Here is a 66009-nt window from a genome sequence, read left to right on the forward strand (position 1 = left end):
TAATAAAGCTTTATTTGCTCTAGTAAATCATTTTTTTCTTTTCTTTCTATGTTGTTTATTGAGTACTGTTCAGGGGAAAAAAAATACAAAAAAATATGTAGCTGTATAAATGCTTGTGTCAAACCCTTAAGATATTAATGTGTTTTTCTATAGAAAACACATAAAAGTTTAATATACTAACTGTAATTTTGTCTGTTTGAGGAGAATTTTTTCCTTCTTGAATGCAGGCATGATAAAAAAAACATTACAAACAAAAGTGAAGGTTGTTATGTGGCAGCCATAATATTGATCTGAAGGATCAGCTTCCTTTACTTGTCATTTTTCTTTTATACTATTTTAGAAATTGTTTATTTAGCTATTTTTAAACTTGCTTAACCATAGATAAAAAAAAACAATAAAAGTATATAGTAGCTACAAATCAAAGATACCGAATCTTGCTAAAATGCATTGAAGGATGCCTTGTTAGAATTAAACAGCAATATTTTAATGCAATTCTATTAAAATTTCATAATTTAAATGCAAAGTTTTCAAGCTTAATATCCCTATGCAAAGTTTATAATAATTTATTATATTCTTATATGAAATGTGGTTTTTTCATATTCCTTTGACTTCTGCTTTAATCAGTGGTGGTTTTAGAGGGCCAAAATAAAATTTCAGTGGCACAAAACTTTAAATAAATATTGTAGCATTCATAATTGTCTTGTAATTTTGAAATTTTATTTTCATCAAAATAAAGTAGAGGCCACAGCTGCCAGTAATTATAAGTAAATTGAATCCAATTTTTTTTTACCTATATCTGTTTGTATGTAAAGTAAGAAAAGTTCAGATTTTAATGAGTAAAATATTTTAGTGTTAAATAAAATTCTGTTGATATTTGACATTAAATTTTTTGGGAGACAAATCTGGGGGGGGAGGCTAATCAAAATTCATGATGTGCTCAAAAAAGGTCAGAACCACCACTGGCTTCAATTGCTCTTTGTTACCAAGTTATATTCAAGATTGCAACAGAAGTCATCATATTTTTTTTTGTTGCTAGTGGTCTGTATAAATTTAAAAATCTATTAAATTTATTAAAATGAATTTATAAACTATAAAAATGTATAAAAAAAATGACAGCCTCAGCCCTTTCTAGAAAAAAAAAGAGTCTTTTGCCATAACTCTTTAGCCCCATATAATTTCTAACCCCTTTCAAAATCAATTCCCAAATAAAAAAATTACCCAAGTTTCCAATTTAAGTTATAATAAATAAGAAAATGGCTAACATACATCATTGGCAAATTATTGAACAGAAAAACAAAACAAACAACTTTAATCCACTCCATAAGATATTTTTTTAATATTTTTGTGGAATGAACTTAGCAAAATTGATTCCTTAATATAGTTGGGCAACAGATATCACACCTCTACTCCAACATGTCGTAATGACACTGCACTTCTATGGCTTTGGCACATTTCTGATATGAGTAAATTATTTTCAGATGGAAAATACAGCCCCCTCGCGGAAAATACACTTCCCCGTGGAAAGTAATATCCCCTCCCCCTCCCTGAGGAAAGTATCCCCACCACCCGCGGAAAGTGCATCTGGTAAATATCCCCCCCCGCGGAAAATGCCTCCGGTAAATACCCCCATCCCTCCCCCCGTGGAAAATACGGCTATCCAAATTTGAGAATTTTATTTGAGTTTATTTTTTGTAATGTAAATAGAGGAAAAGAATCCTGCTTGTTTATCATGCGCCCCTCACTCAAGTTTAAGCTGTCTAAAACTGGAGACTCATCTGGGGTCCCTGCTAGCTTTCTCAGCCTAGTGTGAGACAAGACAAAGAGATGTGGCAGAATATTAGAGAAATATATAATTTGTGTTGTATTTGTGCAAATAACAGGGGGGAGGGGTAAAGTGTCTGGACTGTTTGAAGTCAGAAAATAATACTCTCTAGGAATATGGTCACTAGAAAATTACAGACTCGTTTCAATGATTAAAATTTGGGTGAGAGTCATCCATTTACGAATTGAAAGTTTGTTTAAGGAATCTTTTTAATATTGACTCTCGAAGAGGAAAAAAAAAACGTGGCCAATAAAAAAAAACACATTTTATAAAAAACCGGGTTTTCTTTTATTTGTAATGAAGGTAGAGGACCCATGGATATAAATGAAAAATAGTAGACTGAGATTAAGATAGTAAGAGAGAATCAACTGATCCAAAAATAGACTGAGGAGAGAGAAACAGCAGAAACACTATTTAAAGATATTCATGGGGTTTATAGGCAGAAGTTCTACCTTAAGCTGAATTGACCTGCTAGATATTTGACGTTCTGGATGCGGCTCAGAGCTTTTCGCCTGGCAAATAGTGGAATATTTAAAAGATATTCTAAGAAAAATGTTCAAATTAATACAGATATATTTGCCCACTTTTCAGAGTTAAATAAGAGTATATGGTGCAGTGCTTGATCTGGTGTCTGGGGCTCTCAACTCAGCAGGGAATGTATATTTGGAAAAAAGGAGTCGATGCTTAAATGTTTCTTAAGTATTAAGTAAGTAAAAAAAAATCCCAGTATAAAGTAAATGTAATGTTTTATTTAAATGTTTTTTTTTTGTTTTTTTTTTTAAGTGTTAAGTGTTTATTATTTTAAATTACCTTATTTACTATTTTTAATTGATATTATTTTTTTAGTGTATTTTTTTACTATTATCGCTTATCAAATTTTGTTATTTGTGCCGTCAATTTATGTTATTTTACTGTGTTATTGGCCATTTTTTTGGTTTTAGAATACATTTGTCTATCAATCTATCTAATATTCATAATAATTGCACTTAACACATTTTTCATGATGACGCGTGCTCTTTTACCCCCCCCCCCTAATCGGCAAACCTCTTTCCCAGATTTTTTTCTAAAGTAAAGAAAAAAAATTTTTGTTCTTGAGTTTTACAGAGTAAACTTGAGTGAGTGGTGCATAATACACTAGTACCAAAATTCCTCCCCCCTATGGAAATTAAAAAAACAAAACTCAAAAAAAACATTACAATTCGAACAGCCTTTTTATCTACGGGGTTATTTATCGCGGGTGGGAGGAGAAAACGCAGACCACCAGTAGTTCTACGATTAAAAAATTATTTGAATTAGTTTTTGCTCAGATTTGGATTAATGTAGCACTTTACTTTTTATTAAGACAGTTTTGAAAATTAATTATAAAACGAAAAACAGTCGAATTTGTTAAGAAACCGTCGCTCTTATCCTTCATATCCCTTTTATTCATGTTTTGTTTTAGGAGTTGAAGACGCTGTACCTAGTGAGAGTGAGGAGCTCTTTGATGTTTCAAAAATCTGTTTGTCTCCTAAGCTTGAAGCTGTTCCATCGAATACTTTTTCTAACATTGCAGGACAATATAAATTGGAAGTTGACATCTAAGAATTCGAACCCATAGGTTTTGACAATGAAGGTATCTTTCAAACATTTGGTTTTGTGGAATCATGAATATTTAATTAAAAAAAACTAGGGTAATTGGACTAAATTTTAGTATTTTAAACTAATCTTTTTATGATTTTTTTTATCTTATTCCAGTAAGCAGGCATTTACTAAACCGGTTTTGAAGTTTAAGAACAACTTTCAAAGTGTTAATTGAAAGGCTTTTCGTGAATTCCGTATATCTGGATGGCCAAGAATAAAGTTCTTGAACGAGTAGTGTCTATATTTCTTTTTCTGAATTAAGATATAAATCTGTTTATTCTTTTCCTGATTTAACATCACTGATTAAGCTTTTAAAACGAGCAGAATATGGACTGGTGTTGTGAGAATTGTGAATCGGAAATTTTTACTTTAAAACATTAATTTAATCAACGTACTAGATTCGGACAAAATTCAGGATTCATTTTGTGTCATTGAATTAAAAAGGGTTTTTTTTGTAGAACGATTCGTTATGCAATATAAAACTAGAGATGCATAACAAGTCCTATTGGGTTTTAATAATAGAGACAACAGTCAGGTTTTGTGTTAGATTTAAAATTCTATTGATATCCAGGGTTTATAAACCGTACTATAATTAAAAAATAATTGTTTTGGAATATTTTAAAACCAGGTTGTTCTAGTAATTTTCATTGACAAAAATGGAAAAAGACAAAAAAACGTAAGAGTTGAGGCTATTCTAGTGCGAAGATAATTCAAACTGAAGTTTAAACTAAATCAATCATTTTCAAGTCCCCTTGCCCGTCCTTGCTCTTCTGAAAATTTTACAATTTTGGAGATACGTCCTTTTGATACCTATCTAACGATATATTATGTGTGGTACTTTACCAATAAAATTACTCTTTTGTTCAAATATTTGGTCTGTAACAGAAAGCTCTACTATGCCTACCTGTAACGGAAAATACTAACTAGTGCGTGTGATGTGTTAACATAGACTCTTAATAAGGTATATATGGATAACCCTTAGTCCCTTAGTTATATAAATTTTTTCTTTCATCTGTTTTTAATATTAAAAAAATCATTCGAACTAAAAGTGAAAACTTGATAAAAGAATTATTATTTTGTTAATTAATAACAATTGAAGGTAATAAACACGTTTATTCCGATTTTTTTCTTTTTTTTCAATAATTATTTGTATTTTTTTTCTTTATAAAGATCAAATAACTCTTGTATTTTGGGAGTTTCGGCCCCTTCATCATAGGCAGCGCAATACTACTGCCTAAGTAAAGACTGATGTTGGCACAATGTATTATTTTTTTTTTTTTTGGTTCTTTTTATTATACCAACGCGCTTCGTATAAAAGGAGTTTTCTTAGAAAATTAATTGTCGAAAGTGATTGGAAGGCAACTAATACTTCTTCCACGCCCACGATTTCCCCAAAAACATCAAATCAAAATTTTAAATAGTCATTCTGTTCAATGCAGTTGATTTCCAGATATAAATCATTTTTTTATGGAGGAAACCCCCACAACGTTCTCAGGAAAAGGTTTTTAAGTTTTGTACTGGGGTCAGCGCCGATTTCTTTTTGAGTTCTTTATTACATTATATACAAAAAGGGCTTTGGTGAGGTAAAATCGACTGTGACTTGGCCATGTGTAAGCGACGAAAGTGATCGGAAGGGAATTAACACTCTATATAAGTCCACCATTAATCCAAACATATTCAATCACAATTCTGAGATTGCCGGTTTGTTCAACGTAGTTGAAAGTTCTAGAAATTAGGTCTTTGATTTTGATAACCCACTCAAAGCCCTCCGGACAAGAGTTTTAATTTATGCTCTGCGGGAATATATCGTTTTTTGTTTTTTTTTTATAGAAAGTGTTTTTTTATAAAATTAAAACTTGAATAATTTTATAGGGAAATTTAAATGGCTCGTGACCTATTTAATAGTCGAAAGTGATTGGATGGCAACTAAACCCCCTCTCACGCCCACCATTTCCCCTACCTAATTCAATCACAGTTTTGAGAGGGCCAAGTTGTTCCGCGTAGTTTAAAGGTCCTGAAATAATGTCTGATGATGACAACCCCCCCCAAAGCCTCATTTCCCTGGTCATAAGTTATGAACAGAGAAATGTATGGTTTTTATAGACCACTCTGTCGTAGAAAATCCACAAAGAGCTCATTTTTTTATATTTTCAAAGAGCCAGTGTCAATTTGAATATTCGTAAGTGAGTGGAGGGAAACTAACTAAATCAAAATAGCGTATGTAACTAAATCAAAATAGCGTAAGTGTATACAAGCTGTCAAAGGAAGTAAAGAGATTTTTTGCGAATGATATCGATTTGTATATTTCATGTAAACTAGAGGAGGTATGAAAATAGATTGAACAATACTATTAGTGTAAGGCTTTTTAAAAATGTTTTTGTTATTAAAAATTGCTAAAAAAAAAATTCTCAACCTTGGAAATAGCAGTCAACACTATAAAGTATTAAAAAAAACGAACAAATTTAAAGAATTATTTTCTTTTTCCACTAAAATAAAATGTACATATGAAAAGAAAATAACTTAATTAAAAAAAAACTTTTTCCACAAAATAAGTTTTTCAAAGAAAAGAAAAGAACTCCATTAAACCAAAAATGATCAAAAATAAAATAATCTACCTAGCGCGAAACTACCCCAAATCCGCACCGACAAAGAACAGAAACCCAAACGAACAGAAAGTATAATTGATAACCGAGTCACACTCAAAAAGAACAGAAATGTAACTGAATATGGTTCAACATACCTATAATTTTATACGGCCCGAGACTAATTGTCAATTTACTGAAAAAATTACAAATGAATTGTCATTGTAAGCTTAACATACATACACTGACTTAGTAATCAAAAGTTAAATAATATTTGATTTTTTAAAGTTGTAAAACTAAAAAAAAAATTAAATGTTTTCAAAACTAGCACCGGTTCCCACTTGTATACGTTACCCTTGTACACAATTTACCTCTATTTTATTTGAACTAAAGTTTGATCAATTGGAAATTCAAATTTTACTGTTTTCTTTTTCTTAACAGAGGAACGTCTTTTAAATTATTTGAAAAATTTGCAGAAAAGGAAGTAATTAACAAAATACATTGAAATAATGTTTATATTATCACTCTTCAGTTTTGTTTGAGGTTCTCGATTTGCCACCGTTTTAAATTTTCCTATCTGTTTTTATTGCTTTCTTGGGTGTAGGAGCCGTATTGTTTCTGAGTAATTTGTCGGGATTGTATTTTTATAGCTTTTTAAGTTTGGTATTGTAGGTGTTGAAGGTCCTTCAACAAGTGTTGCCGAAACCCTAATCGAAACTTCAAATTCTTCTCTATCACCAGAACCTGAGTCTGTTTCTTCCAGGATTTCCACGTCACTTCGAGACTTTGACTCCCTGGAAGTTGATCGTGATGCCCAAGGTATAATTAACCGAATATTGTCGTTGCATCAATTTCTACTTAGAAATAAAAAAAAAATCCGTGGAATTTTTGTTTTTGCTAAGATAAAGCAGGAAATGTTACCCAGCTTCAAATACAGTCACTGAAAGTTTTTGCCTGACTTAAAAGCATTATTAAAGTTAAAAACAAAATGATTATGAGATTTAATATTGTTTACCCTTTTTTATGTAGGCTAAAAGTTGTACAATGTTGACGAAGTGTCATTTAATTTGCCACTCTAATCTTGAGTGAGTAGAAATCTGTTTCTATTCATAAACATTAACTACTAACTACTGGATCTAGAAATCTGTGAATAAAACTCTAAATTTGCGAAATCAGTTTCATAACAATCAAATTTATCACTTGAATTTATTCCAAACTCTTATTATATCTAATTTTCCAAATTTTTAGACTGGTATTTGTTTGCTATGTGTGTTTCGTTCTTCTTTGTTAAATTATTTAAACTATTTTATAGTAGATTGACTTTAATTTCTTAGTATCTTTTTATCACAGGCAGCTCAATAGCGATGCCAAAGTAAATAACGGTGTTGACACACTGTATTATATATACGTTATTATTTTTTTGTTTTTTGTTTTAGACCAGGGCGTTTCTTTATAAAAAGAAGTTGTCTTAGAAACTTCAAAAAGTAGTCATTCGATCTGAAATTGAAAGGGCTAGTGCCCTTTTTGTTAGTCAAAAGTGATTGGAAGGCGTCTAGCCCCCCACGTCCATAATTTTCCAAACATATCGAATTTGAATTTTGATATAGCCATTTTGTTCAGCTTATTGGAAATTTCCGAAAATTTTTTTTATAAGGGCGACACCCACCCCCCCCCCCCCCCCAGAGCCCCAAAAGCATGGGTTTTAAGTTTTTCCCTGGGGGTATATAAGGTTATTATATAAATGTTGTCGTATGATTTTTGGAGGTGGCTCATTGGATTGGTAATCAGAAGTTCCAGTGCCCTTTTTAATTCCATCCAATTGGAATTTTGAGATAGTAATTTTATTTAAATGATCTCATATATTATATCAAAATGCTATTTGGGCTGAAACAAACCGCCAAGCCCTGGGTGATAGGGTTTTAAGTTATGCCATTTGGGAATTAATTGTTTTTATGGAAGGGGTGATTTTATAAAATTTATAGTAGTCTCATTTAGTTGAAAATTGGCCGTTATAAGTCCCTCTTAAGAGTCAAAAGTGAAGGAAGCTAACTATTCCCCTCCCCCCGACTACCCCTCTTTTCACCACATGCACCAGATTGAAATTGTGAAATAGCCATTTTGTTCAATATAGTCTAAACAATATTAAGTGTCAGAAAAGATTTGAGAGCAACAAGCCCCCCCTCCACGGCCCGCCTGTCCCCCCACCCAGCCAATCACACGGTGACGAGAGTAAAATTATTTTAAGAAGAGTTTAAGAGAAACGACATGTAGTCAGTGAGGATGAACCACCCCACAGCCCTCAGTGCAAGGGTTGTAAGTTATGCCCCAGGGGTATATAATGTTTTTTTTTAGAAAGGGTGGCCGTATATACTTCAGAGGGGTCTCATTGGATGAGTGACCAGCAGTGTTTGTTACTTTTTTTTTAGTCAAAGTGATCAGAGGGCAGCTACCGTCCTGCCCCCCAGGTGGTGTGTTCCCAACATGCAGACCATAAAAATTTTTAGACAGTCATTTATTCAAATAGTATACAGATCGTATACTCAGGCTTTTGACGGCGTTACAAATCACCAGAGTCTGGGACACGGGTTGTAAAATATGCCCTTGGAGCATTTAAGGTTATTACGCAAGGACTCGTTTTATAAACTTTAGAGGTGGCTCATTTGTTTGAAAACTGGAAGTTCTAGTTCTCATATGATAGCTCAAAGTGATGGAGGTCTATTGGCCCCCCCCCCCCTCCTAACTACCTTTGTTTCTTGTAAGGCCTCGAAGTGAAATTGGGAGACATCCATTTTCAAAAAAATTAATCCAGATGACATATAACAATGCCTTAAGGGTTGACACAACCCCCCCATAGCCCTGGGACAAGGGCTTTAATTAATGCCCTGGGGGTACATATGGGTTTTTGTAGTGGGGTGTTGTATGACCTTCAGATGAGGCTCATGTGATTGGAAATGGAACGTTTTAGTGCTCTTTTTAAGAGTCAAAATTGATTTGAGAGCAACTAGATGAACGCCCCCCCCCCTCCCACGCCCATCATTTACTAAAAATAAACGTCAAACCAAAGTTTTGAGACATCTAATTTTTTCTCAACATTGTTTAAAGGTTCAGTAATTATGCGTTTGTGGATGTCTCCCCCCCCCCGCTGGAGGCTTCTGGGAGTGTTGGACTAAATAAAAAATTGATATGTATATGGGGTGTGTTAAGGGATGTTAATCGGGAATGAAAGAGTTTATTAATTTGGACATTTCAGGAATTGTTAAGAGTGATGGTCAATCAGAGTCAACACTGTTGCCTATAGAGGCAACGCTACAGAGGTTGCCTATAGTAAAGGCCATACGGTTCCAATTTTTTATTATTTTTTTTTTTTTCTATGGTCAATTCATATGGAATGGGTGGTCGTATAAGATTCAAAGGGGGCTCATTCGGTTGGAAATCAAGATTTCTAGGGCCCTTTTTAATAGTCAAAAATGATTGGAGGTCCACTCGCCCCCCCCCCACGCCCATCATTCCCTCCCACACATCCAATCCAAATTTTGAGATAATTATTTTGTTCAGCGTACTTGATTTCCATATAAAAAATATATTTTTGAGGAGGACACTCTCCCGCAACCATCAGGGCAAGGGTTTAAGTTAAGCCCACGGGGCATATAAGTCTTTTATAGAAGGAGTTATCGTAGAAACTTCAAAACAGGCTTATTCGTTTGGAAATTCAAGAGCTAGTGCCCTTTTTAATAGTTGAAAGTGATTGGTGTGTAACTAGCCCCCCTCCCCCCCCCCACGCCCATCATTTCCCCAAACACATCCAATCAAAGTTTTCAGATAGCCATTTTGTTCAGCGTAGTTGATTTCCAGACATAAAATATATTTTTTGAGGAGGACACTCCCCCACAACCCTCAGCGCAAGGGTTTTAAGTTACGCCCTGGGGGCATATAAGGCTTTTATAGAAGGCGTTGTCGTAGAAACTTCAAAATAGGGTCATTCGATTGGAAATTAAAGGGCTAGTGCTCTTTTTAATAGTCGAAAATGATTGGAGTGTAACTAGCCCCCTCCCCCCCCCCCCCACGCCCATCATTTCCCCAAACACAGGGTTTTTAGGTTTTAGGCTTCCGCAGTGAGACGATACCCAAACTCTTGTTTGTAGTTACTTTTATTCGAATCAAACTTGATTTGCATATTCAGTTTAAGTTACACTCGTTTTGAGATTTATTTATTAATTTACATTAATATATATTGTATGTTTGTTCGCAGTGATGTTTATTTAATTTCTGTTCGTTTTAAGTTTCATTTATACTTTAATAGCAAAATATTTGTTTTCGTTTTAAGCTTGATTTTCATATTCAATCTAAGCATTAATCTCTTTAATATCTATTTATTAATTTATATTATTACTTGTTGTATTTTTTTTTTGCTATGATTGTTTATTTAATTTCTTTCGTTTTGAGTTTCATTTATTCTTTAATATTAATTTGTGGTCGTTTTTATTGAGAATTTTAAAATGTATTTTTAACTACTGAGCTTAAGTTTAAAATTGCCTTTAATTTTATTTTAAAAACTTATTTTTATGAAAGTTTTTTTTAATTAATTGACGAAAAAGGGCAATATTTGCACGCCGCTACTACTATCACTAATACTACTTCTTCTGTAGAGGGTACTGCTAAGGCTAAGCATATTGAAATAAATAATAGAGGAAACGTTGAGGGTAATCATTGAAACTAAATCAAATAATAATATATTCATGCAGATTGCTGATTTAGGAGTATCAGCAATATTTTAGAATTCTTTATCGTAACGAGAGGAAACTCCAGTGGTCTCAAGAGTGGGATATTCAGTTGACCAAAAGTCAAAATGTAGGCTACATGTTACTATTCCTGTTAATATTGCTTCTACTAATTCTAATAATTTTACATTATTAATGCTGCTGCTGTTCCTACTACTGTTAGTGTTGAGTGATAATTCGAATAAACGATATGTCGATATTTTTACTTTCGACTTTTGATAATCGATATATCGATTTCGATATTTATGATCAGTTTTTTGCTCAGATTAACTTTAAGTTTTGCCAAAATTCAATAACAAAAATTGTATATTTTTTTTTTGGCTATATTTATATTTTTGGTTAATTTTGGCTATTCAAAATCAGTCGCATGTTAATAAATTCCCTTGAGAGTTGATTCTGCATTTCAGTAATTAAATGATATTTTTTTTTCCACTGAAAGTACGGAGCTACATCAAATATTAGAAGAACAGAATTTTTTATGTGAATGTGGGGTATAACCTCTCCTTACTACATCGCTTTTCATTAAAAAATGTATGTACGTTTATAAAATTAATCATACTACTTATATCAAAGTTTCTTTTTTAGGGGTTTATCATTCAATCAGTGGGGGAGGGGTTACAAAGCTACTAAAAATTCTTTAGTGGATATAGGAGCCCAGTTATCATACACGAGACAATTTTTGTTCGTTTTAACTTCGGATGTTGCTCCTTACTTTTAGTTGAAAAAACTATTTATTTATTTGTTTTTCATATCATGCCGGAAGTCCTTCCTCCATGGAAAATGTTTCCTGGAACTTCTCTCCTCTAAGTGTCTCAATGGAAAGTTTCTCCATGTAAAATTCCCCCATAGAGAATCTCTTCTCACAAAATATCCCCCCCCCCCACGCAAAAATCCCCTAGACAATTTTAACTCCATTGAAAAATTTCCCTAGGCAATTTCTCCTTGATGTGTCCACATGTAAAATTGAGTTGACAAAGAGAAAAAAGGCAAATACAAAGAATTTAGTATAAGAATTCGTGTAAAGTCTCCCGTGTATGAATTTCCTTTGAAAGTTCATCCTGGAAACTTCCCTCCCAATGGATAAATCGCCTCTTGAAAATTTCACACTGCAGAAAATTCACCCATAGAAAATTCACCCTCCCATAAAATGTCTGTTTACTTCCCAAAAACAAATACTAAATGTAGACACTACACATATTTCATAACTTACAACCTTTCCCCTGGGATTTAGAGGGCCGTGTCATCCGCAAAGGCATTAATGCTTGGACTTTCACAACTATGCTGATAATTATGGCCGTCTAAAATTTTTGATTAAATGACTTTAGGGAAAAGGGATCTTGATAGGTTCATCTAGCCGCCCCCTGTTCTGCTTGTTCAAAAAACAGTTAAATAAAACTGCACTATTGGTTTGAGAAAGGCCTTTCTTGATTTTCTATGACCCTTGGTTCGATACGATCACCCTGACAAAAAACATACATGATCTTTCTTGTGGCAAAATTACACAATTCCACATTTTTTCAGATGGAAGCCAGAAACCCTTACAATGAGATTCTCTGATATGGCCAATCTGATAGTGTGATTTTTATTAAGATTCTTAGTCTTTTTAGGGGTGTTTGTCGTTTTTATGGACATTTATCGCCCTTTGTCAAAAAGTAATAAAAAATTTATCAGACTTACATGACTTGTGATGTACTAGGTACATGATATTAGATAAATATTATATATCTGGAGTTGGTGTAAAATCCAATTCTCTCGAAGTACCTATTGTTATCAAAATTCCGTGCTTTAGAGTTTCGGTTGTTATTCGTCCGAGCTGCTTCTTACGTAGACTTTTTTGCCACGAACTATATGATCAGGCTTGGACTTCACTTTTAGAAAGGACATTGGCATTAATTTTATGGCAAGTTTATAGAGGTATCTCTGAGACCAATATTACAAGACTTCCTTGACTTGAGTGGATCAGTTTTTCTTTGAACTAAATCCTCCCTAATGAGAATCTGGAAAGGCGTGACAGATGCAAATGCTGACGAAGCTTGCCTGGCATTGACTACTGCATTGCAACTGCTGACAACTGAAACTTCTTAATGTAATACCACAAACTGGCTCCATTCTGTAGTGAATGAATTGAAGGGCTTGTCATGGCACTTGCTACACTTGATACAGATTCCAGATAGGTCAATTCCATGTCTCTGGCTATTTAACTCCCAACTTGGAGAAGATCGTTAGAGGTTATCTGTAAGTTCTTGTAACGCGAATCCAATTATTTGGCAATCGTGACGAATGTCATCTAAAAAAAGGCCGCTAAGCCTCGAAGGTATTTTATCTAGCCAAGCCTACTGGAGCATCTCAGCAGCATTTGAGAGCCCTCACTAAGCATAATTTGTGAACCGGATGTGTTAAATTCTTGATATAGCTGGGTATGCTATGTATCAGAATAAACGAGTGAATGGATTGACTACATTATTCTTCTTCTCGACCTTCTGCGAAACAATTTTCTGTGTTGGATCTTTTCTTCTGGATTCACCGGTAGATACAAAAAAAAACAAAGAATATTTGTTTCGATATTTGATATTTACGTTTTAATATTCGATATCGATATTTAGTGTAATATATCAATAACGATATTTAATATCGGTCAGTACTAACTGCTATCACTACTACTATAATACTAGTTCAATTAAGGCTAAGCATATGAAGTGTAAAATTTGACAGAATATTGAGGGGGAGTTTGAAGTAAATCAAAACATACTATGTGTATGCAGATTGTGAAAAGGACATATCTCAAGAATTTATTTTGGTATTAAGCTGGAACTTTCAGAGAACACTTAAAGGGGAAGATCAATTGACAAAAAGGTGATGTACGCATGTCACTAATTGCACTACTATCACTGTTGCTTTTACAAATCCTACTGCTGCCAATATATTACCCCAACCAATGCTTCAATTGTAGTAAATTGTAAGGCTTAGAGCATTAAAATGAGCAGGATGTCAAAATAGCAAAGCAGCATTGCCTTTGGAATGGCTTATCATGCCAAGGTGAAATTTCTTGAACTTTATGAAAGGAATACTCAACTGATCAATAGCCGATATGTACATGCTGATACCGTAATTAATACTGCTGCTACTACTGTTACTACTTATACTAATGTAACACTAACACTGCAACTACTTTTCCTGCTACCACCGCAACTTCTGTGATACTAATAGGCTACTATTAAGGATAAGCCTATGAAGGTAAAATTTGAGGGAATCTTGATGGCTAATTCTAGCTTACCAAAGACACTGTGTGCATTTAGACTCTCGCGTATTAAAAAAATTCATTTTTGTATTAAGTTTGAATATCGTGTGTTGAAGGTGATGTTAAAAAAAGCAAAGATGGTATATGCATACTGCCACTACAACTATTGTCAAAGGTTGTCAGGTTGTCAAAAGGGTGACAAAGCACTATTGCAATAATGGCTTACATGATGAAGTTAGACCTTGGTTTAATCGATTGCCTTGGATCTTTCACCCATACATTCATTAAACTTAAATGTATGTCTTATTTTATTATATTTAGTTTTTTTAGTAGAAGTTGGACATTTTTGAACTCATCATACATATTTGACATATCTACATACAGTGTATATTGACAAAAAATATATTTCGACTTCATTTGACTCACTTCTTCTATTATTTTTATCATAGTCAGACCTAGCTGGTCGCTCTGTCCTCAAGGACTGGACAAGCAAAATTTACTTGAGGTCGTCTGGTGCCATCTTCTGAATAAGGTGCGCATTAAAGGAAGAAAAACAACTCCGACAATATCCAATATATATTTCCCGATGTTCGATAAAAACACTGATCCCTTTCTCGGTAAAGTAATATTGGTCGGTCGGTATCTCGATCGAGCCTTCAGTGTTATATTTTCACTTTATTTGATTTTCTTATTTTATTAATTTCAGAAAAGAAATTTAATTCAATTTTTTTTGCTACAGGGATGATGCATTCTACTATGTGCAGGTCTGATAAGTATGAGTCAGCAAATACTCTTAGATCCAAAACTGATCGTTATGGTGAAAAAACTGACAGAGAAGTCTATTGAAGACTTAACGGTTGGACTCTGGCGTTGCGGATGCTGTGGAAAAGTAGAGAACTCCCTTGTGATCTTAGATCTTCACATTGACACTTTATGTGAAGAGCTTTCACCGATAGAGTGTGATGTCTGCCCTGCAGTAATTCGTGATTACAGCAATTTTGTTGTTCATTTCTTGGAACATCAAATGGGAGCGACAAGGAAATGTGTCATTTGTTTTAGAGAATCTATTGGTGATATGAGACAACATTTAGTGTTACAGGATCACTTTTTGCCAACCGTTTCTGAACTAGACCTGCAGGAAAATGAATCAGTAGTGTCACATAATACATCTAGTAATGGCATCTCAAATTTATTAAAATTGGACGTTGATGAAAAAGGTTTAGACGATACAGAAACATTTTTACACAGTAAGAAGCAGAAAAAATAGACAGACGAAACATTATACACACAGTAAAAAATATATAGGACGGTGATATATGTAAGAAAGGCTTCCCCTCACCAAGTAATTTGAAAAATCACCAAACAGCGCAAACAGGTGAGAAGACACTTAAATGTGAGATATTTATGAAATGCTTTTTTTCGCCAGGAAATTTGAACAAGCACACAACAGGTAAGAAATTTGAGATCAATTTTGTATGTACGAGAGTCACCCAATGAATTCCTGGTTACCGTCATTTGAAAAGCCATCAAACAGATCCTACAGGTGAGAGCCCATTTAAATGTGAGATATGTAAGAAATGCTTTCCTACACCAAGCAGCTTGAACAGGCATCAAGTTGTACACACACGTGAAAAGCCTTTTAAATGTGAGATGTGTAAGAAATGCTTTACTGCATCAAACAATTTGAGACAGCACCAAATAATGCATACAGGTGAGAGACCATTTAAATGTGAGATATGTAAGAAATGCTTTCCTACACCAAGCAGCTTGAACAGGCATCAAGTTGTGCACACACGTGAAAAGCCTTTTGAATGTGAGATATGTAAGAAATGCTTTTCTGCATCAAACAGTTTGAAACGGCACCAAATAGTGCATACAGGTGAGAGCCCATTTAAATGTGAGATATGTAAGAAATGCTTTTCTACATCAGGCAATTTGAATATCCATCAAAGACTTCATACAGGTGAGAGACCGTTCAAATGCAATTTATGCCAGAGAACATTTTCAGATAGGTCGAACCTGAAAAAGCACATAACAACCCATTCTAGGAAGAAGTCTGATATTTAATAGTTTACAATAAAAACATCGGATAGAATAGTGATTTTTTTTAGACAGAAGTTGAGATAGACGTTGAATAGTTAAAGCTGTTCCATGTAAGCGAATTCTCTGATCTGAACTAACTTTTTGCTCTATGGAAATTTCTTGTTTTCCTGGTGCTGGACTCGACATCGTCTGACATTGGACTCGACAAGTCTATGGTAAATCGATTACAACTGTTAGAAATAGGTCTGTTATTGTCATTGTCATTGTGTTATATGTTATTGTCTAGTGCCTGGTAAAATATCTATTTGAATGGGTAATTTCAACTGGGTATTCAAATAGAATTCTTCTATGTTCAAAACGCATGACTATCAGGATTTTGAAGTATCCAACCATTTAACAAAAAACAAGGTCCTGTGGTTCTTACCTTAGCGTACAAAAAAAAGGAATGGAAAGTACTAGTTTATAAGTAAATTAGGTTCAAAAACATCAAAAAGCTTTACTTTTGAATGGCTTGAAAACCACAGAAAAAATTGGAGTCCTATCAAAGTAAAGTGTCAATAGTCAATTATATTGTGAAATTACTCAGTGTACGAGCCATATTATAATTGTCAGTTTTTCATATTTTTCTCTTACTTAAAAATTTGTTCTTTTGATAATTTTCTTTCGGTGTTGTTTTCGTATTCATTTAAAACACTAAGCAGTTTCTTGCTCCAAGAAATATTTAAGGAATCTCAAAATGGCCTCAACTAAAACACTTTCCTTAAGGCGGCGTAAGTGCATTGTGTAGTATATTAATTTGACTTTATATTTGACTACCTGTGTCCCACTGTAATTATTGTTTACAACACTCGAGTTTTGTTATATCATCGAATTTCACTTCATCTATACTACGAGGGATGTAAAGACAAAAGTCAGACATGAGACAGTTCAGTTTGAAGTGCATGGTAAACTTTTGTCGTCTTATTCACAAGGAAGTCAGGCTAAGCTAAGTTGAACTGAGTCCTTACAAACTCTGAAGGAAGAACCAAGAGCAATTTTGAAATCCTTTTTTTGAATATTCTCAATCTTAGATGTTGGATCTTTGGTGAGAAATAAAAAAAAACAAGTTTTTTTAACTGAAAGTAAGGAACGGCGTTAAAACTTGAAACGTACAGAAATTATTCCGTATATGAAAGGGTGCTGTCCCCTCCTCAACACCTCGCTCTTTACGCTAAAGTTTTTTTTATTGTTTAAAAAAATAGAGTTGTGAGAAAGTCAAACTTTAGCGTAAAGAGCGAAGCGTTGAGGAGTGGACAGCCCCTTTCATATACGGAATAATTTCTGTTCGTTTTAAGTTTTAACGTCGTTCCTTACTTTCAGTTTAAAAAACTTGTTTTTTTTTTATTTAATTTTTGAACGTTTTGAATTAATGCAGGTTTTTATTTTTGCTCACCGTACATGAATAATTAAAACAATATTTGCATATTATATTTGGTTAAAGGGCTTTCTCGAAACTTGTTTAATTTTATTTACGAACGTTTTTATTAGTAATAAATATACGTAACTTAGAATTAACTTACGTAACGAACTTCTATATTCATTAATTTTTAACACGTATATTAGAGGGTTCGCCCCCTAGTCAATACCCTGCTTTTTAAACTATAGTTCGAATTTTTTTTTCAGTTCTTTAAAAATTACCTCTTAATCACAATCAGTTGATCAGCTGAAAAACTTGTTTTTTTTTTTATTTAATTACTGATATTTTTATTTAATAATGCTGGGAAATCCGGCGCCCCCTTCATAGTAATGTCCCTTCCCCCATGAAAACTTCCTTCATGGAAAGATCCTTCCATATAGCCCCCGACCCTCTCCTTCCCCCACCTACCAGAAAAAATCTCCTCTGAAAAAGTCTGTATACTTCCCAATAACCAATACTATATGTTAACATTGAGTAAAGTTCATAACTTTCAGCCCTCCTCCTGGGGACTTTGGGGGATCAAGTCATCCTAAAAGACATTTTTATCATATTTTCGACCATGCTGAACAAAATGGCTATCTCAAAATTTTGATCGGGTGACTTTGGGAAAAAAATGAGCGTGGGAGGGGACCTAATTGCCCTCCATTTTGTTTGGTTACTTAAAAAGGCTACTAGAAATTTTAATTTCCGTTCAAATGAGTCATCTCGCGATATTCTAGGACCACTGTGTTGATACGATCACCCCTGGGAAAAAAAAACAAACAAAAAACAAATAAACATGCATCCCTGATCTTTCTTCTGGCAAAAAATGCAAACTTCCACATCTTTGTAGATAGGAGCTTGAAACCTCTTCAGTAGGGTTATCTGATACGCTGAATCTGATGTTGTGATTTTCATTAAGGTTTCTTAGCTTTTAAGGGGTGTTTTCCCCTTTTTTCGAAAATCAGGCAAATTTTCTCAGGCGCGTAACTTTTGATGGGTAAGACTAAAGTTGATGAAACTTATATATTTGAAATCAGAATTAAAATCTGATTCTTTTCATGTATCTATTGGTGTCAAAATCCCGTTTGTTAGAGTTTCGGTTACCATTGAGCCGGGTCGCTCCTTACTTACAGTTCGTTACCACGAACTGTTAGACTAGTTACTATATTACTAAATCTTTAAGTTTAGAAAATTATTTTAGCAGTAATTATTATTTTATTAAATTTACTATTTCATATGCGAGGTCAATTGTGGTAACTTTTTATTTAATCCAATGTAAATTTTTTAAGCACAAAAAAAAATGTGTTTCTTAGTTTGACAGCAGATTATTTTAATACAAAAATTAATTTTAACTAAAACTGCCGATAAAGGAAAGAGGGGTGAATATAAAAATGTATTTTATTGCCAAAAGTGATCTACAATCAGGGTTATCTCTCTAGATAATCGCCTTAGCGATTGAGGCATTTTTCATTTCTGTTAACAAGCTTCGTGTTACTTTCTTCATAAAATGACGGTGCAAATGATTTGAAAAGAGTTGTGCCGGTTTCTTTGTACTCCTCCTTGCTATAGAAAGGCCTTCTCCAAGCCACTTCCTCATTACAGGGTAAAGATAGATGTCACTTAACGCTAAGTCGAAACTATAGTGGCTGTTCAAAAATGCATGTTTAATAATGGGTGCACACAAATTCCCCAAACAGATCCATAAGTTCAAACAAATGTTCGAAAATGCAAAATTATTGAAGCTATTTCTTGGACCCAAAAGATGCAATGCATGTGGAATTTAAGTGGAAACTAGTTCAAACTGCCGTTGCTGATCTCCTTTCAATGACTGGCTGTGCTGATCTTCTGAACAGATGAAAGCCAACGCCTCAAGTGTGTCCCAGCTAGCCGCTTCTTTGAATCATCTTTTTAGTGTCAAATTGTTGTCTCATATCAACAGTAGACTCTCTAAAACAAATGACACATTTCCTTGTCACTCCCATTTGGTGATCCATGAAATGAACAACAAAATTACTGTAATTATGAACTACAGCGGAAAAGCAGAGAAATCCCTTGTGGTTTTAGATCTTCACATTGACACTGGCTGTGAAGAGCTTTCACCAATAGAGTGTGATGTGTGAATACCTGACTCCCTACTATTTAAAGCAAGTTGATACTCATTGATAGCCCTCGGCCTGTTGTACTATATAACTGTAAAGTTGCCAAATGAAACTAGATTACATTACTTTGCTTAAAAAATGAACTTCATAAGACAAAATTGAAAAGCTTGTATATGTAATAGGATACAAAAATTGTAAGTGTATTCTTCTCCCTATAGGTTTTTTTATAAATGTTTCTAAAGAATAAAATAAATACAGGTCTAGTTTGTTGTATATTAAATAAAAAAAGAGTTTTTTCAACTGAAAGTATGGAGCAACATTCAAACTTGAAACGAACAGAAATTATTGCGTGTACAAAGGGGGTTACCTCCTCCCCAACACCTCGCTCTTTGCGCTAAAGTTTATTAGAAGTTTTAAAAAGCGTCTTATTGTTCTAATTAAACGGCCCTTGTGTCTCAGGAGTCATTGTTAAAAAATTGGGACAAAATTCAAACTTTAGCGTAAGGAGCGAGGTGTTAAGGAGGGGGCAACCCCTTTTTATATACGTAACAGTTTCTGTTCGTTTTAAGTTTTAATGTTACTCCTTACTTTCAGTTCAAAAAACTTGTTTTTTAAATTGAATTTCTGATTGTTTTTTAAATGATGCTAGGAAATCTGGTCCCCCTCCACGGACACAAATTCTCCCCCGGACCATAACCGCTAGACCCCCCGAATCCCCTGACAAATTAACACGCACAAATTCTCTTAAATGCGCTGCGCGTCAAATTGAGACGAACAAGAGAAAGCACGACATATAACAATAATTTTGTATATGAATTCTGGCAAATTCCCCCAGTGTATAATTTTCCCTGACAAGTTCGCTCCCTGGAAACTTCCCTCCCCATGGAACATTTCCCGTGGAAAAACCCCCAGAAGAAAATTCCCCCCCCCCACCCAAAAATGTATTCCTACATACCCATCACAAAAACGATGCGCACCAACTGGACAAATTCTATAACTAATACCTGTCCACGGGGGCTATGGGGGGAGGGGGGTCACGTTATATTCAACGGCTTAACTTTTGGGCCTTTCAACTCAAATAAACAAAATGGCTATCTCAAAATTTTGATCTGACGATTTTGGGAAATCCGGGGGGGGGAGGGGGCCTAGTTGCACTCAAAATTTTTGGGTCACTTAAAAAGGGCAATAGAACTTTTAATTTTCGTTTAAATTAGCCCTCTCCCGATATTCCAGTGCCACTGAGTCGATGACCACCCCTGGGGAAAAAAAAAATAACAAACAAACAAATAAACACGCATCCGTGATCTTTCTTCTGGGAAAAAATACAAAATTCCATATTTTTGCAGATATGAGCTTGAAACCTCAACAATACGGTTCTCTGATACGCTGAATCTGATGGTGTGGATTAAGATTATTGATCATTGAGGTCTCTTAACCTTTAGGGGCTGTTTTCCCCTTTTTTGAAAATCAGGAAAATTTTCTCCGGCTCATACTTATTGATATGTAAAATGTAACTCACTGATTTTTATATATTTAAAATCAGCATACAAATTCAATTCTTTGGATATATCTATTGGTATAAAAATTCCGTTTTTTAGAGTTTCGGTTACTATTAAGACGGGTCGCTCCTTACTTACAGGTCCACGAACTGTTACAGTACCACGAACTGTTTGATACCTATTTTTACAATAAGACAGCCTTGCTTGTTTACCCTGGCTGTCTGCCAAATGACAGTCAGATATGCTATGCAATCTTGACATAGTAGAGTTTGTTTGTCATTGGAAATTACCTTAGCTTAATTTAACTACAAAACAATCCTAAAATCTCACCGTAGAAGTTTAAAACTCATATATGAAAATGTTTGGAATTGTAAAACAACTGGGAATTACAAGGAATATAGACATTGAAAATATTTATGCTAGTTTGGGAGAAAAGGAGACGCCTCAAAGGGTGAATTTTAATACCAAAACATCCCAACTTTATGAGCCTTCAAATATATAAAGAATTAGTTCTAAGAAAGAGACAAGAGGAGGATGAAGGTAGAAATACATGTGCAACCCTCATGGCCTTATTCAGAACTTTTGTTTGGGGGAGTTTATTTTCTCGGGGGGAGGGGGAGAAAAAACTGTAAAAAATAAACCAAAAATGATAAATTGATGTTTAATCTCGCTTGATTTCTCGGAATATCATGGGGTCTACACTGTTATTATGTAAAAAAAGAGCGGCAATAAACCTCCAAATGAGTAGAATTTATTCTGCATAGGAGGGGGAGGGCCCCAGCCTCATCCCCACCTCTGCCTCATGGTCTTAGAAACATCGGAGATTGATCTTTTTATCAGGAATTGAGAGTTCTAGTTCTTTCTTTTAAGTCAAAAGTGATAAGAAATGAATCAGCTGCTGGGGGGGGGGGTACGTTCACGGGAGGTATTTTAAGCGGGAGTTCTTTTTTGTGCGGGGGGGGGGTAGATGCCTAGATCCGTAGACCCATAGAGTGAAAGGGCGAAGGGAACCCCATTAACAGAAATAAAAAACGAGACATAAATCTAGCTTTAATGGTTTGTGACATCCATTTTTTTTTTAAATAGAGCTTTTTTATGAATCAGCTTGACAGGCATTTACATCATGACTTTAAAAAACAAACAAATCCAACAAGGTTGAACAAGTGAAAACACTAACTTGTGTTTTACTTAATGATACTGTCTCGTACTTGTAGAATATATATATATATATATATATATATATATATATATATATATATATATATATATATATATATATTCGTTGGGAAACGAAAATATTGATCAGGTGGACAGCTTCACTTACCTTGGTAGTTTTATTAGTAAAGACGGTGGGACTAGTGACGATGCTAAAAGAAGAATAACCAAGGCTTAAGGTGTTTTTTCATAATATTTTTTTTTTTTTTGAAGAATAGGAAGATAAGTCTGCAAAACAATATTAGAATATTGGAAGCTATAAAGATGACAATTGGTAAAATATGGCTCTGAAGTACGGGCACTGCAAAAAGCGGTAGAAAATTTCCTTGATGTTTTCCAGAGAAATTGCCTACGGATTGTTCTGGGTACCCGGCTGACAGACCGCATTTCAAACATTAGGCTGTACGAAAAGTGTGGTTCAATCCCACTTTCTAGGGCTACAATGAGAGAAATGATAAGATGGCCAGGGCAGGTTCTGCGGATGGAGGAAGACATATTGCCGAAGATTGTCCTTTCCAGCACAGCCGTCTAGGGATAAACAGAAAGCGGGTCACCCGCCGTTGGGGTGGGAAGATGTCATAAAGAAAGACTTATAGGAAATGAGAACTTCCTGGTAGGGTGTAAAGAGGGAGGATTTGAATAGATTGGGATGGAAGGAGATGTTGCGCAGCTGTGTTGGTCTCGGTGCTGCGGTGAGTTGTTAGCAGTAGTAGTATCCTTTCGGCATTATGAGGCCCGGGTTGCGAGGTCTTCGCTCTGGTTAGTTTTAGAGATGTGGTTGAACTCAGAAAGTTCATAATTTGGCAATGACAATCGGTGACTTCATACCACAGTTTATATAATTATCCAGTAAGTTTATCGCAGATTATTTCTGGTCTTCATTCTCGGTACGGACAAAAAGCTCCTCCCACTTCTTTCTGAATTAGCGTGTTAATTTGTTTCCGATTGTTTCCAACAAAGTGCATTATTCGTAATAGCGGGTTTCCACTTGTTTCCGATTAGATCACAGTCTGACTTATCTACCCGTGAAAAGATCTGATTCCGCTTATGTTTCTATCTGCAAAAATGTTCTCTGGAACACCCGCACCTTGGTCCGGGTTTTTATAATGGTTGAGATAGGGAAAGATCATACTGGATAATTATATAAACTGTGCTTCATACTTTCCATTTCGTTTTGTGATTTTTTTTTACATTTCCGAAACAGTTTTTTGAGTATTGTTTTACAAAAATAATTTTTTTTTATCGGTACAGTAATTTTTTTTTTAAATTAGGTATAAAGACTGGTCCACACAAAATACTCTAGAAACAACTTACTCTTTGTCAAAAACTGGGCTATACACCCTAAGTTTAATGCCTTCGAAACGGTGGTCGGTTCGCTCTGAAAGTGTTAAGACCTTAGTATTTTTTCTCTGCCCTCCACAGGCGTTACGTACTTCGAAATGACGGTCTGTACACCGGGCTAGATTTACTAATAGGTCCGGTCCTAGGGGCGCATAATCCCAGGGGGCACAAGAATTTTTACTGAGTGATCTTTTTCTTAACAAAAACTGGACTGATGCAATTTATCATCGAAGTACGAGGTGCACTCTGCCGCCACGTTGCCTATTCACAGAGAATTTATAAAACAAAAGGGTTGATTTTAAAACAACACAGGACTTCCGTAGGCACTTATAAAGTTTCAAGTGTCTCTGAAGTATGGCAGGTGATAGGTCGGTATCACCTCTCTCTTTTATCACTTTTAGCTCCTCAGTTGCGTGCTGTTCAGTGCTACCACTGTCCCCAAGTTTTCATTGATGACTTTTCCCACAAACACAGATAATATTTTGTTTTTTGGGCTAGAGTTGCTTACGCGGTGTAATAAATTGATAATTGATTTAAAACAAGGTTCCCGTGTGTCCTGGGAAACCTGCAAGATGAAAGACCAATTTTCTAGTCATGGAAAGCACTCGGACATTGGGGGAAAATAAAAATTCCTGGAAACATTTCAGTTGTCCTGGAAAATAATCTCCCCTCCTGTGGATACGGGTAAACATTTAACACATGCATATCTGTTTATGTTAACATATTTCTCATCGTGGCGACATCAACTGAGCATGCAATAGTGATGCTTGATAAACTCCATTCTGTTTTTCTCAATGCTTGACAAAATCCTTCTGCACTGCACCAATCAGGTTCTTCTCCCCTGCCTCAGAGTGTGCCAAAATCCTTGCGCTGTATAAACACTATCAGGACATGCCACTACAAACGCCAGGGAAAAGTTCTGCTGTAAGTTTTCTTTTACATAACAAAGGAGCAGATTGTTGTCAGCAAAATCACCATCAAAGATAGTATGTTTCTTATTCAATTGACTCCCTCCAACTAAGTCACATGACCAAAGTATGTAATAAATGAGAATTGTGAAAAGCAGAGGAGAGAGGACGCATCATTGTTGTACTCAGGAATTTACCTGGAACCATTGCATCAGTTTTCAGGAATTTACCTGGAACCATTGCATCAGTTTTTCAGGAATTTACCTGGAACAATTGCATCAGGCCTCCGTCGTCTGTTGTTACAGCGCACAGCTGGCCATTATATTAAGAACCAATCATTCTAATAATTTTTACAGAGAGACTGTAATGTAGTAATGTAGAGGCTGTTATTCGAAACATTAATTCTATTAGTTTTTACTGGGAGGCTGCAACGTAGTATTATCCATAGGAATTCTCTGTGCACAGAATCGAAAGCCCTTAAGAAGTCGGTTAACGTTATTAATATTTCAATTTGCCTCTTGTTGGATTCATCTGTTAGTATTCTTAAACTGAAAATCCTACCTGCAGATGATCTGCCTAACCAAAAACGTTTTGTTAGTCTCTCAGGATCTTATCAATTCTCCATTGAATACGATTCAGGAATGTTTGGCAAAGGATTTTATTTCCCTTGGACTATGAGATAATACCTCACCACATGCAAAGAGTGTATTTTGATTTTGTTCAACACCGCGCTCGCCATTCCCTAAAAATTTTGCCTTCATACCCTTTAACATTAGCAATAGTTGTAGTCGTAGTAGCATTAGCAGTAGAAGCGGTGGGAGTAGCAGTTGTGATGCCAGTGCTAAAATTATTATAGGTAGTTTTTGTTAATTAAACGTGTCCTGGTAATTTTGACTTAATACCCTAAGCTGCTCCCGAGATATTAGTGATACCAGTACTCTATTTTGATAGCCAGCATTCATGTAGTTTGTTTTGATTTAGTTCCAAATTTCCCCTCTGCAACCCCTTGAAGTCTTACCCTATTCCCTTTGTCTAAACAATAGTATTACAAGTTGCAGCAGAAGTAGTACTAGTTATAGAGGTAGTAGTATACACATAACGCCCTTTGTTAGTTCAACAACTGTCTAAACATCCCCTGAAAGTTTCAATTTAAAACTAAACTTTTAGTTATTTCAACTTCCCTCTCGACACACCCTGAAAGTGTCAACTTAATGCTCTAAGTTGTTCATGAGATATTGTTGTACCATCCTGCTTGTAACCTGTGTACAAAAAGCGTTTTTTTTTTTAACATCCCCGGAAACATCTTCTGAAAATTTCATTTTAACACTATTACACATAGTAGAAAGAATAGACTAGCAGTAAAAGAATTAATATCTTTAAGTAGCATTATCGACATGGTGCTGTTTGGTTAGTTTGACATCCCCCTCAATACTTCCTGAAAGTTTAAACTTAATATTTATTTTAAACGTTATGTTTTGCTTTTTACCCATTTTTTCAATTTGCCTGAAATAATTCGTTTTTTTTTTGTAAAAAATAACAAACGACCAGTAGAAGTGTCCGTATCATTTGTCTTAGTATCATGGACATAGTGCCTTTTGGTTAGTTCAACATCTCCTGAAGGTTTCACCTCAAGACCCTTAGCTTCAGTAGTAGTAGCAATCGTAGTAGTAGTAGCAGTATTAACAGCAAGTTAGACCTAGCGTCAATATGCCAACTTAATACTCAGTACCCTTGTCAGTCCCTGAAAGTTTCAATACCCCAAGTTAGCCCTCAGATACGTCCTTTTGAACCATTTTCATTTACATCTTGTGTTTTGATTTAACTCAGCACTCCCCTCAACATTTCCTGAAAGCCTCTTATACCACCCTTTGTCTTTGTGATGGCAGAGTGTGGTTGTTGAAATTGCGTATCATCAAAGCTAATAAGACCGCAAACTATGAACTTCTTCCAAAAGGGAAATGCTCTTTCTGTCACTTATCATTTCTTTTTGCAATTTTTATTTTATTTGGGCTAAACATATTTCAAAAATATCAAACTATAAGTTCCAAAACGCAAGCTCTCATATCCAGCTGCTTAAGATGACCGCTGCAGCCCAAGCATCCTGTTTGTAACCTAGCCCTTCACTTTTGACAAAAGGTTTTCTTGTGAATTATGTGAATTCTTATAAATAGAGTTGGGATAATGGTAGTATCCTACTGATATACCATATTGCTTTACTGGTCCATTGATTGTTTCAAAACACGTTTAGCCAATCTTTACACCTATCATCAGTCTTCCACCATTCGAATTGGAAATTGCCCCCCCCCCCCTGGAAATTGCACCCCTACAGACCCGGGAACAAAAAATGTAACATATGCAATTTACCATTAGTTCTTTGTTGATTAATCCGTGGAAAGGGTAGTATGTGTGATTTAGAATTTACGATTAACTAGACTCTTAGTGATTGTTTTTTACCAGACACTTTTACGTGGTGTTCGAACTTTGTGTGTGGGGTAGGGGATATGAAGTAAAAAGTTGTTTCTACTTTGTGGTATGTCGTGGACGCCTTAGAGGACTGTTGGATAGGATAAGGTTCTGAGTGCTTCCCAAGAGGACGTCCGAATAAATCGCAGATGAAGGACCTGTTAGAACGGCTAATCGCAGGGGGGGGGAGCTAAATGGAGATGTGTAAATTGAGAGGGGTCTTATTGTGGACTATTTTGTATGGAGTTGACATTTTCACCAACTTCAGGACAAATTTATGAATGGTGAAATAAATAAAAAGGAAGTGTATGCTATCATTTTGTCGAAACGGCTTATCTAAAACTTTCTCAGGAGCAAAAAATTAATATGAGGAGGGCTGACAACTCCTCAAGACCAGCACTTGATTTGCACTTTACTGAACGCTAACTACATTTTATAGGTTTTCACTTTTTTTACTTCCGGGGGTGGGTATTCTCCTAAGTTACTGTTAAGATTCAAAAGTAATGGAGGTAAACTAGGCCCGCTCTCCAACTACCTCTTGTCTCGCCAAACGCTAATATCACAATAATGTGTTAAAGTATTAAGTTAGGCCTTTCAGGGTAAGTTGTGGTGGATCTTGAGCTAGCCAGAAGACACTATCATTTATATTTTAAAGGAACTAATTGCCTTCGACGTTCAAAGTTTGGGTACCCCTGTTAAGAGTCAAAAGTGTTTGAAGTGCAATCAGCCCTCCTCTTTCGCTCATTCCAAACGCTTTAAATAAAAATTGTAAGATAGCCATTTATTTAGGAATTGCTAAAAGGAATTTTAAATCAATATATCGGGCTATTGTGTAGGTTAACCCACCCCCCCACACACACACAGTTATGCAATTTGCTTGTTATGGAGCAAACTTTAAGAGCTACTTCTATTACTACTTCTGCTCTTAAAATTTAATTAAATCAAAAGTGTGTAAGTGTATACAAACTGTCAAAGAGCATAGATAGATTTTTTTGTAAGGTTATGAAGTTTTATTGTTCAGGTAACGATAGGAGTTATTAAAACTAAATCACACTATTTGTTTAAAGATTTTTAAAAGGGTGTGTGTTGTTAAAAATTTTTGAAAAATTTTATCCTGGTCAAACTCTTAATTATTAAAAAAACGGAAAATATTTAAACTAAATTTTTATTAAATGAAAAATAATGTTTAAATATAAAACGAACAGAAATTAATTAAAAAAAAACTTGTTTCACAAAACAAATTTATGAAGGAAAAGTAAAGAACTCCATTAAACTAAAAATGACCAAAACTAGAATCAAATAACATAACACGCGTAAACTAGCTCAAAACAACCTCATTAGATAAATTAAACCCAGAACGCAAAGAATTAACAATAAATAACCGAGTCAAACTCAAAACGAGCAGAAATTAATATAGGTAGGGCTCAAAACCACGTCCAAAAACTGCCTTCCAAAGGCCATAATATACTTTTCACTTTACTGAAAAAAATTTAATGTTTTCACTTTTTTTACTTTAATAATTAAAAAAGTATTAATACTTAATTGAATAAATATCAGAATATGTATATTAAACTGTCATTCCACAGTTATTTTTTTTTTTTTTTTTTGTAAAGTGCAAATTATGTTATGTTCTTGAGAAGACACGGGGGTCGTCAGCCCTACTCCTTTTTTTTTTTGCGAGTTTTGACTTTGACTAGGTTATCTATTGTAATTTTCAGTTCGTTTTGAGTTTCATTTATTTATTAAGGGTGATTTGAGGTAGTTTTACATTTGGAAGATAATAAGACTAACTCGTAGAATTTGACAATGCTTTCGTCCGTAAAACAATAAGAATTTGTTGATTCCCAAAGCCGACTATGCTTTCAAAGGAGATAAACCTTCTTAAACATTTTGTGGTCATATGTTTTTAGCTTATTTTTGTTGATTTTTCACTCGTATTTTGTTTTTCTTAATTTTTTTAATTTGGCGGCCGCTACTGTCAAAAATTGCAGAAGGTAATAAGGAAGTCTTTTCGACAAAAATGAATTTGCGGGTTTTTTTTCTAAATTTTTAACATACTAATGGTGTGTAAATTTCTCTTTATCTCTTTAATTAGGACTTCTCAGCGAAACTAAAAAAAAAACACAACACAAATAAAATTCTAAAATTTTGACAACCCAATTTTCCGGGGAGGAGGTATTTTACGGGGGGGGGGGTGTAAAACCATCTAACCCAATGAAAGACCGCGGCGCAACAGAATAATAAAATGTATCCAAAATATTCTTTGTAAAACCAGTGCGCAACCGTGAAAGACGCCCAGTATTTCTTGATATCTTCAGCGACAAGATTTTTATGTGTTCCCAGAAAGATATATTTTCATCTCGAAAAATTCCTAGATACTTAAAATGGAGAACACTTTTAACATTATTAAAAAAAAATTAGAAAACGAATTGCTTTGAACTGTGTCCGTACGTGAAAGCAACATATGTTGACATTTATTTTCATTAAGAACGAGCAGATTCCTAGGATACCAATCAAATGCAGCTTAAATTGTCATATTAAGGTTTAAAATAATCTAGCCAAGTCAGATTGGGATCCGAAAAGTACTGCATCATCAGCAAACATAATAACTTTTAACTAAGTAAAACTTCAGGTAAATCATTTATAAAAATCAGGAATAAGATAGGTCCTAAGACAGGGCCTTGAGGAACGCCACATGATATAGGAAAAGAATTAGAACTAATAGCACTTCCACGATCAAATCATTCTAGCTTCCTATCAGAAAGACACGATTTAAAAAAAATAAGAGAACTTAATGAAGATCCATATTATTTTAATTTCATAAGAAGAAAACGATTATAAACAGTATCAAATGCCTTGGTAACATTAGGAAAAAACGCCAAGGCACTCTGACCACCGTTAAGAGCATCATTTATTCAATTATAAGATCATGTACTTCCAGATTAGTTGATCTGTCTTTAAGTAATCCATATCGCGATGCTTACAAAATTTTACTATCCCAAAAAAATATTATTAAGTTGCCTATGTTCAATTTTTTGAAGAATTGTGCTAACAACAGACAGGAGAGATATAGCTAAATAATTTGAAGGGTTAGTTGGAGTCCCACTAACTTATATATAGAGCAATAACACTAGTGCTTAAGCAAATTGGGAAAAACTAATGCTAAAGAGTCAATATGAGAGTATCAACTTAACAGTAATTAAAAATATACGCAAGGAGGGAAGAAATATTGGATGCTACTTGATTTACAATTCGAGAAGAAAATCCAAAATTATCTGTTGTAGAACTAGTTTTAAGTTTCAAAGTAGTTTCTTTTACTTCCTGATGATTAATTTCGTGAAAAGAAAATAATTTCCCAGAAGGGACAAAATCATCAAGATCATGGGACTTTGGAATTACCTTTACACTAGTTGCCAGCTTCGCTCCTGCAGTATTAAAATAAATACCCAAAGTATTCATAATTATTTTGTAGTCTGAAATAATGTCCCCATTAACTTCAGGATAATCAACACTAATACTTGAAAATTGGTTTGGTCGATTCTTTTGATTGATGAGGTTCCATTTCTTTATATTTTCAGAGTTATATTGGTCGAACTGGTCTTTATAATATTTAAGTTTAGCAAACCTTATAATATAATTCGATCTATTTCTACATGATCGATAACCTTTACACTAGTTGCCAGCTTCGATCCTGCAGTATTAAAATAAACACCAAAAGTATTTAAACGAATCCTCTGTTTTAACTGATAAATATTTTTAATCTTTTTGTTTTAACAAGGATTAACGAAACAATCCCATCGGAAATCTATGGGTCAAATGTCTGTAAATAATTATTATGCATAACTCGAGACGAAGTGGTAAGGTTTATTACTAGCGACATTTGGCTAGCACTTGACTAAAATGCTTTATTTACATTATCTGATCCGAAAATAGAACACTAATCATGATCATCAGGTAGCTTACGTAAAGACTGAAAATTAATCTCTTCTATCTGTGGATCTTTATTCTTTCCTGAGAGCATTTGTCGATCAGGAAAATTTGGGGCAACATAAAAAAGAGCGCTAACTGGGAAGTGGTCAGACAATATCACAGACAATTTTACTGCTCTTAATGAATGGTCAGAGAAAAATATATTGTCCAACAACGTAGCAGTGGTTGTCGTAACTCTAGTTGGCAGAGAAGTACTATGTAGAAAACCTGATCAAACCATATTTTGAAGAAATTCTGTGTTAACATTAGAATCCAAAGTTAATAGGTCAAAATTGAAGTCACCCAACATAAGAACTGGTTTTTTGCCCTCTACCAACTTAACAAGTAACATAAAAAAATCTTGCTAGATTGCTAGAAGGAGCTCTGTAAAAAGAACATAAAATAAACGGTAAGCATCCTGATAGAGTAACCCTTCTTCCCAAACAGATATTTCACGATAGAAGACCAACTATTTTGAGCATAAATTGCTAAGCCAACTTTCGCACTGACTTTCCTATTGTGGAAAAAACACATTATATTGGAGGCATCCAGCATGGAAACAGAAGTATTATCCGATAAAAAGGTTTCACAAACAGTAGCAATGTCATGTGGATTCGAAGCTAGGAAGAACCTGAGTTCGTTATGAGGACTGTAATAATTGAGCATTTAAGGGATGTACGCTTAGAAGAAATTTACACTGGCCAAGAGCAGTGGGTAGCTGTTCGTGACTGTGCGGTGACTGTTCGTAGAAAAATCACATTCTGGTGAGTCTTTTACACTTAATAGGTCAGCTTCACTGCCAATTGTGGTGTTTAAAATGGTATCTAGTTTCAATTTCGAATATAAAAATCTTTTGAAGCGGTTCATATCACAATTTAACTATACTTTATTCAAACGGCGGTCGGGTCTCCAAACTTCAAATAACGACAACATCAGCAATCGTCTTACAGGGTAAAATATGTGAACCCTTTCTCCCATATATAACACCTTTAAGTATCCACTGCATGACGGTTAAATAAAATGTCTAATTCTTTTTGCAAATAAAAGTCAGACAAGTTTCGACAATATTCAATAGAAGCGACTTTCTTTCATCGAGTGATTGAGAAAGATTGTAAAATAAGTTCATAAACACTTACCACACAGGTTTGTTTAAAATCCAGAACAAGGCTATTTTTCTGTCTGCACTGATTGAAAGATAGATTCTTATTGAATCTATTACCAAATTGAAAGACACTCAGTGCATCCTGGTTGTCAAAATGTTAACAGCTATATTTTAAGAATGGCTAAAAGTATCAAGTTTGTACTTTTGGTGAATTTTAAGGGGGTGTTGAACTAGCCAAAAAATGACCTCTTAGGCTGCAAAGGGTTTTAAGTTTAAACTTGTAAGAAATGGTAAACTAATTAAAAAAAAACATGTGTATCTTACTTGTCGAATTGGCGTATCTGCAACTTCTCAGGAATAGCTAAGGGTATTAATTTGAAGCCTTAAGGCAATGCTGATCTAGATATTGCACTAGGTCAGAAGATACTATGTGTATCAATAACGGCTGAAGGTATTAGGTTAATACTTTCTAGCAGTGCCGAGGGAGAAGCTGACCTATTCTAAATCCAAATACATTATGGCAATAGAAGTTATCAAAATGCTGTATCTGCAGTATGCCAGGAACGGCTTATATTATAACAATATCATTTATATTTTGTACGATTTTTTTCAGAATTAGAAGAAGGGGAAACGCCAACGAATGATGACGAACTTAACCATTTTAAATACGCTAAGTTGCCAGTTAAACAGGAATGCAATTCACCAACCATTTTGACACAATTGAACCTTGACTTTCCTGGGACTAGTCTATCTGATTGCCACAATGAAGGTATTATTTGAGAGCGATAATATTCACCTTTTATTTATCTTTCTGTTTCTTGATTTGTTAACTTCTGTTCATTGTTTATTTTTAAAAAAATCACTAAAGTAAAATTAGTTTTTCGTATCGTTACCTTTTCTCGGAATTTAAGTTATAATTAACATTAATTGAAAAAAAAAAAAAATAAGGTAAAGTTAGCATACAGCTTATAAATATTTTTAGGACACCGGTAAAGGGGCCGCTCGCTCTTCAACTCCTCTCCCCCCTCTCTCATTAGATTTTATACCAAGTTCAATCTCTTTTTTCATAATTGTCGAGGTATGTCTTATTTCATCCTAGGAAGGATGAGTGTGAAGTCTCTGAGTTTATTTAAAAATCTTAACTACTTTGTGATACAAAAAGAATAAAAAGGAGAGATTTTCGGTACCAGAGTGGAGAGAAGGGAATCCAGAGCATTTCTTTGGTTATTTACCAGCTTGAGTGAATTAGACTTCACAGGAACTGTTTTTCGCACCATCCTGGCGTGATTTCCGTTCCTGGTGTACATACGTTTACCATCCTGGTGAACGTATGTTTATTATGATACGATATTACAAAATTCCTTTTGACTGCGTTATCAATTAAGCTTGACGCCTCTGATTCTTAAAAATTATAAATTCTAATTCATAGCCAAGTTGAGTGTTATATATTATCAAAATTTATTACATATCGGTATGAGACTGTGGAGAAGAGCAATGCTCCACCTCCTATTTGGGGTGCTTGTTTCCCAGTTTAATTTAGTTTCTTTGTCTATTTCCTAATTTTAGTTTTTAAACTTTTCTTATTATATTTTAGGTTTTTGTATGTGAGTTTCTAGGAAGCAAAATAAAGTTTTATTGTAAACACTTACAAACTCAAAATTTTACACTGTAGGCTACCTTTATAATTGATCATAGTTTAAATTTTCCTTTGTTGTTTATTCTAATATTTGCAAGATCAACTGCAATTAAAATCAGTAAAATCTTTTCTCAAAGGAAACAGGTAGAAGTGGTGAAGCCATCCATTTCATTAAATTGGTTTAATAAACCCAACAGACTGGGGTTTTATGCATTCATAAATTACATACAATTGCATATATATGTATTTCCTGTTCTATCTTGATGTCTTCATTCCAAACCGGTTCCAGGCTTTAAGGATTAGGTATTAATTACAGCATCGATAAGAATTGTAAAGTGTTAGGTAGTCACATCATTTAATGAAGTTTTTATTAGAAAATATTTTATCGTATATGCATCGGTGTGTTCTACTATACGGTTGCGAGACATGGGCTCTGAAAGTTTCCGACTTTCAGGCCCTAGACGCATTCAACCATTCATGTCTAAGGAAAATCCTTGGCATCAAACTCCTTGATCGATTCAGCAACGATGAGCTCCGCAAATTTGCCATCAACTTTATGATTTCGCCACTATAATCAAATAAAGAAGATTCCAATGGTTTTGCCATATACTTCATCGTCCACCATTCAACCCGCATTCAACCATTCAATCCGCATTCCAACATTCATATCTAAGGAAAATCATTTGCATCAAACTCTTTGATCGAGTCAGCAACGATGAGCTTAGCAAATTTGCCATCAATTTTATGATTTAGCCACTATAATCAAATAAAGAAGATTCCAATGGTTTTGCCATATACTTCGTCGTCCACAGCACACCTTCGTCAATATAGCCCTCTGATGCACGCCTCTTCTAAGATGAAAAATGCGATAGGGTGAACAGAAGAAAACGTGGCTCGCCTGCATCAAGGCAGGCCTAGACCCACTCGGTGGCTTCAAGAATTATGAACGAAGATGGGATAAAGCCTGGCTTAAATTGATTGAGCCATTCACTAACGACCGAGACGCTTGGCTTACCACAACGAGAGTTTCTTAATCATTTGCTTTGAAAAAATTCAGTTTAAGTATCATGAAATTAGTTTTCTGCAGACAGTCGTGATTGTGGATTCTTTTATGTATGGGTGTATGGTTAATTTGTGAGGGTACATTCATATAGGTTAATTTTACATAACACATATTGATGAATATGGTAAAAGTTTTGCTACAAAAGTGGTTGCGGTTACTGTCGTTTAGTTTCTCCAAATTCTATTTTATTTTTCGATAGGTAGACCACTTTTAGATTTATGCTTTGTAAGTTTTGTATTCATTAGAAGCCACTGCTAGTCGAATATTCTAATTTTAAAGTTTAATTTTATGCCTGTGAAAAACATCAGTATGAATCTTGTTTCCTAAGCATCAATTTTAGATCATCAGCATTTTTCAATTCGAAAATACACTCCCAGTACAGTAAAAGTCAGTAATAGTAATCTTTAGGATAAAATACAAACAAAAGTTGGTGCTTGTTTCACATAGTAACTTAATTTAGCATTGTTTATAGAATTATATTTACAGAATATTTAAGTTTAAAAAAAATTTTCCGGTCAACTTGGTGTAATCTACATGTGTTTGTGCTTACACTTTTTGAAACTGCATTTTACCTTGTTTATGGACTTTTGAACTTTAGTTATCTCTATTCTAGATGTAAAGATTCCAATTTTGGATTACAAGTATGGATTTCCAGAATTTGCTTCACGCAGTATTGATTATCAATTAGAAAAGCCTTCAGTTTATCAACCTACTTTGGAAATCAACAGTGATTTAGAAGGTAATTGTAGAATAGGAAACCTGTCTGAGGGAGAACACTATGTGTGTCATATATGTGAGAAAAAGTTTTTCCAACTGCACAAGCTGAAATTGCACCAAAGAACTCATTCGGGGAAAAAATCTTATAAGCGTAAAATTTGTCAAAAAAATTCTCCCAGACGCATAGTTTGAAATTGCATGAAAGAATTCACTCGGGGGAAAAGCCCTATGAGTGTAAAATTTGCGAGAAAAAATTCTCGTGGACAAGTCATTTGAAGTTGCATGAAAGAATTCACTCGAGGGAAAAGCCCTATGAGTGCAGATTGCGATAAAAAATTCTCAAGAAAGATAATTTTTATATTACATGAAAGAATTCACTCGGGGGAAAAGCCCTATGAGTGTAAAATTTGCGAGAAAAAATTCTCCCGGTTAGACCATTTACAATCCCATCTAAGAATTCACTCAGGGGAAAAGCCCTATGAGTGTAAAATTTGTGAGAAAAAATTTTGCAAGAAGAGTAATTTGAATGAACATGAAAGAATTCACTCGGGGGAAAAGCCCTATGAGTGTAAAATTTGTGAGGCAAAATTTTACAGGATGGGTATTTTGAATAATCATGAAAGAATTCACTCGGGGAAAAAGCCCTATGAGTGCATAATTTGTGAGAAAAAAATTTCCCGTACGAGTAATTTGAAATCACATGGAAGAATTCACTCGGGGAAAAAGCCCTATGACTGTAAAATTTGTGGGAAAAAATTTCACGAGAAGGGTATTTTGAATAAACATGAAAGATTTCACTCGGGGAAAAGCCATATGAGAATAAAATTTGTGGGGAAAAAATTCTCCCGAATGTACAGTTTGAAGTTGCATCAATGCAAAAGTTCTGTGTGTAAAAGGAAGTAGACTAAACCTCAGTTTTGACTAATATGTGTGTAGAGCATTATTCGAGTTTAGTATTAGATTCAATAAAAAATCTAGATTCAATAAAAAAATTCAATAAAAAAAAAGCATAACATACGACCACCCCTGGGGAAAAAAATAACAAACAAACAAATAAACACGCATCCGTGATCTTTCTTCTAGCAAAAAATACAAAATTCCACATTTTTGCAGATAGGAGTTTAAAACCTCAACAATAGGGTTCTCTGATACGCTGAATCTGATGGTGTGAATTAAGATTATTGATAATTGAGATCACTTAACTTTTAGGGGCTGTTTTCCCCTTTTTTGAAAATCAGGAAAGTTTTCTCCGGCTCGTACTTTTTGATAGGTAAAATTAAACTCACTGATTTTTATATATTTGAAATCAGCATACAAATTCAATTCTTTGGATATATCTATTGGTATAAAAATTCCGTTTTTTAGAGTTTCGGTTACTATTAAGATGGGTCGCTCCTTACTTACAGGTCGTTACCACGAACTTTTTGATACCTATTTTTACAATATGACAGCCGTGCTTGTTTACCCTGGCTGTCTGCCAAATGAAAGTCAGATATGCTATGCAATCTTGACATAGCAGAGTTTGTTTGTCATTGGAAATTACCTGAGCTTAATTTAACTACAAAACAATCCAAAAATATCATTGTAGAAGTTTAAAGCTCATCTATGCACGTGTTTTGAATTGTAAAACAACTTGAAATTACAAGTAATATAGACATTGAAAATATTTATGATAGTTTGGGAGAAAAGTAGACGCCTCAAAGGGCGAATTTTAATACAAAAACATTCCAACTCTATGAGCCTAAAAATATATAAAGAATTAGTTCTAAGAAAGAGACAAGAGGAGGATGAAGGTAGAAATTGATGTGCAACCCTCATGGCCGTATTCAGAACTTTTGTTTGGGGGGTTTATTTTCTCGGGGGAGGAGGAGAAAAAACTGTAAAAAATACACCAAAAATGAGAAATTGATTTTTGATCTCGCTTGATTTCTGGGGTCATATCGGGTCTACACTGTTTTTATGTAAATAAAGAGCGGCAATAATCCTCAAAATGAGTAAAATTTATTCTGCACAGGAGGGGGAATGCCCCAACCTCATCCCTACCTCTGCCTGATGGTCTTTGAAACATCGGAGATTGTTATTTTTATAAGGAATTGAGAGTTGTAGTTCTTTTTTTTTAAGTCAAAAGTCATAGGAAATGAATCAGCTGCTTGGGGGGGGAGGGTAAGTTGACGGGAGGTATTTTAATCAGGATTTTTTTTTGTGCGGGGGGGGGGGGGTGGTAGATGCCTAGACCCGTAGACAGTGAAAGGGCGAAGGGAACCCCATTAACAGAAATAAAAAGGAGACATAAATCTAGCTTTAATGGTTTGTGACATCCATTTTTTTTTTAAATAGAGCTTTTTTATGAATCAGCTTGACAGGCATTTATATCATGACTTTAAAAAACAAACAAATCCAACAAGGTTGAACAATTGAAGACACTAACTTGTGTTTTACTTAATGATATTGTCTCGTACTTGTAGAATATATATATATATATGTATATATATATATATATATATACATCCAATATATATATATATATATATATATATATATATATATATATATATATATATATATATATATATATATATATATATATATATATATATATATATATATATATATTCGTTGGGAAACGAAAATATTGATCAGGTGGTCAGCTTCACTTACCTTGGTAGTTTTATTAGTAAAGACGGTGGGACTAGTGACGATGCTAAAAGAAGAATAAACAAGGCTCAAGGTGTTTTTTCATAATTAATTTTTTTTTTTTTTTTGAAGAATAGGAAGATAAGTCTGCAAACCAAGATTAGAATATTGGAAGTTATAGAGATGACAATTGGTAAAATATTGCTCTGAAGTACGGGCACTGCAAAAAGCGGTAGAAAATTTGCTTGATGTTTTCCAGGGAAATTGCTAACAGATTATTCCGAGCTATTGGCTGATCGACCGTATTTCAAACAGTAGGTTGTACGAAAAGTGTTGTTCAATCCCACTTTTTAGGGCTACAATGAGAGAAATGATAAGATGGTCAGGGCAGGTTCTGTGGATGAAGGAAGGCATAGTGCCGAAGATTGTCCTTTCCGGCAAATCAGTCTAGTGATAAACAGAAAGCAGGTCACCCGCCGTTGGGGTGGGAAGATGTCATAAAGAAAGACTTATAGGAAATGAGAACTTTCTGGTAGGGTGTAAAGAGGGAGAATTTGAATCAATTGGGATGGAAGGAAATCTTTCGCATCTGTGGATGTCTCGGTGCTACGGCGAGTTGTTAGCCGTAGTAGTCTCCTTTCGGCATTGTGAGGCCCTGGTTGCGAGATCTTCGCTCTGGTTAGTTTTAGAGATGTGGTTGGACTCAGAAAGTTCGTAATTTGGAAATAACAAACGGTGCTTCATACCTTCCCTTTTATTTTGTAATTTTGTTTACATTTCCTAAACAGTTTGTTGATCATTGTTTTAAAAAAATAATTTTTTTTTATCGGTACATTAATTTTTTTTTTTAATTAGGTATAAATTCTGGTCCACATAAAATTCTCCAGAAACAACTTACTCTTTGCCAAAAACAGGGTTATACGCCCTAAGTGTAATGCCTTAGAAACGGCGGTCTGTACGCTCTGAAGGTGTTATGACCTTAGTATTTTTTCTCTACCCTGCAAAGGCGTTATGTACTTCGCAATGACGGTCAGTACGCAGGGCTAGATTTACTAATAGGTCTGGTCCTAGGGGCGCATAATCCCGGGGGGCACAATAATTTTTACTGAGTGATTTTTTTCATATCAAAACTGGACTTATGCAATTTATCATCAAAGTACGAGGTGCACTCTGCCGCCATGATGCCTATTCACAGAAAAGTGATTTTAAAACAACACAGGAATTCCGTGGCCACTTATAAACTGTCAAGCGTCTCTCAAGTATGGCAGCTGAGAGGTCGGTATCGCCTCTCTCTTTTATCACTTTTAGCTCCTCAGTTGCGTTCTGTTCAGTGCTACCACTGTCCCCAAGTTTTCAGGGATGACTTTTCCCACAAATACTGATAATATTTTGTTTTTTGGGCTAGAGTTGCTTACGCGGTGTAATAAATTGATAATTGATTTAAAACAAGGTTCCCGTGTGTCCTGGGATACCTGCAAGATGAAAGACCAATTTTCTAGTCATGGAAAACACTCGGACATATGGGGAAAATAAAAATTCGTGGAAACATTTCAGGTGTCCTGGAAAATAGTCTCCCCTCCTTGTGGATGAACGCAAACGGTTAAACATTTAACACATGCATATCTGTTTATGTTAACATATGTGTCATCGTGGCGACATCAACTGAGCATGCAATAGTGATGCTTGATAAACTCCATTCTGTTTTTCTCAATGCTTGACAAAATCCTTCTGCACTGCACCAATCAGGTTCTTCTCCCCTGCCTCAGAGTGTGCCAAAATCCTTGCGCTGTATAAACACTATCAGGACATGCCACTACAAACGCCAGGGAAAAGTTCTGCTGTAAGTTTTCTTTTACATAACAAAGGAGCAGATTGTTGTCAGCAAAATCACCATCAAAGATAGTATGTTTCTTATTCAATTGACTCCCTCCAACTAAGTCACATGACCAAAGTATGTAATAAATGAGAATTGTGAAAAGCAGAGGAGAGAGGACGCATCATTGTTGTACTCAGGAATTTACCTGGAACCATTGCATCAGTTTTCAGGAATTTACCTGGAACAATTGCATCAGGCCTCCGTCGTCTGTTGTTACAGCGCACAGCTGGCCATTATATTAAGAACCGATCATTCTAATAATTTTTACAGAGAGACTGTAATGTAGTAATGTAGAGGCTGTTATTCGAAACATTAATTCTATTAGTTTTTACTGGGAGGCTGCAACGTAGTATTATCCATAGGAAGTCTCTGTGCACAGAATCGAAAGCCCTTAAGAAGTCGGTTAAAGTTGTTAATATTTCAATTTGCCTCTTGTTGGATTCATCTGTTAGTATTCTTAAAGTGAAAATCCTACCTGCAGATGATCTGCCTAACCAAAAACGTTTTGTTAGTCTCTCAGGATCTTGTCAATTCTCCATTGAATACGATTCAGGAATGTTTGGCAAAGGATTTTATTTCCCTTGGACTATGAGATAATACCTCATCACATGCACATATTGTATTTTTATTTTGTTCAACACCGCGCTCGCCATTCCCTAAAAATTTTGCCTTCATACCCTTTAACATTAGCAATAGTTGTAGTCGTAGTAGCATTAGCAGTAGAAGCGGTGGGAGTAGCAGTTGTGATGCCAGTGCTAAAATTATTATAGGTAGTTTTTGTTAATTAAACGTGTCCTGGTAATTTTGACTTAATACCCTAAGCTGCTCCCGAGATATTAGTGATACCAGTACTCTATTTTGATGGCCATCATTCATGTAGTTTGTTTTGATTTAGTTCCAAATTTCCCCTCTGCAACCCCTTGAAGTCTTACCCTATTCCCTTTGTCTAAACAGTAGTATTACAAGTTGCAGCAGAAGTAGTACTAGTTATAGAGTTAGTAGTATACACATAACGCCCTTTGTTTGTTCAACAACTGTCTAAACATCCCCTGAAAGTTTCAATTTAAAACTAAACTTTTAGTTATTTCAACTTCCCTCTCGACACACCCTGAAAGTGTCAACTTAATGCTCTAAGCTGTTCATGAGATATTGTTGTACCATCCTGCTTGTAACCAGTGTACAAAAAGTGTTTTTTTTTAACATACCCGGAAACATCTTCTGAAAATTTCATTTTAACACTATTACACATAGTTGAAAGAATAGACTAGCAGTAAAAGAATTAATATCTTTAAGTAGCATTATCGACATGGTGCTGTTTGGTTAGTTTGACATCCCCCTCACTACTTCCTGAAAGTTTAAACTTAATATTTAAGTTAAACCTGAGATATTGCTTATCAACCCTTTTGGTAAGATGCGTGCACTTAATACGTTTTGATTTGGTAAAAATAAAAAACGACCAGTAGAATTGTCCGTATCATTTGTCTTAGTATCATGGACATAGTGCCTTTTGGTTAGTTCAACATCTCCTGAAGGTTTCACCTCAAGACCCTTAGCTTCAGTAGTAGTAGCACTCGTAGTAGTAGTAGCAGTATTAACAGCAAGTTAGACCTAGCGTCAATATGCCAACTTAATACTCATTCCCCTTGTCATTCCCTGAAAGTTTCAATACCCCAAGTCAGTCCTCAGATACGTCCTTTTGGACAATTTTCATTTACATCTTGTGTTTTGATTTAACTCAGCACTCCCCTCAACATTTCCTGAAAGCCTCTTATACCACCCTTTGTCTTTGTGATGGCAGAGTGTGGTTGTTGAAATTGCGTATCATCAAAGCTAATAAGGCCGCAAATTATGAACTTCTTCCAAAAGGGACATGCTCTTTCTGTCACTTATCATTTCCTTTTGCAATTTTTATTTATTTGGGCTAAACATATTTCAAAAATATCAAACTATAAGTTCCAATACGCAAGCTCTCATATCCAGCTGCTTAAGATGACCGCTGCAGCCCAAGCATCCTGTTTGTAACCTAGCCCTTCACTTTTGACAAAAGGTTTTCTTGTGAATTATGTGAATTCTTATAAATAGAGTTGGGATAATGGTAGTATCCTACTGATATACCATATTGCTTTACTATTCCATTGAATGTTTCCAAACAATTTTAGCCAACCTTTACACCTATCGTCCTTCTTCCACCATTCTAATGGTACATTGTCCCCCCCCCCCCCCCTGGAAATTGCACCCCCTACAGACCCTGTGCCCACACCTGGTACAAATTCAATTTAAACTTTGTAATGAGTTGGTTGTTACTGGGCAAGGGACGTTGGTCGGTTTTAGTATTTACGATTAACTAGACTCTTAGAGATTATTTTTTACCAGACACTTTTACGTGTTGTTCGAACTTTGTGTGGGGGTGTGGGGGGGAGGGGATATGAACTAAAAAGTTGTTCCTAATTTGTGGTATTTCGTGGAAGCTTTAGAGGTTTGTTGGATAGGCTAAGGTTCTGAGTGCTTCCCAAGAGGACGTCCGAGTAAATCGAAGATGAAGGACCTGTTAGAACGGCTAATCGAAGGGGGGGGGGGGAGCTAAAAGTATATGTGTAAATTGAGAGGTGTCTTATGGTGGACTATCTTGGATGGAGTTGACATTTTCACCAACTTCAGAACAAAGTTATGAATGGTAAAATAAATAAAAAGGCAGTGTATGCTATCATTTTGTCGAAACGGCTTATCTACAACTTTCTCAGGAGCAAAAAATTAATATGAGTAGGGCTGACAACTCCTCAAGACCAGAACTTGATTTGCACTTTACTGAAAGCTAACTACATTTTATATGTTTTCACTTGTTTTTACTTCCGGGGGTGGGTGTTCTCCTAATTTCCTTTTAAGATTCAAAAGTAATGGAGGTAAACTAGGCCCGCTCTCCAACTACCTCTTGTCTCGCCAAACGCAAATATCACAATAATGTGTTAAAGTATTAACTTAGGCCTGTCAGGGTAAGTTGAGGCGGATCTTGAGCTAGCGAGAAGACACTATCATTTATATTTTAAAGGAACTAGTTGCCTTCGACGTTCAAAGTTTGGGTACCCCTTTTAAGAGTCAAAAGTGTTTGAAGTGCAATCAACCCTCCTCTTTCGCTCCGTCCAATCAATTTAAATAAAAATTTTAATATAGCCTTTTTTTTAAGAATTGCTAAAAGGAATTTTAAATCAATCTATTTGGCTATTGTGTAGGTTAACCCCACCCCCCCACACACACACAGGGATGCAATTTGCTTGTTATGCTTAAAAACCAAATGTTTTTTTTAGATTATATAAAATATCGAGGTGTGTATTATCGTTTCAGATAATACATCTCAGATCGGTTACAAGACAGAATGAGGGTATTAAGCTCATACTTTCGGAGCTACTTCTATTACTAATTCTGCTCTTAAAATTTAATTAAATAAAAAGTGTGTAAGTGTATCAAAACTGTCATAGATCATATATAGACTTTTTTGTATAGGTATTATTTTTTATTGTTCAGGTAACGATAGGAGGTATTAAAACTAAATCACACTTCTTGTTTAAATATTTTTAAAAGGGTGTTTGTTGTTAAAAATTTTTGAAAAATTTACTTCAGGTCAATATATTAATAATTAAAAAAAACGGAAAATATTGAAAATATAAATTTTTATTAAATGAAAAATAATGTTTCAATATGTAAAGACCCCAACTTAATTAAAAAAAAACTTTTTCCTAAAAACAAATTTTTCAAAGAACAGTCAAGAACTCCATTGAACTAAAAATTAACCAAAATAGACTCAGATAACCTAACAAGAGTAAACTAGCACAACACAAGATCATTAGATAAATGAAACCCAGAACGAAAAGAAATTATAATAAATAACCGAGTCAAACTAAAACGAGCAAAAATTAATATTGGTAGGGCTCAAAACCACGTCCCAAAACTGCCTTCCAAAGGCCATAATATACTTTTCACTTTGCTGAAAAAAATTGAATGTTTTAACTTTTTTTTACTTTAATAATTAAAAAATTATTAATATTTAAATGAATAAATATAATAATATTTATATTAAACTTACATTCCACAGTTTTTTTTTTGTTTTTTTTTGTGAAGTGCAAATTATTCTCTGGTATTTAGAATAAAATGGGTTCGTAAGCCCTACAACGTTTAGTTTTTGCTCGTTTTTTCTTTGACTAATTTATCTATTGTAATTTTCAGTTCGTTTTGAGTTTCAATTATTTATTAAGGGTGATTTGAGGTAGTTTTACATTTTGAAGATAATAAGACTAACTCGTAGAATTTGACAAGGCTTTCATCCGTAAAATAATAAGAATTTGTTGATTCCTAAATCCGACTATGCTTTCAAAGGAGATAAACCTTTTAAAACAGTTTGTGGTCATAGCTTTTTAGCTTAATTTTGATGATTTTACACTCGTATTTTGTGTTTCTTAATTTTTTTAATTTGGCGGCCGCTACTGTCAAAAATTGCAGAAGGTAATAAGTAAGTATTTTCGAAAAAAATGAATTTATGGGTTTTTTTTCTAAATTTTTAACATACTCATGGTGTGTAAATTTCTCTTTATCCTTTTCATTAGGACTACTCAGCTAAACTAAAAAAAAAACACAACACAAATAAAATTATAAAATTTTGAAAACCCCATTTTTAGGGAAGGAGGTATTTTCCGGGGGGGGGGGTAAAACGCCTAGAACCAAATGAAAGAAGGAGGCGAAAGATAATAATAAAATTTATATAAAAAATTCTTTGTAAAACCCGGGCGAAAACTTTAAAGAATCCAAATAGTTCTTGATATCTTCAGCGACAAGATTTTATGTGTTCACAGAAAGATATATTTTCATCTCGAAAAATTCCTAGATACTTAAAATGGAGAACACTTTAAAGTTTAACATTATTAAAAAAAATTAGAAAACGAATTGCTTTGAACTGTGTCCCTACGTGAAATCAACAAATGTTGACATTTATTTTCATTAAGAACGAGCAGAGTCCTAGGATACCAATCAAATTCAGCTTTAATTGTCATATTAAGGTTTAAAATAATCTATCCAAGTCAGATTGGGATCCGAAAAGTACTGTATCATCATCAAACATAATAACTTTTAACTGAGTAAAACTTCAGGTAAATCATTTATAAAAATCAGGAATAAGATAGGTCCCAAGACAGGGCCTTGAGGAACGCCATTTGATATAGGAAAACAATTAGAACTAATAGCACCTCCACGATCAAATCATTCTAGCTTACTATCAGAAAAACACGATTTTAAAAAAATAAGAGAACTTAATGAAAATCCATATTGTTTTAATTTCATAAGAAAAAAACGATGATCAACAGTATCAAATGCCTTGGCAACATCAAGAAAAAATGCCAAGGCACTCTGACCACCGTTAAGAGCATCATTTATTTCAAGTATAAGATCATGTACTGCCAGATCAATAATTCCTGAGAGAATTTGCCGATCAGGAAAATTTGCGGCAACATAAAAAAGAGCGCTAACTGGGAAGTGGTCAGACAATATCACAGACAATTTTACTGTTCTCAATGAATGGGCCAAGAAAAATATATTGTCCAACAGCGTAGCAGTAGTTGTTGTAACTGTAGTAAGCAGAGAAATGCTATGCAGAAAACCTGATCAAACCATATTTTGAAGAAATTATCTCTTAATATTACAATCCAAAGTTGAAAGGTCAAAATTGAACTCACCCAACATAAGAACCGGTTTTTCACCCTCTGCCGACTTAACAAGTACTTGTTCAAAAACATAAAAAGATCTCGCTAGATTACTTGAAGGAGGTCTGTAAAATGAACATAAAATAAACAGTAAGCATCCTGATAGAGTAACCCTTCTTCCCAAACAGATATTTCACGATAGAAGACCAGCTATTTTGAACATAAATTGTTAAGCCAACTTTCGCACTGACTTTCCTATTATGGTAAAAACACATTATATTGGAGGTATCCAACATGGAAACAGAAGTATTATCCGATAAAAAGGTTCCACCAACAGTAGCAATGTCATGTGAACTCGAAGCTAGTAAGAACCTGAGTTCATTATGAGGACTGTAATCATTGAGAATTTAAGGGATGTACGCTTAGAAAAAATTTACACTGGCCAAGAGCAGTGGGTAGCTGTTCGTGACTGTGCGGTGACTGTTCGTAGAAAAATCATATTCTGGTGAGTCTTTTACACTTAATAGGTCAGCTTCACTGCCAATTGTGGTGTTTAAAATGGTATCTAGTTTCAACTTCGAATCTAAAAATCTTTTGAAGCGGTTCATATCAGAATGTAACTATACTTTATTCAAACGGCGGTCGGGTCTCCAAACTTCAAATAACGACAACATCAGCAATCGTCTTACAGGGTAAAATATGTGAACCCTTTCTCCAATATATAACACATTTAAGTATCCACTGCATGACGGTTAAATAAAATGTCTAATTCTTTTTGCAAATAAAAGTCAGACAAGTTTCGACAATATTCAATAGAAGCGACTTTCTTTCATCGAGTGATTGAGAAAGATTGTAAAATAAGTTCATAAATATTTACCACACAGGTTTGTTTAAAATCTAGAAAAAGGCTATTTTTCTGTCTGCACTGATTGAAAGATAGATGCTTATTGAATCTATTACCAAATTGAAAGACACTCAGTGCATCCTTGTTGTCAAAATGTTAACAGCTATATTTTAAGAATGGCTAAGCGTATCAAGTTTTTACTTTTGGTGAATTTTAAGGGGGTGTTGAACTAGCCAAAAAATGACCTCTTAGGCTGCAAAGGGTTTTAAGTTTAAACTTGTAAGAAATGGTAAACTAATTAAAAAAAAAACATGTGTATCTTACTTGTCGAATTGGCGTATCTGCAACTTCTCAGGACTAGCTAAGGGTATTAATTTGAAGCCTTAAGGCAATGCTGATCTAGATATTGCACTAGGTCAGAAGATACTATGTGTATCAATAACGGCTGAAGGTATTAGGTTAATACTTTCTAGCAGTGCCGAGGGAGAAGCTGACCTATTCTAAATCCAAATACATTATGGCAATAGAAGTTATCAAAATGCTGTATCTGCAGTATGCCAGGAACGGCTTATATTATAACAATATCATTTATATTTTGTACGATTTTTTTCAGAATTAGAAGAAGGGGAAACGCCAACGAATGATGACGAACTTAACCATTTTAAATACGCTAAGTTGCCAGTTAAACAGGAATGCAATTCACCAACCATTTTGACACAATTGAACCTTGACTTTCCTGGGACTAGTCTATCTGATTGCCAAAATGAAGGTATTATTTGAGAGCGGTAATATTCACCTTTTATTTATCTTTTGTGATTATTTTCTGTTTCTTGATTCGTTAACTTCTGTTCATTGTTTATTTTTAAAAAAATCAATAAAGTAAAATTAGTTTTTCGTATCGTTACCTTTTCTCGGAATTTCAGTTAGAATTAATATTAATTGAAAAAAAAAAATAAGGTAAAGTTATCATACAGCTTAGAAATATTTTTAGGAAACCGGTAAAGGGGCCGCTCGCTCTTCCAATCCTCTCCCCCCTCTCTCATTAGATTTTATACCAAGTTCAATCTCTTTTTTCATAATGGTCGAGGTATGTCTTATTTCATCCTAGGAAGGATGAGTGTGAAGTCTCTGAGTTTATTTAAAAATCTTAACTACTTTGTGATACAAAAAAAATAAAAAGGAGAGATTTTCTGTACCAGAGTGGAGAGAAGGGAATCCAGAGCATTTCTTTGGTTATTTACCAGCTTGAGTGAATTAGACTTCACAGGAACTGTTTTTCGCACCATCCTGGCGTGCTTTCCGTTCCTGGTGTACATACGTTTACCATCCTGGTGAACGTATGTTTATTATGATACATTACAAAACTCCTTTTGACTGCGTTATCAATTAAGCTTGACGCCTCTGATTCATAAAAATTATAAATTCTAATTCATAGCTAAGTTGAGTGTTATATATTATCAAAATTTATTACATATCGGTATGAGACTGTGGAGAAGAGCAATGCTCCACCTCCTATTTGGGGTGCTTGTTTCCCAGTTTAATTTAGTTTCTTTGTCTATTTCCTAATTTTAGTTTTTAAACTTTTCTTATTCTATTTTAGATTTTTGTATGTGAGTTTCTAGGAAACAAAATAAAGTTTTGTTGTAAACACTTACAAACTCGAAATTTTACACTGTAGGCTACCTTTATAATTGATCATAGTTTAAATTTTTCTTTGTTGTTTATTCTAATATTTGCAGGATCAACTGCAATTAAAATCAGTAAAATCTTTTCTCAAAGGAAACAGGTAGAAGTGATGAAGCCATCCATTTCATTAAATTGGTTTAATAAAACAACAGACTGTTTTTTTATGCATTCATAAATTACATACAATTGCCTATGTATGTATTTCCTGTTCTATCTTGATGTCTTCATTCCAAACAGGTTCCAGGCTTTAAGGATTAGGTATTAATTAGAGCATCGATAAGAATTATAAAACGTTAGGTAGTCACATCATTTAATGAAGTTCATATTAGAAAATTTTTATCGTATATGCATCGCTATGTTCACTATACGGTTGCGAGACATGGGCTCTGAAAGTTTCCGACTTTCAGGCCCTAGACGCATTCAACCATTCATGTTTAAGGAAAATCATTGGCATCAAACTCCTTGATCGAGTCAGCAATGATGAGCTCCGCAAATTTGCCATCAATGTTATGATTTCGCCACTATAATCAAATAAAGAAGATTCCAATGGTTTTGCCATATACTTCATCGTCCACCATTCAACCCGCATTCAACCATTCAATCCGCATTCAAACATTCATGTCTAAGGAAAATCATTTGCATCAAACTTCTTGATCGAGTCAGCAACGATGAGCTTAGCAAATTTGCCATCAATTTTATGATTTAGCCACTATAATCAAATAAAGAAGATTCCAATGGTTTTGCCATATACTTCGTCGTCCACAGCACACCTTCGTCAATATAGCCCTCTGATGCACGCCTCTTCTAAGATGAAAAATGCGATAGGGTGAACAGAAGAAAACGTGGCTCGCCTGCATCAAGGCAGACCTAGACCCACTCGGTGGCTTCAAGAATTATGAACGAAGATGGGATAAATCCTGGCTCGAATTGATTGAGCTATTCACGAACGACAGAGACGCTTGGCTTACCACAACGAGAGTTTCTTAATCATTTGCTTTGAAAAAATTTAGTTTAAGTCTCATGAACTTAGTTTGCTGCAGACAGTCGTGATTGGGGATTCTTTTATTTATGAGTGTTCACTCAGGGGAAAAGCCCTATGAGTGTAAAATTTGTGAGAAAAAATTCTGCAAGAAGAGTAATTTTAATGAACATGAAAGGATTCTCTTGGGGAAAAAGCCCTATGAGTTTGAAATTTTTGGGGCAAAATTTTACGGGGTGGGTATTTTGAATAATCATGAAAGAATTCACTCGGGGAAAAAGCCATATGAGTGCATAATTTGTGAGAAAAAAAATTTCCCGTAAGAGTAATTTGAAATCACATGGAAGAATTCACTCGGGGAAAAAGCCCTATGACTGTGAAATTTGTGGGAAAAAATTTCCCGAGAAGGGTAGTTTGAATAAACATGAAAGATTTCACTCAGGGGAAAAGCCATATGAGTGTAAAATTTGTGGGGAAAAAATTCTCCCGAATGCACAGTTTGAAGTTGCATCAATGCAAAAGTTCTGTGTGTAAAAGGAAGTAGACTAAACCTCAGTTTTGACTAATATGTGTTTTGAGCATTATTCGAGTTTAGTATTAGATTCAATAAAAAATCTCATTTAAGTCCTTTTTTGGTGTAATCTTAGCGCACTAAAATCCTGGAATATCCTGTTTTTGTATTTTTTTTGGCTGTTTTTTAGTGTTCAATCATTAAAGTGTAGATTTCTGCATCAACTGCTATTTTTTGTCCAGGAATTTCATTTTGTCCTTTATACTTAGTCTTTATCGTTAGTAGTTTGTCACTAGTTTAACTAGTCTTCTCATGTTGCCCTACGAAAAAAAAATCCATCACTGCTATTACACTGACGTGCATTACGGGGTTTCTGCCCAATCTAAGCTATGATTTATACAAATATAAACTATCTCGCTAGTGGGGTCACCTATGGCCAGCAGTCCTCCAGTTGGAACAGACTGTTCAAATTTGCTAGAGATCATCATTGCCATTGCTAACTCCATATTCCAGCATAAATAATCGAAAGGACCGGAAGAAGGAACAAACCCCATCAAAGGAAGTTAAACGTGGAGAAATCAAAATCTCAAGCAGTGAAAGAAGACTTCTTAAGGGGTGAAGAAAGTAACCCCTTTTATGTAAGAAATGGTGCGAAAGGTGGGTGTATAGTCTCCCTCTTCTTGTTTGTGTGCTGTTTAGACTGTAGAAAGAATATCTAAGTTTTCACGTTGCCGTTATAGAACTGGGCAAATCCGGATTACGTGGATGACATTAATGCTATTGCTGTTGCCACCAAATGCCTGACCAATGCAGAGTGAAACAGATTATTTCTCTCATCTACTGGGTATGAAGATAAACACGGCCAGAATTAAGACATTGTCATAAAAATATTTTCCGAGTATCAGCTTGTACCTTACTTACAAGAAATGGAGAAATTAGATCGTTTTACTTACATTTGCTCACTAAAACCCACTAGTGGAGACAGTCACTTTTAAGTCCAGAGCAGAGTCAACATAGCTCAAGCAATATTCTTATAGCTCCGCTGCCATATATGGAATCGGTGAATCATCAGCATGAAGACAAGGCCAGCGTTAAATCTATTCGTGGCCTAGGACAAATTCTGAAAATACGATACTCCAAAAAAAAAAATTGTCGCACTTCAAAAACATGATTTTAGATGCCATCAGGGCTGGTAATACCGTCTTGGGTCAGTTATTTTTTAAATTCCTCCTATCACAATCACTCTAATTTTAACTTAAAAAAAAAAAAAATCAACGAAATTAATCAGCGATATGGAAACTCAAACTGTCAGAAAAACCAATACAAAAAGTTATACTTCAAAAAGTAGCCCCTTTCAACATTATTTTTTTCTTAGAAAAGCAAAGAGCTATAGTAAAACCAATAAGCATGATTTAAAACAAAGAGAAATTACAAAACATGAATTCACAAGACCCAATGTGCAATTGCCCCTCCCTGACCTCGGTGTTCCCCCCCAGATTCCAGTTTTTCCCCCCCAGCTGAAATTTAGTTTTTCCGAAAAACTTGTCAAAACTGAGATAAGTCTGTATAATTCAAGCATCCACAGAAATGGGTCCGTTTTCTTTAGTATATCTTTACCTTTATTGGACTATATGGCTCGTTTTTCAGTTTTCACTGTCATATTTAAACTTGGTTTGGGAAAATTGGCTCCAACTATGTCCCCCTCCTCTCCCAAGATTTTGATCAATTTACGCCTCTGTATAAGATACTGAATAGGTAGGAGCGTTGGCATCTTCTATTATCTTTTTTGCTTGTTGGCCCGAGTCAGGGTCTCCTGCTCTGCAGTACTGCCCCAGCACTATATTTTTTGAGCCTCTCATTATCTAATTTTTGGTTTTGTTTACTTACTTTTTTGCCTTGTTGATGAGTTAAATTTTTAAGCTTGTAGGCTTCAAGAAGTAAGAGCTCTTCTTTCCGTTGGCGGTTCATTATGTTGATTGTAGTAACGAATAAGAGTCGGGCATCTCCCGCCCAAAGGCTAGAGTTTCCTCATTGCTTTGCTTAAAATGATTTGCATGAAGGTAGCGTGTTTTTATTTGATGGCCCAAAGATTTAATTAGATTTAATCCTGTTAGTAAAATCGTGGACTAAAAAAAATAGTGATTATTTTCATTATATTCTTTTCATTTATTATAATTATTTAGTATCAATTATTAACAAAAATTTAAAATAATCACATCACCTCCATATGCCACTGCATATCAAACAATTCCACAAAAAAAATCAATAATTTACATCAACCTCAGAAGAGGTTTAAAAGAATAAAGCAAAGCATAACTACAATGTCATATACCCTGCTACCACCAAGTCAACACTCGACTTCTTCCTTAACTTACATGAATCCAAACAAAAATACTAATAGTATTGTTTTAATAGCAGCTTGTTCTTTCAATCATATATATCCTAATAATTTAATAATTAAAATGTTATTTAAAAAAAATATTTAATTTTTTTCAAGAGGCTTTTTAACTTCACATCTGCTTTCAATATCGCCATCAAACGAATTCAGAAACTTAGTCTCTCTAAAAAGAAGAGAAAACCTTGACCTAGACAACCCAAGTTATTAACATAAATTTTGCTCATTAACCTTGTGCCATGAGAGTAAACTTCATCCACGTGTAGGAACATTCACACACGTGGTGAGTCTTCTAGATACCGGGTGAGGCGTCTGCGTCTGGTCCTGCAACAAGTACAAGTAAGTACGTGTGTGAACATACTTAGAAAAGAAGACATACTTGCCGTTCACGCAATTATACATGAAAAAACGAGTTTAAGAATCATGGAGTGGAACCGCTGGAAGTATTTTCAACTAAATGTAAACCTCTTGACAAGATTCAGTCAGGCTTTGATTGATGACAGTTTTGGCCGAGAGGAGAGTGATATTTCATCCAGCTTAAAAGGCCCCATTTAGAAGAAGATATCTGACTGTCAGTAACCTAAAGATATCTTACTTATATCTAAATTATAAAAGATATCTGGCTATTGGAAGTAAGTAATAATAACGGGAAAGCTTCTAGACTAAAATGGAGAAGACGATATTTAAGAATAATGGAGCTTTGTTCTGGATATAATTGTCCAACACTTCTAAGGCCAGCTGAATTGTTCCCTCCCCTGCTAAAATTTTGGACCAAGATAGATTAGATAGAGGTATATTCAGGTTGAATAAAGGGATGCAAGGGACATGACCTGTACCAAGTTCATAATTTTGGCCATTTGAGTATATTTCAAGATGACCAAGGAATAATTAGACTTCTCGTTCAGAATTATTGGCACTTCCTGATTTGATCTATTCGACTGCAATGGAGTTGGGTTAAAACAAGGAAGAGATCCACAAAAGAGCATCTATTATTGGACTACTAGTCATATCTAGTAGTTTTTATATCTTGTTGTTAGAGTTTTGCTCAAAGTAGGTAGCAACTCTGCAAAAGAGCAGTTATCATATGCCTATAGTAGCTATATCTTTTTCCTTGGAAACTTCACTAAGCAAAAGTTCAAAATCTTTGCTTTAAAATCCTCAAATTAGTAGGTTGCCTGCCATTTCTTTTAATCTAAAAAAAAATATCTATTATATTAATTAGAGACTCATTTATTCAGTTAAAAATGACTAAAGAGTCCCAGTCATATAGTGAGTCACCTGACGAAATAAAAAAAAACAGTTTGCTTTTTTTCTTATGGAGCATAAAAATATTATTTTAAAAGGTCACCGAAAGCAATTAGGTTTTTGTTATAGTATTTATCGCCGTATTTGTGCGTAAAACAGTGTTTTTGACGGTTTTTGAGCCCATTTCAAACCAGCCAAATCTGTCATTTTAAGAAGTAAGTCTTTCAATACTTACACACGTGTCAAATACATTTTATCTAGAACCTCTTATAATTCTTCTAAATACTATTTGCTTTCTTAGAAGTAAAAATAGTTCTTAAAACTTCCCCAATCGTTAAGGTAGTATTATACTAGTGACTTACATGCTTGTAAGCCAGAAATCTTAAGCCAGAAGTTTGGCGAGAATTGGCCAAAGCCAGGCTCCAAGTAGCATAAAATTTCACATTCATATACTTACGGGCACAAGAGGTGGGTAGGAGTATTGAGTGTTGTCAGGGAATTACCTGGATGGGGAGGTACTTGTTGTCAGGAACTGTTTTTGAATAAGTGAACCTAAGCCAATGGACCCAATGAAATTTGCAAGCCTGGCTAAGATATGCTCCATTTCAGAGGCAACGCTGTATTGTTGCCAATAGTAAAGTCCATACGGATCCAATCTTCTATTATTATCATTTATTTATTTTTTTCCAGAGGCACTTCATATGAAAGGGGTCGTCGTAGAAACTTCAAAGGGGGCTCATTTGATTGGAAATTGAGAGTTTTAGTGCCCTTTTTAATAGCCGAAAGTGATTGGAGGGCAACTATCCCCCCCCCCACTCCAATCATTCTTCCAAACGCATCCAATCAAAATTTTGAGATAGCCATTTTGTTCAGCGTAGTTGATTTCCAGACAGAAAATATGTTTTTGAGGAGGACACCCCCACAACCCTCAGGGCAAGGGTTTTAAGTTATGCCCTGGAGGCATATAAGGTTTTATAGAAGGCGTTGTCGTAGAAACTTCAAAAAAGGTTTATTCGATTGGAAATTCAAAGGGCTTGTGTCCTTTTTAATAGTCGAAAGTGCTTGGCGGGCACCTAGCCCCCCCCCCCCACGCCCATCATTTCCCCAAACACACCCAATCAAAATGTTTGAGATAGCCATTTTATTAAACGTAGTTTTAAGTTCTGGAAATTAGGTCTTTGAGGATAACAACTCCCCCACAGCCCTTAGGGAAAGGGTTTAAAATTATGCCCTGAGGGCATATAAGGTTTTTTTAGAAAGCGTTTTCGTAGAAACTTCAGAAAGGGCTCATTCGGTTGGAAATTTAAATGGCTAGTTCCCTTTTTAATAGTCGAAAGTGATTCTAAGGCAACTGACACCCCTTCCACGCCCACCATTTCCCCAAACACATCCAATCAAAATTTTGATATAGCCATTTTGTTCGACGTAGTTGAAAGTTCTGGAAATTATATGTTTAAGCAGGACACTCCCCCTCCCAAGTATTCAGGGGTAAGTGTTATAAGTTATCCCCTGGGGGCATATATGGTTCTTATGAAAGGAATGCTCGCATGGGTCTTATGGAAGGGATGCTCATATTAACTTTAAAGAGGGCATTTGATTGGAAATTGAAAGTTATAAATCACTTTTTAAGAGTCAAAAGAGATTGGAGGGCACCTAGCCCCCCCCCCTCCCACGCCCTCTTTTTCCTCAAACCCATCCGATAAGAACTTTGAGATTTTTTTTAGAATAGTTCAAGACCATATAACGAAAACTCCGGGATCGACACAGCCCTCTAGGGCCCGAGGGCATGTTTTGTATAATTTTTGAGGAGGACACTCCCCCACAGCCCTCAGGGCAAGGGTTGTAAGTTTTGCCCTGGGGGCATAACTTACAACCTTTTTCCAAGAAGCACTTCATATGGAAGGGTTCGTCGTAAAAACTTCAAAGGGAGCTCATTCGATTGGAAATCAATAATCCTAGTGCCCTTTTTAATAGTCGAAAGTGATTGGAGGTTAACTAGCCCCCCCCCCCCCAAGCCCATCATTCCTCCACAAATCCAATCAAAATTTTGAGATAGCTATTTTGTTCAGCGTAGTTGATTTCCAGATATTTCTAGATAAATATATTTTTGAGGAAGACACTCCCCCATAACCCTCAGGGCAAGGGTTTTAAGTTATGCCTTGGGGGCATATAAGGTTTTTATAGAAGGCGTTGTCGTAGAAACTTCAAAACAGGCTCATTCGATTGAAAATTCAAAGGGTTAGTGTCCTCTTTAATAGTCTAAAGTGATTGGAGGGCAACTAGCCCCCCCCCCCGACGCCCCTCCTTGCCCCAAACACCTCCAATCAAAATTTTGTCAGAGCTATTCTGTTCAGCGTAGCTGATTTCCAGATAGAAAATATGTTTTTGAGGGGGACATTCCCCCAAAACCCTCAGGGGAAGGGTTTTAAGTTATGCCCTGGGGGCATATAAGGTTTTATAGAAGGCTTTGTCATAGAAACTTCAAAAAAAGCTCATTCGATAGGAAATTCAAAGGGCTAGTGCCCTTTTTAATAGTCAAAATTTATTGGATGGCACCTAACCCCCTCTCACGACCACCTTTTCCCCAAACACATCCAATAAAAAATTTTGAGATAGCCATTTTATTAAACGTAGTTTTAAGTTTTGGAAATTAGGTCTTTGAGGATGACAACTCCCCCACAGCCCTCAGGACAAGGGTTGTATATGTTTTTGAGGAGGATACTCCCCCAAAACCCTCAGGGCAAGGGTTTTAAGTTATGCCTTGGGGGCATATAAGGGTGTTATAGAAGGTGTTGTCGTAGAAACTTCAAAACAGGCTCATTCGATTGAAAATTTAAAGGGCTAGTTTCTTTTTTAATAGTCGAAAGTGATTGGACGGCAAACATGTTTTGTAAACAAAACATGTTTTGTAAACTGAAAGTAAGGAGCGACATTAAAATTTAAAACGAACAGAAATTATTCCGTATATGAAAGGGGTTGTCCCCTCCTCAACGCCTCGCTCTTTACGCTAAAGTTTGACTCTGTCTCACAACTTTATTTTTTAAAACAATAAAAAACTTTAGCATAAAGAGCGAGGCGTTGAGGAAGGGACTTTCATATACGGAATAATATCTGTTCGTTTTAAGTTTTGATATCACTCCTTACTTACAGTTTAAAAAAAACTTGCTTTTTTTATTTAATTTAAAGAATCTAACAAATTAGTTACTTGGGTACTCGCGTACTCGTGTCGAAAGGCTGATCTAGAGCAAAATCTTGGGTGGGGGGGCAATGTGACAAGGGTGCCAATAACTTACCAAATTGAAAAGTTTATTTTAAAAAAGGTAAAAACAAGAAAAAACAAATCAAAATGCCAGAGAAATCTTGATAGGGGGGGGGGGGAGTTGGTTGTTCCCCCTGCTTACCCCCTGGATCTCAAAACGTTAAAGTTTTTTAACGTTTAATAGTATTAAACCATATAAAAGTGTAAAAATATCAGATAATTCTATGGCAAGATCTTACATTACCACTTCCAACAAATTTATCATTGTTTTTTAATGGAAAAGAATCTCTGGAGTTTTTTATTTGATCACCACTTAGGATAAGATTTGGCAATTACGCTACACGACGTCTTAGACGTAAAAATTATGTATGACACCCGTCAAGTGCGTATCCTTTGCTTGTAAGTTTCCACTAATTAGTCTAGATTTCCCTTTGAGTTTCTGATTTTATTGCTGTTTTACCAGCAAGGAATGAATCTTCATACAGCACAGCAGCAGAAATATTTATAATGAACTAGCGCGCTTTGATATTGCATCATTTTTAGAGAAACTTTTCACTATTGTTTGTTATATATATTTCTGCTGTGGTACAGAGTGGTTTCATTCCAGAAAAAGGATCTTAAAAAAGATTGCTGTTTTGACAGAAAATTACTGTACAAAAAGCGATTTTTAATATTGTTATATAGCATGCTGGGGCGCCGCCAAGGGGAGACAGGAGGGCCCTGCCCCCCTGGAAATTTGGGGATGTAAAGCAATTATAAAAAAATGAAAGACTTCATTTGGCTTACCTCTAGACTACCTCCATAACAGTAAAAATAAAATATAATTGAATATAGTCATGCGACGCCTCATTTGAAAGCTCCTGACATAAAGATTTTAAATATCCAAGTCTTATCCAAAAGTTTTTGAACCAAATTTGAATTTGCCATGTTTTTCTTTGGGAGGTACTAATATTCAGGGGTAGGGGGGTTTATTGAGCTAGGACATTCCTAGGCAAGGAAAACTTCTCCGTTTAAGATGTATGTTACTATAAAAAATCTTTTTTAAACTTTCAATTTTCTTCTTTTGACATGGAGGGTTTGAGAGGAAAGGGGAGATGGGAGGCAAAAAAGGATTTGTTTGGCCCTTTTAGGTTTAATATAGAAAACAACGCTAGAAACATGTTCAGAAGAAGGATAGCTTTCAAATGATGTGCTGTTAGATAAGCTTTGACAAAAAATGAAAGACCTCATTTGGCCTACCTCCATAACAGTAAAAATAAAATATAATTGAATATAGTCATGCGACACCTCATTTGAAAGCTCCTGACATAAATGTTTTAAATATCCAAGTCTTATCCAATAGTTTTCGAACCAAATTTTATTTTGCCATGTTTTTCGTTGGGTGGTACTTATATTCAGGGGTGGGGGGTTTATGGAGCTAGGGCATTCCTGGGCAATGAAAACTTCTCTATTTAAGATATATCTTACTACAACGAATCTTTTTAAGAACTTTCATTTTTCTTGTTTTGACATGGAGGGTTTGAGAGGAAAGGGGAGATGGGAGGCAAAAGAGAATTTGTGTGGCCCTTTTAGGTTTGATGTAGAAAACAACACTAGAAACATGTTCAGAAGAAGGATAGCTTTCAAATGATGTGCTGTTTGATAACCTTTGACAAAAAGTGAAAAACCTCATTTGGAGTACCTCTAGACTACCTCCATAACAATAAAAAATAAAATATAAATGAATATAGTCATGCAACACCTCAATTGAAAGCTCCTGCCATAAAGATTTTAAATATCTAAGTCTTATGCATTCGTTTTTGAGCCAAATTTGAATTTGCCATGTTTTTCCTTGGGAGGTACTTACATTCTGAGGTAGGAGGGCTTATAAAGCTAGGACATTCCTAGGCAAGGAAAACTTCTCCATTTAAGATATATCTTACTATAACGAATATTTTAACGAATTTTCATTTTTCTTGTTTTGACATGGAGGTTTTGAGGGGAAAGGGGAGATGAAAGGCAAAAGAGGATTTGTGTGGCCTTTTTAGGTTTAATGTAGAAAACAATGCTAGAAACATATTGAGAAGAAGGATAGCTTTCAAATGATGTGCTGTTTGATAAGCTCTGACTAAAAGTGAAAAACCTCATTTGGTCTACCTCTTGACTACCTCCATAACAGTAAAAATATAATATAATTGAATATTGTCATGCGACACCTCATTTGAACGATCCTGACATGAATATTTTAAATATCCAAGTCTTATCCAATAGTTTTTAAACCAAATTTGAATTTGCCATGTTTTTCTTTGGGAGGTACTTATATTCAGGGATAGGGGGGTTTATGGAGCTAAAACACTCCTAGGCAAGGAAAGCTTCTCCATTTAAGATATATGTTACTATAAAAAATCTTTTTACGAATCATTTTTCTTGTTTTGACATGGAGGGTTTGAGAGGAAAGGGGAGATGAGAGGCAAAAGAGGATTTGTTTGGCCCTTTTAGGTTTAATTTAGAAAACAACGCTAGAAACATGTTCAGAAGAAGGATAGCTTTCAAATGATGTGCTGTTTGATAAGCTTTGACAAAAAATGAAATACCTCATTTGGCCTATCTCTAGACTACCTCCATAACAGTAAAAATAAAATATAATTGAATATAGTCATGCGACACATCATTTGAAAGCTCATGACATAAAGATTTTAAATATCCAAGTCTTATCCAATAGTTTTTGAACCATATTTGAATTTGCCATGTTTTTCTTTGGGAGGTACTTATATTCAGGGACAGGAGGGTTTATGGAGCTAGGGCATTCCTGGGCAATGAAAACTTCTCTATTTAAGATATGTCTTACTATAACGAATCTCTTTACGAATTTTAATTTTCTTGCTTTGACATGGAGGGTTTGAGAGGAAAGGGGAGATGGGAGGCAAAAGAGGATTTGTGTGGACCTTTTAGGTTTAATGTAGAAAGCAACGCTAGAAACATTTTCAGAAGAAGGATGGATTCCAAATGATGTGCTGTTAGCTAAGCTTTGACAAAAAAGGAAAGACCTCATTAGGCCTACCTCTAGACTACCTCCATAACAGTAAAAATAAGATATAATTGAACATAGTCATGCGACACCTCATTTGAAAGCTCCTGACATAAAGATTTTAAATATTTAAGTCTTATGCAATAGTTTTCGAACCAAATTTGAATTTGCCATGTTTTTCTTTGGGAGGTACTTATATTCAGGGGTGGGGGGTTTAGGGAGCTAGGGCATTCCTGGGCAATGAAAACTTCTCTATTTAAGATATATCTTACTACAACGAATCTTTTTACGAACTTTCATTTTTCTTGTTTTGACATGGAGGGCTTGAGAGGAAAGGGGAGATGGGAAGCAAAAGAGCATTTGTGTGGCCCTTTTAGGTTTGATGTATAAAACAACACTAGAAACATGTTCAGAAGAAGGATAGCGTTCAAATGATATGCTGTTTGATATCCTTTGACAAAAAGTGAAAAACCTCATTTGGACTACCTCTAGACTACCTCCATAACAATAAAAAATAAAATATAATTGAATACAGTCATGCAACACCTCATTTGAAAGATCCTGCCATAAAGATTTTAAATATCCAAGTCTTATGCAATAGTTTTTGAACCAAATTTGACTTTGCCATGTTTTTCTTTGGGAGGTACTTACATTCTGAGGTAGGAGGGCTTATAAAGCTAGGACATTCCTAGGCAAAGAAAACTTCTCCATTTAAGATATATCTTACTATAACGAATATTTTAACGAATTTTCATTTTTCTTGTTTTGACATGGAGGTTTTGAGGGGAAAGGGGAGATGAAAGGCAAAAGAGGATTTGTGTGGCATTTTTAGGTTTAATGTAGAAAACAACGCTAGAAACATATTCAGAAGAAGGATAGCTTTCAAATGATGTGCTGTTTGATAAGCTCTGACAAAAAGTGAAAAACCTCATTTGGTCTACCTCTTGACTACCTCCATAACAGTAAAAATATAATATAATTGAATATTGTCATGCGACACCTCATTTGAAAGATCCTGACATAAATATTTTAAATATCCAAGTCTTATCCAATAGTTTTTGAACCAAATTTGAATTTGCCATTTTTTTCTTTGGGAGCTACTTATATTCAGGGATAGGGGGGTTTATGGAGGTAAAACATTCCTAGGCAAGTAAAACTTCTCCATTTAAGATATATGTTACTATAACAAATCTTTTTACGAATCATTTTTCTTGTTTTGACAAGGAGGGTTTGAGATGAAAGGGGAGATGGGAGGCAAAAGAGGATTTGTGTGGCCCTTTTAGGTTTAATGTAGAAAACACCGCTAGGAACATGTTCAGAAGAAGGGTAGCTTTCAAATGATGTGCTGTTTGATAAGCTTTGACAAAAAATGAAAAACCTCATTTGGCCTACCTCTAGACTACCTCCATAACAGTAAAAATAAAATATAATTGAATATAGTCATGCGACACATCATTTGAAAGCTCATGACATAAAGATTTTAAATATCCAAGTCTTATCCAATAGTTTTTGAACCATATTTGAATTTGCCATGTTTTTCTTTGGGAGGTACTTATATTCAGGGAAAGGGGGGTTTATGGAGCTAGGGCATTCCTTGGCAAGTAAAACTTCTCTATTTAAGATATATCTTACTATAACGAATCTCTTTACGAGTTTTCATTTTCTTGCTTTGACATGGAGGGTTTGAGAGGAAAGGGGAGATGGGAGGCAAAAGAGAATTTGTGTGGACCTTTTAGGTTTAATGTAGAAAACAACGCTAGAAACATGTCCAGAAGAAGGATAGCTTTCAAATGATGTGCTGTTAGATAAGTTTTGACTAAAAATGAAAGACTTCATTTGACCTACCTTTAGACTACCTCCATAACAGTAAAAATAAAATATAATTGAATATAGTCATGCGACACCTCATTTGAAAGCTCCTGACATAAAGATTTTAAATATTTAAGTCTTATACAATAGTTTTTGAACCAAAGTTGAATTTGCCATGTTTTTCTTTGGGAGGTACTTATATTTAGGGTTTGGGGGGTTTATGGAGCTAGGACATTCCTAAGCAAAGAAAACTTCTCCATTTAAGATATATGTTACTATAACAAATATTTTTACGAACTCATTTTTCTTGTTTTGACATGGAGGGTTTGAGAGGAAAGGGGAGATGGGAGGCAAAAGAGGATTTGTGTGGCCCTTTTATGTTTAATTTAGAAAAAAACTCTAGAAACATGTTCAAAAGAAGAATAGCTTTCAAATTATGTGCTGTTACATAAGCTTTGATAAAAAATGAAATACCTCATTTGGCCTACCTCTAGACTACCTCCATAAGAGTAAACATAAAATATAATTGAATTGGGGAGAACGGATCAAACTTGAACACTTTTTTTTTCCAAGCATAACTAGGTACTGGATTGACATAAAACAATTTAGTGTGGGTCGTTATAAAGGTAAAAGTCTGGCAAATAATGGTGAATTTTTTTCAGATTTTTTAAAGATCACCCTGAAGCGTGAGTACCATGAAATTAGGACCTTGTCAAGTGTCCAGTTTCGCCCCGTACACGGGGTGAAATTGGACAGGCATGGGGCGACCTTGGACGCAATTAAACTTTATCCAAATACAGAACATTCGTGTAAAATGATATATAATCACTCAAAATCATATGAAAACTCAAAATCGCATAAAAAATCAGCCAGGAACATTGCACGGGCATCCGGGTTTCAACTAGAATTGTCATTTTAAAGCGTACATCGAAAGATCACAACCAAAGACAAGCCCCTGAACTGCAAGACCGGTTCCACCAGCTGAAAAGGGGACAGGAAGCTTCAGTTCTATGTCGGTAATGTCTATCTCAGCAATATCAGGAAGCTGTGGAAACATGAATTTGTCCCTTTGTTTCCGAAGAAAGTTAACCCTCGCAAACTTCTTTTCTACAACATCAAAAACTATGCCAACATAATACACAAGGGCTTTCTTCTTCCCATACTCGAACTTGACAAGAACAAAGTCTCCGGATATGCCCTGAGGGCATATAAGGTTTTGTATAGACAACTTTTTCGTAGAAACTTCAGAAAGGGCTCATTCGATTGGAAATTTAAATGGCTAGTTCCCTTTTTAAAAGTTGAAAGTGATTCTAAGGCAACTGACACCCCTTCCACGCCCACCATTTCCCCAAACACATCCAATCAAAATTTTGATATAGCCATTTTGTTCAACGTAGTTGAAAGTTCTGGAAATTATATGTTTAAGCAGGACACTCCCCCTCCCAAGTATTCAGGGGTAAGTGTTATAAGTTATCCCCTGGGGGCATATATGGTTCTTATGAAAGGAATGCTCGCATGGGTCTTATGGAAGGGATGCTCATATTAACTTTAAAGAGGGCTCATTTGATTGGAAATTGAAAGTTATAAATCACTTTTTAAGAGTCAAAAGAGATTGGAGGGCACCTAGCCCCCCCCCCCTCCCACGCCCTCTTTTTCCTCAAACCCCACAGCCCTCAGGGCAAGGGTTGTAAGTTTTGCCCTGGGGGCATAACTTACAACCTTTTTCCAAGAAGCACTTCATATGGAAGGGTTCGTCGTAAAAACTTCAAAGGGAGCTCATTCGATTGGAAATCAATAGTCCTAGTGCCCTTTTTAATAGTCGAAAGTGATTGGAGGTTAACTAGCCCCCCCCCCAAGCCCCTAATTCCTCCACACATCCAATCAAAATTTTGAGATAGCTATTTTGTTCAGCGTAGTTGATTTCCTGATATTTCTAGATAAATATATTTTTGAGGAGGACACTCCCCCAAAACCCTCAGGGCAAGGGTTTTAAGTTATGCCCTGGGGGCATATAAGGTTTTTATAGAAGGCGTTGTCGTAGAAACTTCAAAACAGGCTCATTCGATTGAAAATTCAAAGGGTTAGTGTCCTCTTTAATAGTCTAAAGTGATTGGAGGGCAACTAGCCCCCCCCCCCTACGCCCATCATTCCCCCAAACACATCCAATCAAAATTTTGAAATAGCTAGTCTGTTCAGCGTAGCTGATTTCCAGATAGAAAATATGTTTTTGAGGGGGACATTCCCCCAAAACCCTCAGGGGAAGGGTTTTAAGTTATGCCCTGGGGGCATATAAGGTTTTATAGAAGGCTTTGTCATAGAAACTTCAAAAAAAGCTCATTCGATAGGAAATTCAAAGGGCTAGTGCCCTTTTTAATAGTCAAAATTTATTGGATGGCACCTAACCCCCTCTCACGACCACCTTTTCCCCAAACACATCCAATAAAAAATTTTGAGATAGCCATTTTATTAAACGTAGTTTTAAGTTTTGGAAATTAGGTCTTTGAGGATGACAACTCCCCCACAGCCCTCAGGACAAGGGTTGTATATGTTTTTGAGGAGGACACTCCCCCACACCCCTCAGGACAAGGGTTTTAAGTTATGCCTTGGGGGCATATAAGGCTTTAATAAAAGGTGTTGTCGTAGAAACTTCAAAACAGGCTCATTCGATTGAAAATTCAAAGGGCTAGTTCCTTTTTTAATAGTCGAAAGTGATTGGAGGGCAAACATGTTTTGTAAACAAAACATGTTTTGTAAACTGAAAGTAAGGAGCGACATTAAAATATGCTAGGGGACACGAAGCTTCAGTTCTATGTTGGTAATGTCTATCTCAGCAATATTAGGAAGCTGTAGAAGCATGAATTTGTCACCTTGTTTCCAAAGAAAGTTAACCCTTGCAAACTGGGTTTCTAAAACACCAACCACGATACCAAAATAATGCACAAGGGATTCCTTCTTCACATGCTCGGACTTGACAAGAATAAAGTCTTCGGCTTGAATGTCCTTGTGTACCTCGTCCTTATCAGGCGCATAGGTGTGCAGAGAATTGTCAGATGAATTTTCGGTAAGTTCAACGTCATCACCACTACTTTCCACTGGAGATTCAATTTGCTTTCTTTTCTTGGCTGTGGGCTGCTTGGCCTGCTTGGGCATAGGCTTTTTACTCTGCTTTTCCTTTCTCACTCGTGCTTCAGCTTCTAAAGCATCTTTTTCGGGTGTATCGGTAAGAATACGAGTTCGACCTTGCTTTCTCGCATTCCTTCTGGGCTTTGTCATATCTGCTCTTGGATAGGGTCTTACTGCTTCAGTATTCTGTTTTCCTAGCTCGCTTTAGGGACGAGAAGGTGGACGAGGAGAGGGAGAGGGTATTGGCTCCATATCGAGTAACGAATCGTCCGGGGGTGGACGATTTGTCACCTCAACAGGTAGAAAGTCTACCTCAGAAAATACACTTCTGTTGAAGGGCCAAATTCCAGCTTTCGTGAAACCAACTGATATATTTTCCGGGTTGAACTTGCGAAGGAATGGTTCTTTGCAGAGCTGGGCAGTCTCGTGAATCACAATTCGTTGACCTGGATGGATCTGCAACCAGGTGTTCAGTGATTCTCTCATCGCAAACTTGAATGGTCCGTAGACAGAGACGTCCAATGGCTGTAAGCGGTGGGAACAATGGGGAGGAAAGGTCAGGAGGTGGACACAATTATCTTTGCACAGCTGCACTAATTCGACCGAAACATGGCTATCGTGGTTGCCAAGTAGCAGTAGCACAGGGTCTTCTTTCGATGGCTTCACAAGCTTGATGAAGTGCTCAATAGCAGCTACAAAGTTGATGGAAGTCATCCAACCACTAGGGTGAGAAAGCCCGAGACATCCTGGGGGGCCTTCTCGAAAAAGCCGGTCGTTCACCTTCACCCGTGGGAATATAAAAACGGGGGGAAGAGCTTGACCAGTGGCTGAAATAAACCCGAGCATTGTAACATTTTCCCCTCTCTCTGCTAACACTGTCTGGGAAACTTGCTTCGATCCTTTCCTTGCGATTATTTTTGGAGCTGGCAATACAGTAGGAACCCCAGTTTCATCACAGTTCCAGATACGGTTCGGTGGGAACTTGAATTTTTCGTAGAGTTTCTGCAGGTTGTCGAAGAACAGATTCACAACCACTGAATTGAAGACAGCCGCCCTTGCCTGGCTGGTATTTTCAGGCTTGCGAATAGATAGCTCTGGGTTTTGTTTCATTAAGCCTGAGAACCATTCAACCCCAGCTATGTCGTCGCGCACCAGCTATCCGGCGTTTCGACGCCAATCACTTTGCCCCATTCAAAGGCAAGTTTCCTCGCTTCTTTTGGAGTGAGGCCGTGATTCATCAGCTGACATTTTAGAAGATACTCTACAAACTCTTTTTCTTGTTTGTTAGAGAAAACAGTTTTTCTCTTCAGGTTGGGCGATGGGCTTGGGCAACCTGGGGGTGTAATTGGATTCGCTCGAGGTTCTTCAGTAACTCCTTGTCGATTTTTCAGAGCATAGGCGACGGTTGATTTCTTCAGTCCTTA

At 35.4% G+C, this 66009-nt stretch overlaps 1 protein-coding gene across 1 annotated transcript; it reads left to right on the forward strand.

Moving 5' to 3' along the window:
• Positions 1–26162: 26162 nt before the first annotated feature.
• On the forward strand, positions 26163–47451 carry LOC148954409 (uncharacterized). The gene is made up of 4 exons (XM_089087248.1): positions 26163–26181; positions 32731–32886; positions 35430–35555; positions 47185–47451. The coding sequence occupies exons 1-4, from the start codon at positions 26163–26165 to the stop codon at positions 47349–47351; spliced, it is 468 nt and encodes a 155-aa protein (XP_088943374.1). The 3' UTR covers positions 47352–47451.
• Positions 47452–66009: the final 18558 nt, after the last annotated feature.

This window comes from Artemia sp. Qi Xiang Cuo, chromosome 3 (genome assembly GCF_049724085.1).
Source record: "Artemia sp. Qi Xiang Cuo chromosome 3, ASM4972408v1, whole genome shotgun sequence".
NCBI classification, from domain to species: Eukaryota; Metazoa; Arthropoda; class Branchiopoda; order Anostraca; family Artemiidae; genus Artemia; species Artemia sp. Qi Xiang Cuo.

Coding starts and splice junctions, on each gene's coding strand:
- LOC148954409 (XM_089087248.1), top strand. Junction 32,887..35,429: donor ATCTGATTGCCACAATGAAG/GTATTATTTGAG, acceptor TCTCTATTCTAG/ATGTAAAGATTCCAATTTTG. Junction 35,556..47,184: donor AATCAACAGTGATTTAGAAG/GTAATTGTAGAA, acceptor GATTTTTTTCAG/AATTAGAAGAAGGGGAAACG.